This window comes from Miscanthus floridulus, chromosome 18 (assembly GCF_019320115.1).
Source record: "Miscanthus floridulus cultivar M001 chromosome 18, ASM1932011v1, whole genome shotgun sequence".
In the NCBI taxonomy this organism is placed as follows: Eukaryota; Viridiplantae; Streptophyta; class Magnoliopsida; order Poales; family Poaceae; genus Miscanthus; species Miscanthus floridulus.
The window spans coordinates 90,065,911-90,137,999 of NC_089597.1; the positions used below are offsets into that span (position 1 = coordinate 90,065,911).

The 72,089-nt window shown below is 47.0% G+C and overlaps 2 protein-coding genes and 1 pseudogene across 3 annotated transcripts; all 3 read left to right on the top strand.

Annotated features, from left to right (window-relative positions):
• Positions 1-3,077: 3,077 nt before the first annotated feature.
• Positions 3,078-18,188, top strand: LOC136519538 (probable sucrose-phosphate synthase 3; annotated as a pseudogene).
• A 4,042-nt stretch (positions 18,189-22,230) lies between these two features.
• LOC136519540 (heptahelical transmembrane protein ADIPOR1-like) lies at positions 22,231-29,171 on the top strand. Its single transcript, XM_066512927.1, is given in 5 exon segments — positions 22,231-22,669; positions 22,782-22,877; positions 23,294-23,348; positions 27,649-27,964; positions 27,967-29,171. Coding segments are annotated over 5 exon segments (1,119 nt in total). The 5' UTR covers positions 22,231-22,373; the 3' UTR covers positions 28,323-29,171.
• Positions 29,172-29,248: 77 nt separating this feature from the next.
• On the top strand, positions 29,249-32,414 carry LOC136519539 (formamidopyrimidine-DNA glycosylase-like). Of its 2 annotated transcripts, none has more exons than XR_010774949.1 (10): positions 29,249-29,619; positions 29,918-29,969; positions 30,063-30,120; positions 30,655-30,723; positions 30,813-30,938; positions 31,036-31,086; positions 31,164-31,241; positions 31,332-31,431; positions 31,538-31,661; positions 31,743-31,756. XR_010774949.1 is itself a non-coding variant. In XM_066512926.1 (10 exons), the coding sequence occupies exons 1-10, from the start codon at positions 29,388-29,390 to the stop codon at positions 32,139-32,141; spliced, it is 1,200 nt and encodes a 399-aa protein (XP_066369023.1). In that variant the 5' UTR covers positions 29,258-29,387; the 3' UTR covers positions 32,142-32,414. The 2 variants fall into 2 exon arrangements, 1 of the variants encoding a protein (XP_066369023.1); XM_066512926.1 differs by having other exon boundaries at positions 29,258-29,619; positions 31,627-31,661; positions 31,743-32,414.
• Positions 32,415-72,089: the final 39,675 nt, after the last annotated feature.

The following is a 72,089-nucleotide window of genomic DNA, read 5'->3' on the forward strand; positions in this document are numbered from 1 at the left end:
CAACAAACTAATGTTCAATCCCTAAATTATGTAATCGCGTATTGAACACCCTCCGACTATCGAAACCAGATGATTTTAGTCCTCTTCAAATTTTTCTATCTATATAATGAAAACCGGTTTAGTTTCTAAAACTTCACTTGAAAAGCATTAAACTAGTATCAGTTTTCTTCTAATAAGGTTATCTATCACGGGATGTTCTATATGGAGCTATTTGAATCTTTTTTTAAAAGGAACACGACTACAAGTAATAAAAGGAATAGGAAGTTCCAAATAACTTAACTAGACCACAAACAAATAGATAACATTTTCTTTAAAAAAATGGTACTAATTTTATGTTTTCCGATTAGGGCAGGTACATTGCTATATATCAGCAGTGCCACATAGGATTTTTGATGATGTGGAGGAAAGAGAGAGATGGGAGAGGAAGGAGTCATTGTTTCGCGAAACAACCGTCTCATGAGCTAAAATTTAGGACTATGAGACAACTATTGAACCATTGTACGAGTTATTGTTGTCATGCAACTCACAAATTATTCTTTTATTCTTTGCATAAATTAAGGAATTGTAAGTCACTATGAGACAACTTAAAAGACAACCTTTGTACACATTGTCTGTTAAGTCGTCTTGAGATTATGTGACGCCATATGAGACCGGTTATACGACAACATCAATGTACTTGTCCTAAAAATAAATTAGTTATAAAGTTTTAGTGATTAAATAAGACATTTTTTTATAAATCAGAAGACCACCTTTGAAATCTGCAATAGGACCATATTTGTCATCTTTTAACGGTTGAAAAATATGTTTTATAACTTAAAGTTGAAAATTGATCTATCAATTAAATTGGAGGCTGAATTATGGACTTTATCTAAAATAGCACGCGCCTCTTGATGCCATGAAAGAACATTATGGGCATTATCAAACAACCTTGACAACTGACAAATGACGCGCTTACCAAACCGATCTTACAAGAGATTTTTTCCTGTGTGTCATTATAAAAGATCGTAATCCTCTGTGTGCTATTGAAAAAATTCAGCGGTCTTCAGCGCCACTACTCCAACTTTTTTGTGTCCTCCATGCCACTTCCGTCAGTTTGGACTCTAACGCCGTCAAACTGCAGGTGTGAAAAGACGAAAATGCCCTTAAGTTCAAATATGTTATTATTTTTTTTGAGCATCTTAACGACTTCAAATGAAAAAACTCAAAACTAGAAAGTCATAGATCTCGTCGAGATCTATAATTTTTATATAAATTTTTTTCATTTAATTTCGTAAAAAAAATAATATGATTTTTTCTAAAATATATTAATCATATCAAATCATATTTTTTTGTGGAATTAAATGAAAATAATTTTTATATGAAAATTATAGATCTCGACGAGATCTACAACTTTCTAGTTTTGAGTTTTTTCATTTGAAGTCGTTAAGATGCTAAAAAAAATTAATAACATATTTGAACTTAAGGGCATTTTCGTCTTTTTACACTTGCAGTTTGACGGCGTTAGAGCCTAAACTAACGGAAGTGGCATGGAGGAAACGAAAAAGTTGGAGTAGTGGCACTGAAGGCCGCTGAATTTTTTCAAGGGCACACAGAGGATTACGATCTTTTATAGTGGCACACAGGGAAAAGTCTATGCAATATGCTATGTCACATGTCGTGTTGCATGTTGTATTGTAGAGTACTACCTCCGTTTTCGTTTATTTGTCACCGAATTTTTACTGTAGCGATTTTGATCATATGTTTTTTTTTCTGTAAAAGATTTTTAGATACATCAAGTTTTCACATATATGATTCTTTATTGAACATACTTCATTAGTGTTATATACATTGAAGTATCTAAGATTTTTTTAGAAGAAAAAACAGATGATCAAATTTGCTACAATAAAAAAATTACTGACAAGTAAACACAAATGGAGAAAAATATATACCAGGAGTACTACTTGCTTGTGGTTGACTAATCGCTACTAACGGAAAGGGAATTATTCTTGGTACAGAACGAGTAGTCAGACTCGTCTTTCCAATCTCCTGTCCGTGGCATGGTCTCTGACGGCGAGTCGGCGTGGGAGCCCTGCACGGGTCAAATTCAACTGCCTTGGCAAGCGGGAAAAGTAAAAGATGCTGCTACCTGCCGCCGCGGTCACACCGTACCTGGCTGTGGATGGACCCGGAAAGTCTCCGAATCGCTCAGCAGACAGTGGCAAGCAGCTTGCAGACCAGTCGGTCAGATGACTCGGATTCAAATTGAATTTCCCTTTTCGGAATATACCAGGTCGTGTTTATTTCTGCAGGGAAATTAAATGGTCTCGCCAAAAATGCCTTTTCCTACGGAGCAGGGCATAGACTTTCTAGATAAAAATTAAATGAACGAATGCCTTTCTAGTAGTACGTACTGAGACCCTTTCTAGTAGTACGTACTGAGACTACTAGACTAATCCAACTGGCACAGCAAGTAACAACACAGGAATCTCTTCTCCTGAACAAGGTCAACCAGAATTCATGTATCACATGAATGCATTATTGTGTGTGGAGTGGACGCCAAGTCGCCAACAGCTGGGGCTAGGTCTTCCGATCGAGGAACAAAAGCTATCACCAGACGAATCTCTTGCCCAATTCTTTTTTGGCGCGTTAGTTTTCTCGTGAATTTGAGTGGATGAACTAGTTTTTTCATTGAGAAACCGAATTGCGGGTCAGATGTGTGTGTGTGTGTGTTTTGAATGAAGCCAGATGTGTCTGTCGTCTGTTTCAATGTTAGCATCAGGGGTAACATCATAAACTATAACTATATCAGCTATGACATGAGAAGTATACCACACCATTTTCTTGATTTCGACGTTATAGTTTTAACTTTTAAATATCCTATTTCCAAGTTGCTAGAAATTGCCAACACAGCACAGTGACAAAAGGCGCTCCCACTGGGACACGTTACGAACCTACGATCAGGACATCACCGTCGGATCCAGATCCAACGGTGGAGACCACACGAATCCGCGCACCCGCTGGCAGGCGGGCAGGGCAATAACCACAACCCATTTCCAATTCCATGTCGCATTTCTTTTCCATTTCTGTTCCTCTCTCTCTTTTCCCGTCGCCGCCCTCGCCCTCGTCCTCGCCACCACCACCACTTCCCTCCCCCACCCGCACCCGCCGAACGCCCCCCCATTCGCCTCGATTTCGCCGGCGGCGATGTACGGCAACGACAACTGGATCAACAGCTACCTCGACGCCATCCTCGATGCCGGCAAGGGCGCCGCGGCCGCTGGCGCCGGCGCCGGCGCCGCCGCCAGGGGCCGGGGCGGAGGCGGCGGGGACCGGCCCTCGCTGCCCCTCCGCGAGCGCGGCCACTTCTCCCCCGCGCGCTACTTTGTCGAGGAGGTCATCACCGGCTACGACGAGACCGACCTCTACAAGACCTGGCTCCGGGTACGTACGTGCGTGCTCCCTCGCGCGGCGGCTCCGCTCCTCCCCCGCGCGTTGGCGGAGGGAGAGCGAGCTCGCGCTCCGAATCCCTGGCTCCCTTCCTCGCTGGTGATCCGCGGGATGTGTTGATCGATCTGTGTCTGTGTGCGCGGCCGCGTGTGCACGTGGTGGTGGTGGGTGCGCGCAGGCGAACGCGATGCGGAGCCCGCAGGAGAAGAACACGCGGCTGGATAACATGACCTGGAGGATCTGGAACCTCGCCAGGAAGAAGAAGGAGGTGCGCCTTTTTGCTCTTGGTTCGTTTCTTCTCTTCTCTCCCTTCGTCGTGCTGCTTCTTATGTTCCTCAGAGGCTGTGCCCATCTCGGTTTTGATAATTCAATCCGCAAGCTGGGCTCCGGAAAGGGGAGACGTGGTTGAACTAGGATTGATCTTGGCATAGGTGCATTTTAGAGAGCATCAGGATCTATTCGATAAAATCTTTCAGTGGTGTTCATCGAGCTATGGTCCTTGTCGATAAGATTTGTAAAGGTATTGAGCAGAAGTTACACATTGATTTGGACCAGGTAGCACGCCTAGTATGTTTCTGCCTTATCTGATCGCTACTTATGATGGGGTAAAACATTGGAACAAAATGCCAAGCTTTTCAAGCTCCATATGTGTGATTGGGTATGTAAGTTAGCTATTATTATCACCTGGCCTCCAGTTCGTCACCTTCTCCCCTGTGGTTACTTCTTCAATTCATCAAAAACTGCTTGATGAAGCGCTAGAATATGAAAGAAAATTTAGCTATTCCATTACAGATGTATGGAAATACGGTAATGATCAGTATGCTGTTGATGGGTTGCACTGACCCCAGAATAGGACACGCTACACTGCAAAGCACAAAGCATCCATTCATATTAGTCTATGTTTGTTTTCAGCAGCAACAAATTGAGCATGTAAAGCAAGAATAGTGAAAATTAGCCAGAGGCATTAGGTTATCTACTAAGGTTGATGGACCAAAGCGTGTTTCACTGGTATCAATATCACCAAATCTGCACTAAATAGGCCATTCCCTTGGAAAATCTGTAATAACTGCATACTTGTTGGTCCCTCACTGCCCTGCACAGGTAAACAGTAAGCTTATCAGCACACACACTCACTCACTGTGGCTAGAGGTAGAAGAAGGGGTGAGCACGAGCACACACACAGCATAAGCACCAGCGTTGGCTAGAGCTCTGCTCTTTTGGTTTGTGGCAACTGAACTGCCTGTTTTCATTGTATAGAGGTAGAGTATATACAACTCATGTACCAACTATAAGGTACACATGAGCATGGCTGAGTACAGCCCCAACTACTCCTAGTACTTAGTAGTACAATTCCTACCTCAGCCCACTACCAAGACATGGCTGATGTATTAGCTATCAACTAATGTACCAGTGGTGGCCTATTGCCCTACTGCTACAACAACTAGGACATCAGAGAATGACCTATTGCCAAATCTGCTGCGTAGCAAACAAAGAGTGAGAGGTCAGCAGCAGATTATGTCTTACAATTCTTTCTCTAATCCTGCTGCTAACACAAAGCCTTGACCTCATCCATGCCAATCATCTTTCCTCAGCTCCATGAACCACAGGCGCCCGAGTGACTTGGTGAGGATGTCAGCAAGCTATCTACCGGTCTCGACAAACTCGATGACGATCTACCCTCCATCGACGTAGTTCCGGAGGAAGTGGAACTTAATGTCGATGTGCTTGCTCTGGTCGTGGAGGACAGGATTCTTGGCGAGGGTGATGGCAGGCTGATTGTCCACCATCAGAGCTGGTGGGTGAGCTTCCTCACCGGTCAGCTCGCCTAGTAGCCAGCGTAACCAGACAGCCTGGCATACCGCCGTGGCCACTGCGACGTACTCCGCCTCGCACGTCAACAGCGCCACAATCTTCTGCTTCAGCGATTGCCAGGCGATGGGGGCTGCTCCAAGGAAGACAAGCACATCAGAGGTGCTCTGTCGCCCGTCGATGTCGCCCACCATGTCTGTGTCGCTGAAACCAGTGAGCTCCGGCTCACCTTCCTTTGCCTTGGGGGTGCCTCACGGAAGACCGTGAGCCGCAGCCCACCCTTGCCGCCACTCTTGGGGAAGATGATCGCTTGATCGAGTGTCCCCTTTGACGTAGCGCAGCAACCTTTTCATCGCTGTCCAGTGATCCTCGCGCGGTTCCTCCATGAACCGACTAACATACCCGACCACGAACGTGATGTCCGGCCGAGTATGCGTGAGGTAGTGCAGCCCGCCGACAATGCTCCGGTAGCGCGTCGCGTCCACCTTCGCCGCCATGCTGTGCTTGGACAGCTTCAGCCACTCCTCCATTGGAGTTGCGCACGGCTTGCACTCCGTCATGCCGCTGCGCTCCAGCAGCTTCTCCACATAGGCGCGCTGGCCCAGGGAGATGTGCTCCTTCCCCTGCCTCACCTCAATGCCGAGGTAGTAGGAGAGCGCGCCGAGATCGCTCATTTTGAAACGAGCAGCCATCTCGCGCTTGAAGACGTCAATGTCCTTCGCCCGTGCTCCAGTGACGATCAAGTCGTCCACATACACGTCGCCGACGAGCTCCTCCTTCCCCCGTCGCCGCGTGTACAACGCGTGCTCTGTGGCGCAGCGAGTGAACCCAAGCTCGCCCAAGGTGGCGTCGAGCTTGGCGTTCCACGCCCGAGGGTCCTGCCGCAGCCCGTAGAGCGCCTTGCGCAACTTGAGCACCTTGTGCTCAGCGCCCTTGACGGCGAAGCCCGGAGCTTGCTTGACGAAGACCGTCTCCGCGAGCTCGCCGTTGAGGAACGCAGACTTGACGTCGAGGTGGTGGACGCGCCAATCCTTCGCTGCTGCCATGGCCTACAGCATGCAAATGGACTCCATTCGCGCCACCGGAGCAAAGACTTCCTTGAAGTCGATGCCCTCACACTGCACGAAGCCACGGGCGACGAGCCAAGCCTTGTACTTGACATTGGCGCCGTGCTCGTCCCGCTTCACCTTGTAGACCCACTTCAACCCGATCGGCCTGCAGCCCACCGGTGGATCCACCAGCTCCCATGTCCCATTGTCCTCGATCGCCCTCATCTCCTCCAACATCGCCTGGCGCCAATTGGCGTCGTGTTCAGCCACTGTGAACGTCGGCGGCTCCTCTGCGCTAACAAGTAGTAGTTCTGGGTCATCCAGAAGCCGGCTAGCCAGCCCAGGAGCTCCCCCTTCGCCGACAAGGTTGTCCACCCGCTTGAGTCGGACCTCCTCGCCGTCATGGAAAGCATCCACGAACTCGTCGATGTCGGTGGGTGGTGATGCGAACTCCAGTGGGGGTGTCCCCTGTGCTGCCGCCGCAGGGGACTGTGGTGGAGGTGAATGCGCTGCTGCTGATGGAGACTGCTCTCCAGCAGCAGCCTGTTCTCCAGCAGCAGCCTGCTCTCCAGCGCCATCATCTCCTCCTTGGATCACCAAGTGCTTGACAAGCAAATGTGCTGCTGACACCAGCAGCTTCCCCGGCGCCTTGATCCTCCCAATCCCAAGCAACCATCTCGTCGAACACTACATCCCTAGAGACCATCACCTTGCCTCCCTTGGGATCATAGAGCCGATAGGCCTTGCTGCTCTCCTCATAGCCCAACAACACCATGGGCGTGCTTCTGTCCTCCAGCTTGTCGAGGTGGGGCTTTGTGTTCTTGACATGGCCAACGTAGCCAAATGTCCTGAGGAAGGACGGACACATTCGGCTTGCGTCCATGCCAAGCCTCGAACGGCGTCTTGCCCTTCAGGGCCTTGGTGGGCGCGCGGTTGAGGATGAACTACCGTCCGTGGTCACCGCCTCTCCCCTAGAACTCCGCCGGCATCTTCTTAGCCTTCATCATCGAACTCGCCATGTCGACCACTCTCTGGTTGCGCCTCTCCACCACGCCATTCTGCTGTGGCGTGTACGGCGCGGTGTGGTGGCGCACCACACCTTGATCCGCGCAGTAGGCTGCAAACTCTACAGAGGTGAATTCGCCGCCGCGATCAGTCTGCAGCACGCGCAGCTTCTTGCCGCTCTCCGCCTCCGCGCGCGCCTTGAACTTCTTGACCACTTTCGTCGCCTTAGTCTTGCTGGTCAGAAGCTGCAGCTACATGAACCGGCTGCAGTCATCCACCAGCAAGATGAAGTACTTGCGCCCACCATGCGTCGCTGGCGTGATCGGCCCGCAGAGGTCACCATGGACTAGCTCGAGGGCCTCTGCCGCGCGGTACTTTGCCGTCTTCGGGAATGGCAACCTTCTTTGCTTCCCGGCCAAGCAGCTGTCACACAGCTCGCCTGCGTGCTCGATGTGAGGCAGCCCCCAGACCATCTTTTCCAGCTTGCCGAGGGCGTCGAAGCTGAGATGGCCATAGCGGGCGTGCCATAGCCACGGCTCCTCCGTGTGCTGCGCAGCCAAGCAGATGGGCTTCTCCACCTTCAAGTCGAGTAGGTACAACCGGTTCCGGGACCTCTTCACCTTGGCAAGAAGTCGCTGCTCCTGGTCTCTGATCCTAAGGACGCCGTCCTTGATCAGCACCTCGCTGCCACGCTCATCCAGCTGGTCAATGCTGATGATGCTGAACGCAGCTGCAGGATGTAATATACATCCGTTAGCGTACGGTGCTCGCCGTTCTGGCACCTGAAGATGATGGTGCCGCACCCTCGGATCGCCACCCTTGAGCCGTCACCGAACTTCATCGTGCTGGTGATGTTGCCGTCGAGCTCGGAGAAGGCTGCCTTGGAGCCCGTCATGTGGTTGCTGGCGCCGGAGTCCAGGTACCACCGCTGCTCCTGCTCGCCGCCCACACGTCCGAGGTGGACTTGGGCGCGCGGTTCGTCGAGGTTGACAGCCTTTAGAGCCTTCCCGTTCTCCTCCACCGCCATCACCTCTCCCTTCTCCTTGGCCTCAACGTTGTGCAGTGCACAGAACGTCGCCATCAGGAGAGTGGCCTCATCATCATCATCAGCCTGCACCAAATGAGCCTCAGCCTTCTTCTCCTGCTTGCGATTTGGGCACTCCTTTGCCCAATGACCTGTCTTTCCGCAGCGCCAACAGGCGATGGGGTCGACCTTCTTTTTCTTCTTCTCCGAAGAAGCCTTGCTGCGGCGCTTGCCATCGCCACCGCGGCTGGAGGAGGCTTCCTCGGACGTCTTCTCCTTCATCCGGGCAGCCCACTCCTCTATCAGCAGCAGCTTGCCGCTGTCCGTCGTTGCTGTGGCCTGCTCCATGCGCTCGTCCACCGTCCGCAGACGGCCTGTCACATCCTCAATGGTGAGGGTGGACAGGTCCAGTATCGTCTCTATGGAGAGAGCGATCTGGATGTACTTCACCGGCACGGAGTGGAGGTACTTAGAGATCGCCTCTTCTTCGTCAATTGTGACATCGTGGCTCCCCAGCTTGCTGATAAGCGATTGTAGGCGGAGGGAGAAGTCCTCCACCGACTCACAATCCTTGAACTTGAGGTTGGCGTACTCCTGCTTCAACAGCTGGGCCGTCGCCTTCTTTGCGCAATCAGAGCCGACGCGCATCGCTGCAATGGCCTCCCATGCTTCCTTAGCAGACTTCTTCGCCCCCAACAGCTCCCGGTACTCCGCAGGCACAGCAGCGAGGATGGCCTCCAGCGCTGACATGTCATCTTCTTCTACGTCGGTGCCCTTGTCGATGACGTTCCAGAGCTGTCGGGCTCTGAGCTTGACCTTCATGGTCACCGCCCACTCGCTATAGTTGGTGCGAGTTAGCTGTGGCCAAGTAGTGCCGCTGACCTCCCGCACCGTGCGCACGATGACCTCCTGTCGTGGCTGGGTAGCCCCAGTAGCACTGCCGCCTCCCGCAGCTCCACTGCTGTCGCCTGTCTCCGAGCCAGGTGCCATCGCCTACGATTAGTCCGGCGATGCATGCGAACCTGTACGGCTCCGATGCCACTTGTTGGTTCCCTCACTGCCCTGCACAGGTAAGCAGTAAGCTTACCAGCACACACACTCACTCACTATGGCTAGAGGTAGAAGAAGGGGTGAGCATATGCACACACACAGCACAAGCACCAGCGTTGGCCAGAGCTCTGCTTTTTTGGTTTGTGGCAACTGAACTGTCTGTTTTCACTGCATAGAGGTAGAGTATATACAACTCATGTACCAACTATAAGGTACACATGAGCATGGTTGAGTACAGCCCCAACTACTCCTAGTACTAGCAGTACAATTCCTACCTCAGCCCACTATCAAGACATGGCTGATGTATTAGCTACCAACTAATGTACCAGTGGTGGCCTATTGCTCTACTGCTACAGCAACTAGGACAACAGAGAATGACCTATTGCCAAATCTGCTGTGCAGCAAACAAAGAGTGAGAGGTCAGCAACAGATTATGTCTTACAATACTCATGTCAGTTAATAGAGTCCAGGCACATGTTCTCCATTGTATTCTGGAAAAGGACATTTTTTTTCCTAATAGTCTAATAGATAACTATGAAGTGTGCTGGACATCATGTTGGTAGGAGTGTCAGGTTCACTCAGGTTGTTTCTGTGCGTTGCAACCTCAAAAACCAAGAAGTCTTATATATCAATATAGTATTTGTCTGTTTTACACACAAATTCTAATATTCCATTTTCTCTGATCAATTCCAACAATTTTTACTTGTTTTATTTCTGCCCCTTCAGTCCATTCACCATTTAATGCAGACTAAGCGACTGAGGTGTGCCTCATGTGGTCGAAAAAGACTGAAGATTTAAATCTGTATAGTAGACTAAGAATTTCTCACACGTCTCAACCAGAAAACACACACCCACACACACACGGAATATTCTCATTCTTATTGTCTATTCCAAGTTGCCAATTTGTACCCGCTACCCAGAAAGTGTATTTGAGAGTTTCGCTTTGAACCAGTAAGAACAAGCTGAAGTAGAATTTTGAACCAGTAAGAACATTTATACAAAACAACTTTGTGTACACCTTGTTTCAAGATCTTCATTGCAAGTTTTGATTTTACTGTGATGAAGATTTGGTATAGTAAAAATTGGCTATGTAGCATCCGGAGCACATTATCAATGTAATTGAAATATTTTGGTACATTTTAATTCGTCTCAAAGATCCATGTCAGTATTTTTACCACAAGTTAACATCTACTAGACTTTCTTCGATTTTGCACACTATGAAGATCAACAGGTCCTAAGAACCTAAACTTCCAAGATTTGCCCTTCTACTCTTCAGTCTTCACCTAACCTGAACCTCCAAACTGCGGGTGTTTTACCTGGTAGAAGGTGGAAACAATGTAATACAAATTTGTCCTATTGGGCAGCAATCAGTGCCTGTGCTGTTATTCAATTGTACACATCTAGGAGGATAGCATCAATCAATCTTTACCCTTTAGCAAGGTACTTCATCACCATGTCACTGGAGCTCCTCCCACCTGATGCTTGCTCTTGCCTTATTCTGTTTGCCATCATACTTACCTGTTACAAAAGAGTATTCAGGATAGTTGCAGGGGTAAAATGGTGATCCCAAACAACGAATGTTCTTTTAGTTGTTGTTGTGATTGTATTAGAATGTAACAAGTCTATATTGTGGTATTTGTCTAAAGTGTCCAGCATGCTACATAGCCATCCTCCTCACAAAAAAAGAAAAAAAAAGAAGAAAAAGCCTTTGGCCAATGGGGAAAGATTGCCCAGTATTGCACTAAGAATAAGCTCTTAGACAAACCGACAGAGAAAATCCCCGAACCCTGGCTTCACCTATAGGGCATTAGGGCCGCACTGTAACCTCGGCCAACCACGACCTTCTGGGATGGTGACCACTGCAAGTATCCCCTGGTAGGAGGGCCCAAATCAACCGCTAGTGTCACAGGTTGGTGCCCTACTGAATATTTATTGGGTTGCCAGCGAGGGTATTTTTTTGGTGCCACGAGGATTTGAGCCCTAGCCAGGGTCTCCCTCAACCACGGAGCTTACCACTACACTACATGAGTGTTGGCCTTTTATGAATCTTCAATTCCTCTTGGTAACCTGCAGTATGGATATCAAGGGCCTAGATGACTCTGGGCTCATGGGCTGCTTGTGATATATAGATACAAGATAAATGTTAGTTTTTCAATGCTTCTATCCACTGGCTCGATGACAACTTTCTTAAGCACTATGCAAAGCAAGTGGAATCAGGGGCAGGGAGACCTCAGTTGGGTTTGGCAACATGGATGATCATCCAATGTGCATGGCCTTTTATGTTCACAGACCTTTTGTCTATTTAGGCATATATGTGTGAAGATATGATTAATGACATTATAGAATGTGTAGAATATCATGTGGAAGTGAAAATGTGGGATTTAAGTGGAAGTGAATAGATCAAGAGATGTAGGATTCTTTTTTGACGGAAGATGAGGGATCTAATTTTTTATTGTTTAAAGAGGTGGCATACTGGCATGTAGATCCTCTAAGACCACAAAATTAGTTTCATACAAGCAAACTATTTTTTCTACAAGTGCACTGTCATTGGCTATTTGTTTGACTTATTAAAGTTTGTTTTTTCTAACATACTGCTTTGCTCTCTTCACTTCAGTAGAAATTATTTTCTTTGTGTAAAGGTTGTATGCACATAAACCATGCTATGAAAAGTTACTTATGAGTGGCCCTATGACATTCGCTGTTTGATGTGTTGTTACTTTTTTTTTTGTTGAAGTTTGATGTGTTGTTACTTGTTAGTGCAGTGGCATGTTCATATGCCTAGCGGTCCTTCTCTAAGTAGTCATAAAAAAGGAATCGATTGTTCAGTTCAACGAAACTCATTGAATTAGTTTAACATGCATGCTAAATAAAATGGGCCTCTTGGGTTTACAGTCCCTATTTTTACTTGTACTTCAAATGTTCCAACAGCTCTCACTAGTTCACAACTCACAAGATATATTGACATTATAATGTATTTCTTTGTGCATTTAATGTTTGATTTCTAATCTGATAATGTTGTTATCAAAAGTGATTTTGTTGTTCAGTTTATTTTCACATTTCCGCTTTTATCTTGTTATGTGATAATTACATGTTAGGTTACATTTGAACTTCTATCTCTTCCATTTAATATAGTTTTTCTTTGTTATGTAAATTTCAATATTCAGTTTGAGAAAGAGGAAGCCAACCGCTTGTCCAAACGCCGTCTAGAGACTGAGAAGCCACGGAATGATGCTACTGCAGAAATGTCTGAAGATCTATTTGAAGGAGTGAAGGGAGAAGATGCTGGTGATCCATCTGTTGCCTACGGTGACAGCACACATGGGAACACACCTAGGATCAGTTCATTTGACAAGCTATACATAGTGTTAATCAGGTACATAATAGTTTATTTAACAGCTTCTACTGTATATTTTTTTGATACTTTTATGTAAATGCTACAGATTGATTAATCTGCATGTAACTAATTCATCATGCGGCAATATGCTATTCATATCTGTTGCAAAATGATTTACATTAAATTGAAAAGTCATAAGGAAATTAACTTCCGCAGATTTAGCCTGAACACTGCATACTGTTCATACTATTCTTAGAATCGGTGGTTTCACAAGTTGCCCATATAATCCAATTTAAATATGATGTAATCCTTTGGCTTGCTGGTATTTGTGTTGAAATATATTTGCCATTGAATTTGTGTTATGATGTATTATACTGTAGTCTTCATGGCCTGATACGTGGAGAGAATATGGAGCTTGGCCGTGATTCAGATACTGGTGGCCAGGTAATGGTATCGTCGGTGCATTTATTTAAAGAATCAAGTATAACTGCAATTCTTTCTTCAGAATAAAAAGGACGTACCCAGTGCAGAGAGCTCCCGCTCTGTGCGGGGTCAAACTTTATCCTGTAGTTAACGGAGCAGCTATATATTCCATTTGATGTTTTCGAAGATATTCACTAAAAAGATACTAATATCATACAAGGACATGATTTCACTTTCATCCACTGTGCTGTTTCATAGGTGAAATATGTCGTGGAACTTGCTAAAGCATTAAGTTCATGTCCTGGAGTTTACCGGGTTGATCTATTGACAAGACAAATCTTAGCCCCAAATTTCGATCGTGGCTATGGTGAACCAGATGAGATGCTGGCTTCGACAAGTTTCAAGAGCTTTAAATGCGAACGAGGAGAGAACAGTGGTGCACATATCATCAGAATACCATTTGGCCCCAAAGACAAGCATCTAGCTAAAGAAAATATCTGGCCTTTCATTCAAGAATTTGTTGATGGTGCGCTAGGTCATATTGTGCGCATGTCAAAAACTATAGGCGAAGAAACTGGCAGTGTGTGTCCAGTGTGGCCTGCTGTGATTCATGGCCATTATGCCAGTGCAGGAGTTGCTGCTGCTCTACTATCTGGAGCACTTAATGTTCCCATGGTGTTTACCGGGCATTTTCTTGGGAAAGATAAGCTGGAAGGGCTTCTCAAGCAAGGGAGACAGACAAGAGAACAAATAAACGTGACATACAAAATAATGCGCCGAATTGAGGCAGAGGAGTTGTCTCTTGATGCATCTGAAATAGTTATCGCAAGCACAAGGCAAGAAATAGAAGAACAATGGAACTTGTATGATGGTTTTGAAGTCATGCTTGCGAGGAAGCTCCGTGCGTTAGTCAAGCGTGGTGCCAACTGTTATGGTCGTTATATGCCTCGTATGGTTGTAAGTAAACTATTCCTCTGATTCTGTAAACAATTACTCACTAGTTGCATTTTTGTCATATTTTATAGGTGGGCAATTAGCCTTATGCATTCTTGCTGTCATTATCTATAATATAGAGGTTTTAAATGCTCTAGTTCTCTATTACTTGCTCTGCAGATAATTCCTCCAGGAGTTGAATTCGGCCAATTGATTCATGATTTTGATATCTATGGAGACGAAGATAACCCATCTCCAGCCTCTGAGGATCCATCTATTTGGTTTGAGGTTGTGAAATTATTTTAAGATGCCTACATGCAAGATTTTACTTTTTATTTGACTTGATACAGCAACTTGTTTATTCCTGTTAATCCTGTGTTTTTTTTTAAAGTTCATGTGCTGATGGTATGTATGTGATGACAGATAATGCGGTTCTTCACAAATCCTAGGAAACCTATGATTCTGGCTATTGCCCGTCCATATGCTGAAAAGAATATTGCAACGCTTGTGAAGGCATTTGGTGAATGCCATCCGTTGAGGGAACTTGCTAACCTTGTAAGATAACACTGAGAACCTGACATTTTAGTGTTTTGGGTATATTGTGTTCCGATATCATAATTGTATTGAATCTGTTAGTAATATGGAATTTTGATACCTTTTCCTTGGTACCTCTTGATTTTGCATTCCAGACATTGATAATGGGCAACCGTGAGGCTATTTCCAAAATGAACAAAATAAGTGCAGCTGTTTTGACATCGGTGCTTACATTGATTGATGAATATGATTTATATGGTCAAGTGGCATACCCAAAGCATCACAAGCACTCTGAAGTTCCTGATATTTATCGTTTAGCAGCAAGAACAAAGGTATAATGTTTTTAGACAAAAAAAATGGTGGTGCCATATTTTCCCCCTTTTGAATGCCAAGAATTGAAGCACTTATCTTTAATATATATCTGCTTTGATTTTCTTCCAATAAGCATTCGTGGTATATCCAAGTGAAATACAGTAGCCATTTTCTTATTTTAAGTATTCACTGATACAACTTTTCTTGTACATATGTATGCCAGGGCGCTTTTGTAAATGTTGCTTACTTTGAACAATTTGGTGTCACCTTGATAGAGGTCAGAACTATTGAAATCAGAAATTCATTTATGTATCTCAACATTTCCATGCCCTTACTACCTATCTGTTCTTTTTGTGAGCAGGCTGCCATGCACGGGTTGCCTGTTATTGCAACAAAACATGGGGCTCCTGTTGAAATTCATCAGGTTCATGAGTCACATTGTACCATTTATTGAATTAATAGCGTAATGACTTACAGCTGTAATAGATTGGATCCTTTCTGGTGGATGTTGATGTAGGTTCTGGAAAATGGTCTCCTTGTTGATCCCCATGATCAGCATGCAATTGCAGATGCCCTCTATAAGATGCTTTCTGAAAAGCAGTTTTGGTCAAGATGTCGAGATAATGGATTGAAAAATATACACCAATTTTCTTGGCCTGAACATTGCAAGAATTACTTGTCAAGGATATTAACTCTGGGTCCAAGACATCCTGCTTTCGCATGCAAAGAAGACCAGAAGGTGCCTGTGAAGTGCAGGAAGCATATATTTGTTATTGCTGTAGACTCCGTTAACAAGGAAGATTTAATTCAGATTATCAGAAATTCTGTTGAGGCTACACGCACTGGAACTATGTCAGGTTCTACAGGTTTCGTGTTGTCGACTTCACTGACAATAGCAGAGCTACAGTCTGTAATAGTACGCACAGGCATGCTCCCTACTGACTTTGATGCCTTTATATGCAATAGTGGGAGTGATATATATTATCCATCACAGTCTAGTGATGTGCCAAGCAATTCCCGTGTTACATTTGCATTGGACCATAACTACCGATCACATATCGAGTATCGTTGGGGAGGAGAAGGTTTAAGGAAGTACTTAGTTAAGTGGGCTTCTGCAGTAGTAGAAAGAAGGGGGAGAACTGAAAAGCAAATCATCTTTGAAGATTCAGAACACATCTTCAACATATTGTCCTTGCATTTAGAGTGGTTAATCCAAATCATGTAAGCTTCTTTCCAGATCTTCTAACATTTGGTTGAAATTTTGCCCACTCATTATTTGGACCACTTTATTACAGTTTAAGTGTGCAACTTTTTATTTGACTTCGTTTATATATTGTAGTTGCCTCCTTTGAAGGAGCTGCAAAAGTTGATGAGAATCCAGTCACTGCGTTGTCATGCTCTATATAACCATGGCGCCACCAGGCTATCTGTAATTCCAATTCATGCATCGCGATCTCAGGCTCTAAGGTCTGGTGCTTGATTCTCTTCATTCGTCTATTAATTAACTCTTCCTTTTTAAAGGAAAATCATTTATCTTTTATGTTGCAAATTAGTTGCAGTATCATAGGGTGTGGAGCATTTAAAAAAACTGTTTTCAAGATGTGGAATTTTCTTTTCCTTAAATTTATGAGAAAAGTAGCTTAATACCATTATAAAAAGGTATCAATTAAATATTACATCTACTGTGATGTCTGTGACGACCATGTTTCAAGTACACATTGGATTCTATTTATCAACTTGTCCATGGTGATGGCACTGAGCAATATTTCCCTTCGTGTTGGCCGTTGGATGATTTATTCCAATCATAAACTGTTTCAACAGAAGACTAGACTAGCGGGAGTGAGAAACTTGATATTTACACTGGTTACGAGTTACGACCCCTTTTTTGTTTGCCTCTTCTCCTTCTCTCTGTTTCTTTTCCTCCCTTTTGTACAGTTGGCATGTGTGTTGGGGGTTCGATGTTATTCTTTGATTTGCTCTTTGTTACTTCTTATAGTGACCGGCAGTTCTCCTTCCGGTTCCAGAAAAAGCAGTGGGAGTGAGAAGCTGGACCCTATTGCTTTGTTTGGTACCAGCTGATTACCTGTCACCAGGATTAAAAACTTAAAAAAAAACTTAAAATTAGTGAAGCTGGATGTAGCTCTCTCCTTATTGGTCTCCTAACTGCTCTGTAATTGGTCTGGAATTGGGTGGTTACCAGAATATAACAGGGAAACTATAAGTCTATAACTTGGTCAAAACGGGTGAGGATCAGGTGTAAATAGGTGTTAATGCAGGCTGCGAACCAGTTTTGAGTTCATATGGGGGATTTGTATCCTTGCCTAAACCAGTTTAACTATAAGCCACATGATCAGGTTGGTTATGAACCTGGAATGTGTAAGAAATCCTATAATAATATTTTTTGCATACAGAACTCTGGTGCTTCTGGCTGCAGTGAGAGTTTAAGTCGCTAATGCATGGGGTGTTTTATTTCCTATAAAAAATGAGTTTTTTTTTTGTATTTTTTACCTTTCAAATAGTTTTGTGCAGCCCTAAAACCCTAACAGCGTAAGGAGTTCTGCAATAGATAATACTGCCACCATCACTAAAAATGTACACTGGTCTGGTCTGGGATCTGTACTTTTGATTATTGTCTTTGGGAAACATTTTATGTATTTATTTCCATATCTACCTTGCAGCAAACATGTGTGCAAACCTACTAACAAAATTTTCTATTATAGGTATTTGTCTATTTGCTGGGGCATAGAGTTGCTAGATGCTGTGGTCATTGTTGGTGAAACTGGTGATTCTGATTACGAGGAACTGTTTGGAGGTCTTCACAAGACAGGTCATCCTTAAGGGTGGATTCAACACTCCTGCGAATAGGATCCATACGGTCAGAAGGTACCCTTTACAGGATGTTGTTGCTCTTGATAGCTCAAATATCATTGCAATTGAGGGATTCAGCACTGGTGACATCAGGTCTGCTATGCAACAACAGCTTGGTATACCCACACAATGACACCAAGTGCAATCTATTTTGTTATTAATAGAAAGAAAGAAAGAAATGAATAACACTGAATATACGATACAAACACTTCGTTTCCATTCTATTGGAAATGTCCGATTTTGCCTGCCAGTCCATTTAATGTATGTGTGTGGTCCCTGCATGGGTTATGAATGACATTCCCTTGGATCCCCGCACTGGAAATTTTGGAGCGAAGAGCATGTTAATGGATACATCCAGCTGTACAGACGAAACAAATTTGTTCAAATGTTGATAGTGAAAACTGAAAACATTTTGTGGAAGCATTTTCAGCAAACAAGCTTCCAATATACAAAGCTCATACTTTTTCCATCACATTCAAAGTGGAGCTTATGATTACAGTGCAACCCTCTAACTCTTTCATTCTAGGAGGGGTGCCTTATATATTGTGTAAATACTGTCACATAAGTTAGCACCATACATCTTGTTTTCTTGAATTAATATGCCTAAGTGTTTACTCTCTTTCTATATGTTTTTTCCAACAGCCTGTCTTGTGGTTACATCATTAATACCTTTATCCATCTGCATGCTCTAGTGGTTATGAAATTATTGTAGCAACTGTGGTGCTCCCAACTATGACTTCATCATGCATGTACAGCCTTACATTATCTGCTTAAACATCATTAGTTGCTGTGACTTGCACTCAAAGCAGCTTCTAAGTTTGGTGTAGTAGTTGCAACAATTACACCACGCCCATCCGCTCTCCTACCATTTGCTCCCGGATGATCACGTTTTTACTTTTGCCATTTGTTTGACCTGATTTGGTCTTCTTTTGCTTGTTCTTGTAAACCCATAGAACCGTTTGCTTTCTTCTTTCCCCCTCTCTGTGTTGAAGAGTTTGATCTTGATGCTAACCAATACCGGTTACACACACAAGAAAAAAAAAACAGCTGGAGAGCAGTTGGACCGATTGGTTATCAGTTTGTGGTTGGCCATCTGTATCAGGAACGACTGTGATACGGCTGCTTTTCTTGAACACATACATGGAATGATAATATCAGAGTCAGTCGTGATAGCTCATGGTGTATGTACATTTATTAGGTGGCTCTCCCAGATGGAGGAAACGTTCGCCAAATAAGGCCCTGTTCATTTCGTTGAAATTTGGTTGCTGCTGGTGCTGATTTCTTATGAGAGGAAAATACTGTTCGTTGGCATTGAAAAGTACTGTGGAAGAACATGACGAAAATGAGTTGCGCGTCAACACTCGGTTATTAACTACTTGCCATTCCTGTTCACAGCCAACAGTGGAACAGAACAAGTGCCAAGGCCGCGCATGCCCGCGCAAAACTACGGAAACGTAGTCTTCAATACAAATACTCAAGTACTCAACCAGCGGCGGATCCAAAGGGGGGGCTGGAGGGGCTCCAGCCCCCCCTAATGACTCCTCCAGCCCCCCCTAATGACTTGATTTCAAGCCTAATTACTGTAGCAAAAGCTTGATTTCACCATTAAATCTTCATGCAAATCAACATCTCCATTGTTTTAGCCCCCCTATCCCACATCGTGCATCCGCCACTGTACTCAACCACTGTCTTCTCTCTGAGAGTCTGAGAAATATATCACTGTCACCCTCGTACAACAAATATAAATGCGTGGCTAAGGTTTCTAAACATAGTATATGGATGACCTCTCAAATTTCGGATACAAATACAATCACATGAATACAGGAACTAAGATACCTCTCTACCCAATCAGTCTTGCTTAGAGGTGGTAGTGAATCTGGACTATCCAAAATCTAATTGGACATTTGTTGCTTTAGATATACTTGGATAAGATCCATTTGGATTTGGATATCCATCCCCATGCTGATCCAATAATTTCCTAAAATTCATAGGAGAGCGAACTCAAAAAATCCAATGGCCATTGGATATCCTTGGAACTTGAGAAATCGGTCCCTAATGTCTAGCTTAGATTTCTAACGTAGGACTCACGTGTTGATTTTGCTATACATAGAGTAGCTGACTGTTATACCAAGTCGTTTCAAATAAATCTCAGTTAATTTTGCTAAAATTTTAGTGTGAATGAGAGGTCGTTTTTAGTTTTACGGTCTAGCTAGCTTTTAATGTGAGCACACATTTATTTATAGACACACTAATATACACAGAGTAGCTGGTGGTCATACTAAATCATCTCCAATAAATTTCAGTCAATTTCGCTAAAAAAATCAAGATATGAACGTGAGATTTTTAATTCTAGAGTTTAGCTTTTGATATGGGACCTGCATGTATATTTAGCAACATCAATTTGCACAAAGTAGTCGGTTATTATACCATATCATGTCCAACCAATTTCGGTCAACTTCGTCAAAATTTTAAAATATGAACGTGATATTTTTTAGTTTTGGGGTCGAGCTTGTAACGTGGAGGACCGTACACATATATAACCATACCAATATGCACAAAAACAGTGGGCTGTCATAATGTTAATGTGGGGACGCGAAGTTTTAATTCCACACAGTCCAGCTTTATACATGAGATCATCATCTAGGCATCGTACTTTTGCTATTATTAGACTGTCATGAATAAATTTGGACTTTAAAATAATTGGATCAGATTGGATTGAGCGTTAATCATTTGAAACTGGATTTAGCTAGGTGTCGGACTTCTTTTCCCTTGGATTTCAATTGAGATTTCATTTGGATTTGAACCTAATCGGTTACCACTCTGGTCTCGCTTCTCGGCATGCACGATTCAAAGCCATCGCTGACCCTGCTGACCTGGTCCTGCAACATGCGAATCCTTGTGCGTGCACTGCACTGCACTGCTCGTCATCATTCCCGAATCATCACCGGCGCTGCTGCTGGCTGCACCGGGTCTGAAACTGAAACCCACACGTTTCGTGCTAAAATACCAGCCTCGTCACGTCGAGTCATATAAACTCATAATCACGTCGGTGACAGGAAAGGAAACATCCATCCACCCGTCAGAACTCAGAAGTCAGAACGCAGAAGCCGGCAGCCTCCCCTCCTCCTGCCTTGCCGGGCCGAGTTGGTTGCGAGCTCCCAATCAACCGGGTCGGCTGCCGCGCGGACCATGACGCCACGCCGCCGGCCGCCGCGCTTTTCTCGGCGTTCCAACGGGTTGCCCGCACGCCACGACGGGAAGAGACCTGCAGGTGGGCAGAGAGGGTCTCCAGGTCCTCCTCGGCAGCGGGGGGCGGGGGGCGAGTTTGCTGGAGAATTCATTGCGGCGGTTGGGATGATGGATGGATGGGTGGCCAGCAAGCAGACCAACGAGCCCAAGCGGGTCAAACTCAACTCAAGGGCTTCAGCTTCAGGGGACCCGCGGCGACGGCCAGGAGCAACATTGCAACAACTACACCTACCTGTATTCTGCCCCACTGCCAAATGCCAATGCCGTGCCACCGTGATGGATTTGCAAAGCGATTTTTAATAAGATTGGTATAGGGATGTCCTCGTCCTAATTCATAGCCGAAGTTTTTCACTATGTCGGTGGCCAATTAGTGGACTTGTATTTGTTATAGGATGAAGTGTGTGGTTTAGCTAGGTTTGAGCAAGAACTCAATTAATTTTCTTAATTCACAGTCGGTGTAGAAATGTGAGCACTTTATATATGGACGACGTAAACACACATGGGATTTATCTGAAGTCAATATTGAACTGAGAATTGGGAATTTACAGCTACTGTTTACTGTGTTTTCAGGCTTGGAAAGATACACTTCCCTGCCACTGGCGATCTAGCATACTGAAGTTTCTGTGACATTAAAATGGTCCAGTCATCAGAATTAAATATGCCAGTGAACTCTGCCCTGTTGTTAGTACCATTTGATTTCCTCTTTTATGTTTCTTATCAAAACCAAAAAAAAAAAGATGATTGATGTGGGCTCTTTTTAATTTTCCTTCCCAACACCAACAGTGTCCTCCCCCGGCTCCTCCTTCTGTGAGGACCTTGACAACAGTGTCGATGTGGGTTGTCCTCCTGCCCTACCTGTATTTGTCCATGTCCCCTTCACTTCAAAGCAGTCAGGCCCCTCCCCTACCCCTCGTGTGTGCACACATTACCACCACACCAGATACACACTATCATCTCATCTCCTACAATTATATACTACGTGGCCAGCGACATACATGTGATGAGCCCTGGAGCAACATACTAGTGCTGGACGTTTTCGCTTCAGCTTGGAGGCATCGACCAGAGATAAATTCAGGCCATGAAAGAGGAAACAAAAGCAGCTTAAATACCACTGCAGCCTCGCGTTCCTTGCCTTGTTTGCAACAACTTCTTGCAGGCTTGCTTGGTTGCTTGCGTTCAGTGCAGCTCACAGCCTCACGCTATATCACTGCGTTATCTGTGCTGTGCGCCCATCTCCAGCTCCAGCCAGGTCTTTATAGCAAAGCCTTCCGGTTCCTGGCCCCGTGATAATTCTAGAGAGAGAAGGGCAGAGAGGTGAGAGAGCAAGAGGTGTAGAGAGAGGGAAGGCGTGGTGGGCATGGAGAGTGAGGAGGGCGCCACAGTGTGTGAGTGTGACCACGCCCACCAAGAAGAAGCAGCGGCGGCGGCCATGAAGGAAGCAGGAGGAGGGGGAAAGAGGAGGAGGAAGCAGCAGAGGAAGGGAGGGGACGGCGGCGGAGGGAGGAAGAAGTACGCGCTGGTGAGCTACCATGAGCTGCCGGAGTACATGAAGGAGAACGAGTTCATCCTCAACTACTACCGCTCCGAGTGGCCCATCCTCAATGCCGTGCTCAGCCTCTTCTCCTGGCACAACGAGACCATCAACATCTGGACGTACGGGTTCACTGCCGGGCCCGGGCTCGGCTCATCTCCTGAATCATTTCTTGGTGTGGTTTTCCTGAATCTTGCTGCTGAAATTTAATGGTCTCGTGGTTGTGGGGTGCAGGCACCTTCTTGGGTTCATGCTGTTCTTTGGCCTCACCCTGGTGCATCTCGGCCAGTACTTCCCCCAGGTGGCCGATCTGATTGGGCACCTCTCCTGGTGAGCAACTACTCTTCAGATTTTGCTACTAAATCTCATGTGAGTGCAAATTGGTTGATTTGTTAGGAATTAGTAGAGTAGCGCAACACCATGTTTCCAGCCATTCAGTGACAATGGACAACACCATGCTAATAGGATTTTACACCATGCTTAGCTTCTGGTTCAAACTTCAGAGGCACACGGTTGTTGTGGGTTTGTACTGAAACTTCTGTGCTAGTAACTTAAGCTGTACTCTGAAGTCTCGCCAATTGAGTTCAATTCCAAAACACGTGACGTAACCTCGGCAGCGATGGTACATATGTTTGCTTCAGCTATGATGACATTGTTGAGTAAAGAAAGTAGTTCTATACTCTATAATTGAGAAGTTGCGTTATTACTTGTAAAAATTCTTCTCTGTTTTTTTTTTATTTCTGCAGGCCAATCTCAAAGGTTGCTGAAAATGTCTCCAGCAATATTGGAGATGTCCTATCAGTGAGTAACTTTCACTCCCTGCAACATTTTATCCTGTCCATGCGGTAATTCTAGGAGAATATACTAGATTGCAGTAAAAATGCCCTGGTTAGATCTGCATTAGCAGAACATTATCCACAAAAGATGCTCGACAGTCCTCCGAGGGGTATTCCACGAAGGTAGATTGATCGGTGGAGGTGCGCGTGATAGGAACTGGATGGTGACACAAGGCGTAGAGACAGCGATTTAGACAGGTTTGGACCGTCTCATCGACGTAATACCCTGTCTCTCCTTATATACTCTGGAGGGGTAGGGTTACAAGAAAAGTATCATATTTGGTACTATACAATATCTTGCAGTACACGTCGACTAGTGCCGTGCACGCCATGATCTTGTGGGCTGGACCACCTCTGATGGTGCGGCTCATGTCTTGTCTTATGGATACCGGGGGTCATATCCCCTACAGCTAGTCTCCGAGCGCCTTGTATCATTCTACCAACGCTGTCTTGAACAAGTCCGAACACTTTGACGTGAAGTCGATCAGTTTAACTGGTGATCCGAGCAGTGGAAGTCGAAACTGACCAGTTTGGTGACCTGGGCAGTGAAGGTCGAAGCCGACCAATTTAACTGGTGATCTGGACGGTGAAAGTCGAAGCCGACCAATTTAACTGGTGACCTGGTCGGTGAAAGTCAATGTCAACCAGTTTAACTGGTTAGGAGACCTTGGACTTAGCCAAGTAAGGCTTGCTAGAAGGATATAAGGGGCTCAAGATAAAATTTAAAAATTCTTCCATTTAGAAGAAATGTAGCCACTTAAACTCCGTCAATAAGGAGGGTAAATCAAGAAATAAGCACTACATTCACCGCGCAGGTGAAGTATAGCCACTTAGTCCCCGAGCCTGCTGGAAAATGAATAATGAATCTTGTAGCAGGGTCAAAGAAAAGAAGTCTGAAAGCTTACCGGCGTCATCTGACATGCGCGTATCAAGACCCCAGACGTGCTGCCCAAGATCTGCATCCTGATCCGAACAACATGGAGCAGTTTGATAGCACACCGATGAGACGTAGCAAGATCCGACTACCAAGGGAGTCCTCAGCTTAGCTGGCGATGCTTGCACGAAGAATCTGAACATCGAGGAGTCCCCGGCGTAGCTGGCGATGTCCGAGCACCGAGGAGTCCCCGGCGTAGCTGGCGAAGTTCGAGCACCGAGAAGTCCCCGGCGTAGCTGGCGATGTCCGAGCACCGAGGAGTCCCCGGCATAGCTAATGATGAAGCACGAGCGACGAACAGTCCGATCAACTAGTCGGGGGCGAAGTGAGCATTGAGTAGAAGCGACCGGCGAACAGTCCGATCAACTGGTCGGCGACGAAGTCCATAAACCTAGCGGTTCGACCAGTTGATCGGTAGAGAAGTCCGAGCACCAGGTGGTCCGATCACCTGGACGATGATCTTGCAATACAAATATGTAGAACGGGTAGTACATGATGTAAAAATATATGAACTTCGGAGAAGAATCAGCAATAATGATGAAATAGCGTATGCAGCTCGACGATCAGTTGGTGTGAAGATGTATTTATATTTAATATAAACCGTCCGACCAGTTAGTGTATAGCTGAGTTTCCAGCCCTAGCTAGCCCGTTAACCATAACACGGAGCGCGGAGCACGTGTGCGTGTAGGAAGAACAAAGCGTCGCTAAGGAGCCGCTGCCGACCACCCATAACGCAGAGGGTAGACACTCATGCACGTGTAGGGAGGAGCCGGAGACAGGGCCATCTCTGGGGACATCCGAGCGTCAACATTACTGTTTGGGGGTTCGCCTTAGACTTAGCTGTATGTCATCTTTAAAATGGTATACATAAAAGAAAATTGTTTGGAGAGCAAACACGGAGAAAACAGCTTGGAGAAGCATTATGGCGATATACGAAGATTGGAGAATATTTAGAAAAATATTAAAGTGCGACTTAGCTTTAGACAGAACGTCTGGTTGGCGTTGATGAAGTTGCCCGGCCCTCGAGCTTTCCGAACTGTCGTATGGCGGCGGTCGCGGTTGTCATGGCACCGTTCTTCGCGACGACCATCATTGCGACGCGGCATGTGGTCGGAGTAAGTAGTCCGGGCGATGTCGTCCTTATATTAGTGGTCGGCTACGCGGGCAGCTCGCTTAGCGGCTCGCTTGACGGCTCAGACGGTTCGTTTTACAGCTCGGACAGGTACGCGAAGTCGTAGGCGTACCGGGCATAGTCGGAGCGCGTTGGCCATGCAAAGGCCGGAGCTCACAAACGTACGGAGTCGTGGCGTAGCCTGATGAAGTCCACTGCGCGGCGAGATATACAGCAAATGTTTGCATGCTTGCATGTCCGACGGAAGCTTTGCATGGCGGTGTAGATATATCATCACGTGATGACATAATGCTATGTTTAAATCTTCGGCGTTGATGCATGCAGTGGCTGAAGCTTGGACTTTGTATTCACCGAAACACCGATCTCGTTGAGGTGTAGGACCAGATCTAAAACGCTGCTGCAGATGAAGTCGCGGGTCCAGCCGACTTGCTTTTTGCCGTTGAGATCCCGACGAACCCGGAGCATGGGATCATATTGCTAAACGCCGGCAATTGCAGATTAATAAATAAACTCTTCCACGCACGATGATATACTGTCGTGGATCACTTCGAGACACCCGTAGCAAGCTACTGGCGGGGCGCCGTCGTCATGTTGAATTGTCGCGGACGATGATGAAGAAATTCCCGTACAAAATCAAGAGTCGATCTTGTCGAAAACATGACGTTGATTTCGAGGTACGCCATCTGGTTCGCCAGAGTATCAGCACACACATGCCCTATGGTGGGCGCCAACTTTCGACAAAAGATGCTCGGTAGTCCTTCGAGGGGTATCCCACGAAGGTAGATTGATCGGTGGAGGTGCACGTGATAGTAACCGGATGGTGACACAAGGTGGAGGTGCACGTGATAGTAACCGGATGGTGACACAAGGCGTAGAGACAACGATTTAGACAGGTTCGGGCCATCTGATTGACATAATACCCTACGTCTTGTGTCTTTGGTGTATTGTATTGAATATGTGATGTCTGTAGATGTCGACTAGGGGACCCTTGCCTCTCCTTATATACTCTGGAGGGGTAGGGTTATAAGGAAAGTATCATATTTGGTACTATACAATATCTTGTGGTGCACGTCGACCAGTGCCGTGCACGTCTCATATCCCCCACGGACATCCTGCCTGCTACTTTGAATGCATCAAACAAAAGTTTGTACTGGTTTGTTGCTTTTTGTTTGTTCTGATGTGCTGATGTGCATGATATGGAAGGCAAGGGTGGGTGAGCTTCGGACTGCCTGACTTGATGAACCTTGTTAGATTCAACTTTTTTATGGTGCCTGCCTTTTATCTGGTCCCCGTGTTAGAAGGCACAAATGTACTGTTGCTTCACATCATCACAATAAGTTAAAATTTCATGATGTGTTAGGAGGATTGGATTGTGATCTATGTGATCGTCCACACTCTGGCGTCATGACCGCCATGACACGACACGGCTCTTGTGTTTTCACGGCTCCTTAAACATTTCAAATCGTCATGGTCGCCTACCTAATCAGTAGAAGAAAGACACCGTATGAAACAATCTATCATTATGGATATTGTTTGGAGGTTAGGTGGTGTGAAAAATGTCACGGATCCTAGCATACAATGCAATTTGCGTGATCTTGGAGGCTATGCTATATTGCCATCATGCCATGTGTATACTAAGTTGTCGTATGAAGCCATGTTTCCTAGAGGATTTCATACCAACCTTCCTGTTTCACTTGATAGTTTTAATGCCGATTATTACTACTAGATCGCAACATGATCATGTATAGATGTTATGCCATGTGACAAGTAGTTTCATGCCAAGCCATGTTTCATGAAGGAATTCCTGCCAAGTTATTGACCTTCCATTTTCACACATGATAATTTCTCTGTTGATTCTTCTATTCCAACAAGCTGGTACAGTGGTACTTAATAATGGATCATGTATGTATAGCAGACCTTAGTCTGAATCGTTAGTAATTGATGTCACTGTTTGGCAACAAAAGTATTCAATGAGTACAAACCCAAACGGGGCTATGGTTGGATGTAGTATTCAGGCTGTACCTTGACAATTATTTGGAGCATGCAGCACATTGCTTTCAGATGTTTAATGCCAACATCATGCTAGTAGTAGTAGTAGCAGAGTCTAGTTGTTGATTCTGGTAACCTACTAACCTGCCATGGCAAACAATGATGATCTTAACTTGGATTGGAATTGTCATGTGTGGTCCGTCCGTCCAGGGCGCGGCCATGTTCATCCAGACGAACCCGACGCTGGTCTCCTACGGCGTGGCGGTGACGTCCCAGACGACGCGGTGGCCCTTCTTCGTGTTCCTGGCGGGCGCCATGTTCTGCCTGCTAAGCAGCAGCGCGTGCCACCTGCTGTCTTGCCACTCGCACCGTCTGAACCTGTTCCTGATCCGCCTCGACTACACGGGCATCGCGGTGATGATCGTGGTGTCCTTCTTCCCGCCCATCTACTACATCTTCCAGTGCGAGCCGCACTGGCAGGTGGTGTACCTGTCGGCGATCACGGCGGCGGGCGTGGGCACGGTGTACGCCTCATGTCCCCGCGCCTCAGCGCGGCGCGGTACCGCGCCCACCGCGCGCTGCTGTTCGTCGGGATGGGCCTGTCGGGCGTGGTGCCCGCCGTGCACGCGGTCGCCGTGAACTGGCACGAGCCCCGCCGGAACGTGACGCTGGCCTACGAGGGCGCCATGGCCGCGTCGTACCTCGTCGGCACCGCGTTCTACCTCACCCGGGTGCCCGAGCGGTGGAGGCCCGGCGCGTTCGACCTCGCCGGGCATAGTCACCAGATCTTCCACGCGCTCGTCATCGCCGGCGCGCTCGCGCACTACGGCGCCGCCATCGTGTTCCTCAAGGCCCGCGACGAGATGGGGTGCCCAGCCAGTTAGCTGTGGTAATGACACCGGATGCGGGATGCCCGCGACGACATGGGGGTGTCCGTCGAGCGATCGAGGATTGGGAACAAGAAATTAAACCCTTTTTTTTTGTTTACACCTTTACTTTAGTTACAGCAGCAGCAAGTGTGCAAGATTCATCGTTAATGACAGTTGATTGGCGTCAGTCACAGATTCCTTCTCAATTTGTACATAGAAGAAGCTCATCGAGTCATGATTGATTAATACATTCTTTCCATCGGTTTGGAATATGCTAATTCGAAAGTTATTTTTTTAATCAAAACTGAATGCAGGCAATAGATGTTTCGCGTCTGTCTGTCTGCGTTGCCATATCCGACAACGCGAGCCAGCGACGACTGAGCTACTCGTCCAGTACCCGTCGCTTTCAGGCGGAGTAGCCTAGACGCGACGCCGAGGCCGGTGGCCGGTACAGATGGCGCCGTCGAGCTCCAGCCTCCAGGCTACAGCGATCCTCATCGGCCGGGCTCATAAATGGGCGGTCGACCCGTCCAACAACCGGAACGGACGGACCTCTGACCTCTCATTCCGTGCAGCCCGCAGCTGTCATGCCCCGCTGTCGGTCCAGTAGACCGGCCAGCCGTCACGACGTCCCCGTACGTCCACGCGTGCCATTTACACTCGCCTAGTTCGCCGGCCGTCGCCGTCGCCGTCGCCGTCGGCATCATTTCGGCAGCCGGGCCGTTGCTGCCGAGTGCCAACCCAATCATGGCGCGACCGCGAGGCATTCCTGCCACCGGCACCGCCGCTGCCGATCCGTGTCGTTGGCCCACGCCACAGGGCCCCAAGTCGTGTGAGCATTGAGCTGCTGGCCGCTCAACGCCGGGGAGACTATTGCGATTTTTTTTTTTTTTTGAGGAACAGACTATTGCGATTTGACAAGTCCAAGTAGCATGGGCCGCACTGCTCAGAACACATGGGCTAACTGGGCCGGGAAAGGAGAAGAAGGAAAACACGGAGGGCTTTCACGACCCACGACGAGCGAGCGAGCGAGCGAGAGAGGGAGAGAGAGACGGAGAGGGGGAAAGTTAACGCGCGGGGATGCCGGAGCTGCCGGAGGTGGAGGCGGCGCGGCGGGCGCTGCAGGCGCACTGCGTGGGGAGGCGCATCGCGCGCTGCGCCGTGGCGGACGACGCCAAGGTGGTGGTCGCCGCCGCCGGCCGCGCGGCCTTCGAGCGCGCCATGGTCGGCCGGACCATCGTCGCCGCGCGCCGGAGGGGCAAGAACCTCTGGCTCCAGCTCGACGCGCCGCCCTTCCCGTCCTTCCAGTTCGGTCAGTCCGCAAGAACTACTTACTACGTGGCGGCCTCTAGAGTTGGCCAGTCTTTGGTACTGCTATAGCTTCGGTGCCCTGCTAGTGCTGCGTTGCCTGCCTTGTGTATTGTTGTTATTAAAAAATTGGTAGTTGAAATGGCACCTTTGGTTTATGCTGCTAAGAATCTGGTCGAAAATTACCGTGATTAGTTGTGATTGAGGTTTAATTATCCTTAGCAATCGCATGAATTCTGCTACTTTGCGTGGGTCTTATACTAAGGAAGTGAGGGGTTATAAGAGCATGCTTTGGATTGCAGGGATGGCAGGCGCGATATATATCAAAGGCATTCCTGTGACGAAGTATAAGAGGCAAGTGACCTTTTTCCGTTTTCCGTTTTATACTTTGCAATTTTGTGAGCTCAGCAATCGGTTTCTAGGAAATAATTCTTCGCAAGGCTGCAGATCCGTTGTCAATTCCGAAGAGGAGTGGCCCTCCAAATACTCCAAATTCTTTGCTGAGGTAACGATCCCAAACATAACGTCGCATCAATTTTGTTTTCTAGCGTGGCACTCACGCTCTTGTTGGTTACATGTTACTTTTGCAACTGGGATTGTATGTATAGACTGATGAAATGTGATGTCCAGTACTACAAGTTATCAAGTTTAAATCAACACTATTGTTGATTAGGACATTGACACTCAAAAAGCAAGAAATGTCTTCCAGTAAACCCTAGTAAAAAATACATCTCCAGATGAGCCAGTAACTAATCATTCAACAAAACCACATGAACAGTGCCGTGAATGCCCCCCACTTGCTAATTAGGATATGGAAAGAAACTTAGAAACAGATTAAATTGTTGATTAATCTCAGTTTCATCTCTGATGACTGCTGCTTGAATGGCTGTTCAATTCAAAGAGTGCATGGCACATTTAATATTAATCTCAGATTCTCAGTTCAGTTTCATACTAGCCCGTTTGTATAAATTTAAAAAATTGGCTCGTGGATGTTGGTTTTGAACCTTATTATTTCTAACCTTTTTTGCTTGATTTATAGCTTGATGATGGTTTGGAGTTCTCTTTCACTGATAAACGGCGTTTTGCAAGAGTTCGTTTGTTTGACGATGTAGGTATTTTTCATAGGTTCTGTTTAAAAATCTGAAGATTTATTTCCTGTTTCTCATACAGATTTTCTCACCCAAGTTATATTTGCAGCCTGAAACTGTACCCCCGATTTCTGAGCTAGGTCCAGATGCTCTGTTTGAGCCAATGTCTGTTGACAATTTCTTGGACTCCCTGGGTAGAAAGAAGATTGGGATAAAAGCTCTTTTACTTGATCAGGTTATCAGCATCCAACCAATACAAGCTTTCCCCATGCAAAAATCTTTTCCCTGCAATGTACACACTTGACTTGTTGCAGTTTTTATAAAATGAGCAGAGCTTTATATCAGGCATTGGTAATTGGATTGCAGATGAGGTGCTTTACCAGGTATTCGTACATTCTACAGCAGTTGGTGTGGCTCGCATAAAATGTAGCGATTAAATTTGATATATTTTTTTTTTCAGTCAAGGATCCATCCACTACAGATTACTTCGAATCTACCTAGGGAGAGTTGTGAAGCACTGCACCGAAGTATCCATGAGGTGGGTCTAATTGGACAATGCTATGTACTAAATTACATTCTACTGAAGTAGCCATGTAGCATACCGAACTCCTGATTAAGAATTTACTAGGTTGTGAAATATGCTGTTGAAGTTGATGCTGACATGGACCGCTTTCCAAAGGAATGGTTATTTCATCACCGTTGGGGCAAGAAGCCTGGCAAAGTCAATGGTAAGTCTTTCCTCACTTTTAGTCATGATTTCCCTGAACATACTTGGGCAAAGCCTTCACTTACGATGTTTGCTGATATCTGTCTTTTTATATGATGATGTATAAGGCAAATCAAACTTGTTAATTCCAATGCTGCATGCACTCGCATCAGACTTTGATTCCTTCTGAGGATTAATTAAGTTTTTGGTCCTTCAGGAAAGAAAATTGAATTCATCACAGCTGGTGGCAGGGTAAGTAATTATCCACTTCAGTACTAGACCTTCAGCTATGGCCAGACAGGTCTAACTTCTGATACTACTTTGTTTACTCAGACTACTGCCTATGTGCCGCAATTGCAAAAACTGATTGGAACCCAATCCAGCAAAATGATAGCCACTAACCTGGAATGGCTGGCCGAGAATGGTGATACCAAGGATTCAGGGACTGAGGGAGAAGATGCAGATATTTTGAAGCCAAAAAAGCGAGCCGCAACCTCCAGGACTGCCAGGGGGCAACAAAACAAAGATACCGTGGGTGCCAGTTCGAGAAAAGCAAGGGGAAATGGTGGTGGCAGTAAGAAACCAGATGCCGATGTTGAGCCTGCTGAACCAGAAACAGTTGTCACCGAAAGCAACGGTGAGCAAGTTTTGGACCAACCCAACAGTAATGCTATCAATAAGTCAGGTCAGGTTACAAGAAGATCGTCAAGGAAAGTGAAACCCCGTAAGTAAACCTGAACAAGGTAGCCAGGAATCGGTCCGTTGATTTTCACTATTATTAGCAATCAGCATTTTGGTGTATATTTCTCTAAAAAAAAAATATTTTGGTGTATATGTGTAGTGGCCAGCATATTTTGCGCTTAGTGAAAACCTGGAGGAATGGTTTCAGCACGCTCTGTTTTGGTTGTAGCAGGCTCTGTGTAATGTACTATCGTGTTCAGTTTATGCCGAAGCCCACCAATCCTCGCTCCGGGTAACCCCGTAGCAAGGTTGCCGGTCATCAGACACCGACACTTGTGCTCATCAATCACCCAAACCCCATAATCACCACAATGGGGCCTAGATGCATTCACCTATGATCTAGATGGGAGCAAATACACAGATCATGGACACTTTGTCATCCAAGAAAATGACCAACAACCGATGTTCTAGGCTTCCAGCCCAAGTATTCTGTTGAACTTGTGGGATTCTTAAATCTAACTTGTTATTTTGTCTGTATAATTTGTAGGCTTCTCAATCTTTTATTTTAAATAAGAAAAATGCACCTCAATGTAACTAGCCATTATGTCAGTAGCCTCTATTGACTTTTTAAACCCTTTTTTGAAATAAAAGGCATCTCAATGTAACTTGTTATTTGGCTCGATGTAGCTACCAACACAATATTGTTTAGATCTGGATTCTCATCCACTATTGGAAGTATTCCACGTCCTCCCAATACATTGGTAGGAAAACTTACCTTCTTCACCATCCTGATGATCATTTGATTGAGCTCCATACATCATTGTTGTGTTTGTTATTCTCAATGAGAAAAATCCATTTTTACTATAACCATCTAACAAAAGAAAGAGAACCTACATGTGTTATATATGTTTTTGCATGTGTTCCACCTGTCATTGATGGCGATGATGGAAGCCACATGGCATATGTAGGTAGATAAAACGAAACATGGGTATCTCAAGGAAATTTAAAAATATTAAATGGAATGGATCTTAAAAGAAATAGAATAAAAATAATGTCAGATGAAATATTTAGGCAAAACAACACCTATACATATGTGTTAGGTCATGGCAACTAGTATATATTATTCTTAAATTTCCTTCAGTCATCCACGTTTGTTTTGATTTATCTACATATGACATGTGGCTTTCCTTGTCCACCATCAATGACAAGTGATACACATGCAGATGCGTATATGACGCACATAAGTTCTCTTTCTTTATTAGATGGTTATAGATAAAAAAAAGATTTTGTTCATTGAGAATAACAAAACATCAACCACATGTCTAGAGCTCAAGCAAACAATCACCATGATGTTGTTGAAGGTTAGTTTTCCTATCGGTATATTAGGAGGATGAGGAATACCATAAGTAGTGGTTGAGATTCCAAAACTAAACAATATGTCACGGGTACTTAGATTGGGCGGATAAAGGGATATAGATAAAAGAATGGCTTAGGTTGAGAAGCCTTTAAAAAAAAGGTTTGGGAAGACCACTAGCACTTCCAACAAAATAATTATTTAGATTGAGGTACTTTTTTCTTTCAAGAAAAAGGATTTGAGAATGAAGCACAAATGATACTGACAAAATTAAATGGCTAGCTAGATTAAGAAAGCCCACAGGTCCAATACAACACTTCTTGGGTTGGAGCATTGTCTATTGGCTAGCGTCCATGATCTGTTTATCCACTCCCATCTAGATTAGAGGTTTAATGTTTGATACAGAACTCATCAGAATTAGTAGTATGATCTTTGTTTCTCTGGTTGTCAAAAGCAAGGTAGAATGGAATGCAAAACCACTAGACCATAATTTGTAATAGTCATGAAAAGATGCAACTGTTAAGTAAAGAAGATGCAGTTGGCAAGTTGGGCGAGAATAGAATTAGGATGAAATTAATGTGTCACCTAAAAGGTGGATTTTCTTGAAGTCAAAGTAAAAAAAAATTGTAATATATTACAAGTCTTCAACACAGAATAAGATGCTTTTGGAAAACCATGACGAAGCACATAGCTAGATTGTTGGCAGTGCATTCGTTTCAACATTTTTTTGTACAATTCCAGTAGAGAGATATTCATACTTGGTAATTATCAGACACCTAAATTTTTGGTAGTACTATATGCTAGCAAAGATCCTCAAAAAATGCTAGCAAAGAAGCACACCTGATGAAGAATACACAATCCCAAAAGGCCACCATGACATGCATCATGCGCCAATCTCTGCCGCAAAACTCTAGGATCACCAGCAACACGAAGGAGGACATGGACCAATGCACGTGCATCATGGAGTTCTTGGGGTCACCATGCGAGACCAATGATTGACTATTGCAGGCGACAACCTAGTAATATCCTCGGCATTAGCAGGCTTGGATTAGTTGACTACGTACAGCCTCTGACCGAGTAACCTACGTCAGTACCATGAGTCCATGGGCACATGTCAGGTGGCTGGCATACCATGATGGCACCTCCACTGCTGGCGCTGGAAATGACACGCCACCGAATGCTGGCAGCATGGCATGGTGCCCTCAGATTGATGATACTAACCTAGGAACTCTACCGCAGAGCTATCGTAGTCATCAAATCCAAGTCAACAAATGACGTTGTTCACTTATGTGTAGCTAATATATTAACCAAATATGAAGTTGTTCACTGTTGAGAAGAAAAGCTTCAAACAAATCTATTATTAATGGCCTAGCAATGTCACCAAGGTGTTCCAAAAAAACATTTTGTTCGGTGTAAAAGACATGTACGATATGCATCTATACGTGACTTCAATTTTCTACATAATACAAAAGAGGATGAAGGCGGCTTAACTAAAAATCAAACACGTAAGTGCTCCAACTCACATAATGAACTGTCCATGACTCTAATTCTTCTCGTGGACTCCTCTGATAGCCAACCTTGCTCACTACTTCTGTTAAATAAAGGTTGCCTATCCATGGCTAATCATGCAAAATATATTTGTTCAGTTCTGCTTACTTCCTATGGTTGTTTGGACCCGACTAAAATAAAGAAAAAAGCTAACCTTAGTAAAATCTTAATTGAACCTACGATCTATATGCAACCATAATCATGTTCCAACAATAATCTTGTGAGGTTCTCAAATCTAACTCATTATTTGTTAGTTGTGCTATTTCCCCGATCTTGCTGCTCGCAACAATCAACTGTTTAGATCGAGAACTCTTAATCTCTAGTGCCCATATTCATCGTACGATACATAGAAAGGGAAAAAAAGATACCTCCTGCACCGCGGCGATAATTGTTGGCCTGAATTCCATCCATGACTATCACTAGTGTTCTCTTCATAAACAGAAGCCGTTTATTTATAGCCATCCAGTGGAACAAGAAGTTACACGTGTCTTAAGGAATCTTTGCATGTCTGCCACATGCCATTTGGTTGTGAATGAAAAGAAGCCACTTGTCATGAGAAGGTGGACAAAAGAAAACACGCGTCTTAAGGAACCTTTGCATGCCCACCACGTGCCATTTGGTTGTGAATGAAAGGAAACCACTTGTCATGAGAAGGTGGGCAAAAGAAAACACGCGTCTTAAGGAACCTTTGCATGCCCACCATGTGCCATTTGGTTGTGAATGAAAGGAAACCACTTGTCATGAGAAGGTGGGCAAAAGAAAACACGCGTCTTAAGGAACCTTTGTGTGTCCACCACGTGCCATTTGGTTGTGAATGGAAGAAAGCCACTTGTTATGAGAATGGACAAAAGAAAATGTGGCGGGAGAAGAAATTTAAGACGTATATAAATAGGTCCTAGAAAGAATGAATATTAATGATAGCCAAAATACTTAAACAAAACTAAAAATAGACCCCCCCAAAAGTAACTTCAAATTATAAATACTTCTACTATCAAACTAGTTTCCTTTGCCACCTATTAGATAAAGTCCTTGTTTGTGAAGTTCTCTATTATGATTTTAATGCATAAAAACACATGTGACCTCCTATGATAATCTGCTTATGCCACTAAAACTAGAAAATTATGTGACATTACCAAATCTACGGTGCTTGTGTGATGAAAAATCAATCTTCACCTATCGTGCATGTTAAATCATGTTTCGTGGCAAAAAAACATGTTTTTGACCATAGGTCTTATGACAATCATGCTTTCATCATTAAATTATAACATTTGTTTCTTGTTAGGTACAAAAAAATGCAACAAATTTCTTATGGCCCGTCAAATGCCCACATATCTTGCAGCTTATTTGTGGGCAAGAAAAAGTCACAAATATCATGTGGTTCGTCAAGGCCCATGTAGAAAGTAGCCAAATTTTGAGCTCATCCCAATTGCAAGCCCTATTCCTTCTCCACTAGGCCACGTCAAACAATTTTATAACCACTGCACTTTTTGTTTAAGGTCCATTTTTCAAGGTACAACCCATCTTAGGCGTGCAATCTATGTATGGGCCTGTCATTTACAAATCAAGCCATTTTTGGCCCACACTACTATAGAATTCGTTTTCTTCGCATGATTTTCACCGCCAGTTTGGTCAGAACAGGCAACGGTAGTGTTTCACCACCATCTTAAAAGTTGGTGAGGTGTAGTGGACCTTGAAGATAGCATTGAGAATTCTCACAATTTTCACCACTAGATCATACGATGATCCAGCAATGAAAACACTTTTTACTACTAGATTGAAGGCCACTGCACCACCTATTGTTCAACCAGTGAAGAAAATAGGTTTTACCATTGAAAGCACTAGTTTGGTTTTGGTAATTGAGTGCCAACCATGTGGACAAATGTTTTCATTTAGTATGATTAGCTAGGGCACACTTGATGGTGATGGACAAGGCATTGGAGGTGATAGAGATGGTGTTCAAGATCACATACATGCAAGTGTTCATCAAATGGAGTGAAGATGGAGCAAAGGCAAGCCACAAGGCAAAGGTATTGGTTAGAGATTTGCTTTTGCCAACCAAAGTGCAATAGAGTGCACGGTTCGGTTTAGCATCGATAGCCGTAGTATAAAGAGGGAAAATCTTTAGTCGCAACTGTTATCTAGTGCCACTAGTGTGAGTCTCATTTGCATATGCATTGCGCTTAGTGACCTGGTGAGATGCAAGCAAAAATGTTTTGGAAAACATATTGAAATTAAAAATGCTAATTACTCTGGTCTTAAGTGTTTGGAAAAACATTTGTGAGTTGGTACGCTTGCTAATTGGTGAAGGATTGCTCTTGGTGTTGTTGTTGAGCAGGCACTAGACGTGTCCGATCTAGCACCGAACGCGCTAACCCATGCTGAAACTTTGATCTCGTGCACATACATGACTGGTGTACATCAGACATGGTCCCACTAGATAGGGCCAGAGCTAACAGAGCGCATGCAACAAGGCTAGGGTGCTCATCGGACGTGTTCGGTGAGGCACCAGACCGGGACACCGTCCCATTCGAGCAGAGAGGTTGCAGATGTGCAACTTAGAGCGTTGAACTCACCAGACATGTCTGGTGTGTGCCGGACTAGGGCACCGGACACACGCCTGGCAATGGTAGAACATTGGAATTCGACCATTAGGCCTATCCAATGCGGGTGTCTGGTTTGACACACACCTATCTAGTGTGCCTGCAGTGGCTGAGAAAATGGGGTAACAATTAGTTTTTGGTGGTGGGATTATAAATAGTCCTTGTGGCCACCCTTGGCCACTCTCTTGCAATGCAAACACTTGTGCACATACTCTAGAGTTGAGAAACATTCTCCCAACTCCTCTCATGACTTGGTGTTCATCTTTGTGAGAGGATTGGGGTGATCCTAGTGAGAATTGCATTTGCGTGATTGCATTTGGTGGCATTGGGTGGCTTTTGTGACTCGGGATTTCTTGTTACTCTTGGTGTTTGTCGTCACCTAGCTGGCTTGGTGCTTGTGGTGGACCGTGGAGAAGATCTTGGTGATTGTTGTTGTCTCTAGTCATTGGCTATTATGAGGGGCTTTGTGCTCATCCCTGTGGAAGATTCACAAAGGGTAACTATAGTGAATTCAATCAAGGTTTGGAGAGGTCCATAGTGATCTACCATCTTCTATGTGAAGTGGTGATCTTTGGATCCACCTCAACGGGGACGTTGGATTGCCAGCAAGCAATCGAACCTCGGGGAGAAATCTTTATGTCACTTGCCTTTGTTGGTTCGCTCTCTCAACACTTGCATTTACATTTCATATATTATGCTTCTTGTGTTGTTGCTTGGTAGCCTAGCTTAGCTCTAGTAAGTAGTGTAGTTGTTGCTTCCTTTAGTAGCTTACTAGTTGCTAGGTGGTAGTTCTAGTTGCTTGCTTGTTTGAATGCTTAATTACTTGTTCGTGCAACTAGACTTGTGTAGGGGGCTTACTTTGTACTATGTAGGCTAGGCAAAGCAGTGGCTATTAGGATCACCTTTTAGTACTAACAATTTGCCTAGTGGTTTGAGCTTGTAGAATATTTTATTAGGCTATTCACCCCCATCCTCTAGCCATCCATAGATCCTTTCAACTGCTGGTACAAGGATTGAACTGACAGTGAAAATATCCTTATATATATAGAAAATCACACTTCCCTTCTTTTCTTCCTCACTCCCTAGACCTTTTTACCGTAACAGCCTGGAAGAAAAACAACAACAACCTTATGGAGTATTACCACATTACACTTCAACAAGAACATATCATTAGATAACATGGAAGCATCAACAATAAAGAGAAACTTTACTATTCACAAGAGTAATGTCGGGTTCATAAACCCGGGGTCCCTAATGGGTCCACTTCCTAGCAAAAAGCTTGGCCCAGCAGACAACATTATAAACGACGCACAGCTCCTGGGCTGACCCAGATACCTAACGACAGGCCAGAAGTGCGATCCATTCTCCGACCAGAAGGCCTGGCCAAGGAGGGGGCGATGCTCGCTTCCGACTCCGACCCACTTCTCCTTACCGGCCGAAAGGACTGGCCAAGGAGGGGGACAAGACTCACTTCTGACTCTGACCCATTTCTCCTACTGGAAGGCCTAGCCAAGGAGCGGACGACGCTCGCTTCCGACTCCGACCCGCTTCTCCGACCAGGAACACATCAAACCTCCGCTTATAGCACTTCTCTGACTGGTGCGGTCGGAGCCAACTAGGGGACAACCGACTAGGGCGCCTGCTCGGTGAGGACCCAAAAATCAGGCGGAGCATATAAGGTAAGGCACTCAAGTCAAACCATAATACCGAGGACCATACCCTGCACACCTACAGGATAGTACCACCAAGCCATGTCAGAAGGGTGCTTCGTAAACCTTCTAGGCATGGCCGAACCCGAACAGTGTTGTGGGCACCAACATTTGTCCTACAGTGTTGTGGGCGCCGTCCTTTGCCATACCAGGCAAAGACGGTAAAGCCTGCCATACACGTCTGACATAAACAATATTGTAGGCACCGACGACCAACTTGTACCCGACAACATGGGTAATAAGACTAGAAGACACACACTCTCTCTCTCTCTCTTAAACCTGTAAGACCGTCCCCTTCATCTAATGAAGTAATGAGCCACACCGCGACCACAAGATGGAATTTAATCATGAAATTTAGAAAGTAATGAGCCAAGGACCACGTCCAATGAAGTAGGCCTCGAATAGCCCTTGGAGCAGGCTGCCCGGCCTCCTCTTTGGGCTGGCTGGCCCAACATGGTGCCACCTCGCCCCAAGCTTTATCCTTGGTTAGGTTTGAGCCCAATACACTCTATTTTCACATGTTATGCTTTCCGTTTTGAACCGAATTGAAAATCCTTTGATAAAACAAATTTAAAACTTGAGTAAAGATTATTTCAGTCATGACTAAAGGATAGACTCACATAATACTTTTTCTAAAAATCTTGCTACTTGTCGGGTTCATAAACCCAGGGTCCCTCATGGACCTGGTTCCCAGCAAAAGCTCGACCCAGCAGACGACGTTGTGAATGACGCACAACTCCTAGGCCAGCCCAAAAACGTAACGACAGGCCAGAAGGGCGATCTAGTCTTTGACCGGGAGGCACGTCCAAGGAAAGGACAACGCTCGCTTCTGACTTCGGCCCACCTCTCCGACCGGAAGGCCTAGCCAAGGAGGGGAGGACGCTCGCTTCCGACTCCGACCGGAAGGCCTAGCGAACGACGCTTCTGACTCCGACCTGCCTCTCCGACTAGAAGGCCTGGCCAACACCACTTCTGACTCCGACTCGTGTCTTTGACCGGGGATGCACCAAACCTCTACTTATAGCTCTTCTCCGACTGGCGCAGTCGGAGCCGACAGGGACCAACCGACCAGGGACGCCCGCTCGGTGAGGACCCAGGAAACAGGCAGAGCAAGTAAGGCAGGCCGCTCAAGTGAACCGCAATATCAAGGGCCATACCCTACACACCTATAGGATAGTACTATCAGGTCATGTCAGAAGGATGCACCGCAACCTTCCAGACATGTCAGAACATGAACAATGTTGTGGGCATCGACCTTTATCCTATAGTTTGGTAGGCGCCGACATCTGCCATACCAGAAGATCACGATGGAGCCTACCACATGCATCCAGACATCAACAGTGTTGTGGGCGCCAACAAACCACCTTGTACCCAACGGCGTGGGCAACAAGACTAGGTAGCACACACACACTCTTTCTCTCACACTCTCTCTTGTAAAGCCATCCCCTTCATCTATAAAAGGGGATGCGCTCTCTCCAAAAGGGGAGGGACCGATTCACATAGACGATTTGAACACCCGACGATCGATTCACTCTATGCTAGCTTTAGACACTCTAAAGCTACACAGAGCACACGCTCAAATACTTAGCGCATGTAGGAGCTCCTGTCACTCTTGGCCCTTCGGTCTAGAGTCCGACCGAACCTCTCGCACCCCTCATCTTTCTCCCTCTCGTTTGTAACCCCACAGCAAACTTCGAGCACGTAGGCTCAGGAATAAAGTCATTGACCAACTCAGACTGGATGTAGGGCACATTGCCTGAACGAGTATAAACCCTGTGTCATTGAGTGCTAGGCCACATCCGACCACAACATACGACAAAACTACAAATATTTATGTGTTGGTCACTTTTCGCACCGACAGTTGGTGCTGTCCGTGGGGAAGACATCATATGTTCACACTTTTGGTCATTGGATGGCCCACCTTTCTGCCACCTTTGCCATGGTGGGCTCAAGCGATATGACTCGCTTTGGCTCACCGGAGTTTCCCACTCTCCCACCTGTTGGGTTGTGGGTTCCACCCATCTTTGAGCCATCCTAGACCTTCCTCTTCGGAAGCCTAGACTTTGTTGCTGACCGGATCGGTGTGCATCACCTCCACAAGGAGGCACTTGACCTGGCGCCCGTCGGAGGAGGAGCGCCCTTCGTCGGCTCCGGGACACCCGACGACTTCAACGACGAGGCACCTGCACTTTGCTCTGAGCCCGCGCTGGGCTCAAACCCAACTGTGAGTAACGTACGCTTTGTTATTTACTCGCTATTTACTATCTTTCGCTGATTCTCCGGAGGGACCCTATTGTCCCTGCTACGACCGCCATGTGACTGGTTCCCCTACAGCCTCGCATCCCCCACGAACGCGTATGCCCGGGGGCTCCGAAGGATGCTGGCACCACCCCCTCTCGCATCCAAATTCATGGGGATGGTGAGCTACGCTCCCGCATCTTTTCATGACATCATGGATGACGATGTTGAGAGCGATGGCTCCAGCATCAGCAACATTGTGGCACCAAGCCACCCACTATCCTAGGAGTGCACTATGGCAGACGCCCTAGGACAGCCGCCGGTGGTGGTGGAGTCTCTACAGACCTACACCCCTCTAGATCCTCACGCAGAGGCCCTCGCATATGCGTAGGAGCACAGTGAGGAGCTATGACAAAGGCAATAGAACCAGCCACCACCTGCACCGGTGCACTTGGTGTAGCACGCTGCGCCCCATGCATGTAACCCGGCGAGTGGTGCCCAGGGTCACGCCCGCCAGGTCTAGCGCAACATCATGGATGGGGGAACGATCCCCCATAGTTCGCTTGGGCCAGCTAGAACATCGCTGCTGCGGCGATGCTTCTATGTGGCCTTCTCGAGCCGAACGACCCCCAGGAACAGGCGATCTACTGGAACCTCCGGGCACTGGTGGAAATCGCCACTGTTCAATAGGCCGAGAGCTCCGCGTCATGACACCGACTCACAGCCTCTTTCCCCATCGGGGGAATGGGGGCACGCTAGTCCAACTGCTCCATCCGCTCACCACTACGACCACTGGGCGTGTAACAAGAGGGCGCAGCTATGCCATGGCCTGACCAGGCACTCGCTCCACATCGGCCACCTGTGCGTGAATGCCTCAGGCCAAACCGAGACTCTCGCAGTGTCATCAGCAACCGGTGTCGGGCCTGACATGATGATGACGTCCATCAAGCGGTGGTGAGAGCAGATGACATAGGCTACGGCCAAACCATCGAGGGGAACAGTGAAACACACCCTAGGCATGGTCACCGGCCAGACGACCAAAGTCCCAGCCCAGATGGCCTGGGAGCTTGGGCCTTTGGCCGATGCATCTAGAGAGCGTCGTTCCCACAGCGCTTCCGACCACCTACCAACATCACCAAATATACCAAGGAGACAAATCCTGGTATATGGCTCGAAGACTTCCGGCTCGCCTATCGAGCCAGAGGAGTGGATGATGATCACTTCATCATTCAATACCTCCTGATCTACGTGGGGGAACATGTTTGAGCATGGCTTGAATTCCTCCCGCATGACAGCATCCGTGACTAGGCGGACCTCAAGAGGATCTTCGTTAGGAATTTCCAGGGGATGTATGTCCGCCTCGAGAACTCCTAGGACCTCAAGAGCTACCAGTAGGAGCCCAATGAGTCCCTGTGGGATTACATTTGTAGGTTCTCTAAACGATGCAACTCCCTTCTTGATGTTGTCGACGCAGACGTCATTAGCGCATTCCTCCCCGGGACAACCTGTGAGTCCCTAATCCACAAGCTTGGCTATCTAAAGCCCCGAACCACTCACGACCTGCTCGATGTCGCCATGAACCACGCCTCTGATGAGGAGGTGGTCGGAGCAGTCTTCAACGGAGGCCAGGACAAGGGCAAGGCTAAGCGCAAGGACCTAGATGAGGGCCCCTCCATGTAGAGGGGCAAAAATAACAAGAAGGATCGGTGCCGACCAGCCAACTCTACCTTGGTCGTCGTAGCTGATCGCGTGGGCAAGCAGCCCTAGCATGGCCTGCCTGACCACTTCGACAAGCTCATGGATAGCCCATGCACCAACCACGCTTACCCCGTCAAGCACCTCTACAAGGATTGTGAGGTCCTCAAGCGATTCCTACGATAGGCCAGCGTGCTGAAAGAAGGAAATGGCAAGGACGCAGCGGCTAAGAAAGGAGGCGCGGCGGGCAAGGATGGGGACAACTTTCCCGATCCTAAGGAATGCATCATGATCTTTGGGGGGTCCGATGCCATCTACTCCAAGCGCCAGCACAAAGTGCGCTATAGAGAGGCATGCGTTGCCGAAATGGCTGTCCCCACCTTCCTCCGCTGGTCAGAATCTCTGATCACTTTTGATCAGAGGGACCATCCATCCCACATCACCAGACTGGGGTGCTACCCGCTCATCGTTGACCCCATTGTCCACAAGAAGCGCCTCACCAAGGTGCTGATGGACAGAGGCAGTGGCCGCAACATCCTCTACGTCGACACCCTCAACGCCATGCGCATCCCCTGGTCGGAGCTCCGCTCAGTGAGCTCTCCCTTCCACGGCGTGATCCCGAGGACACAGGCGTACCCGCTCGGGTAGATCGACCCACCTGTCATGTTTGGCGACCGAGCCAACTTCTGCTTGGAGGTCCTAACCTTTGAGGTGGTGGACTTCCTAGGGTCTTACCATGCCATCTTGGGGTGGCTATGCTACGCCAAGTTCATGGCGGTCCCCAACTACACCTACCTGAAGCTAAAGATGTCGGGACCGAACAACATCATCACTAAGGGTAGCACCTTCTCACATGCCTTCACATGCGACTACAAGCATTTTGAGCTCACCACTAATGTCATCAACTCATTCGAGCTCCTGCGGCTTAGGGAGTCATCGACCCTAGTAGTCCTGGACTACAACAAACCAACCTCCTCGATGGCCTTCCACCCACTTGAGGAAACTAAGGCGGTGGGGATCGATCCCACTGACCCAACCAAGACGGTGCAGATCAAGACATAGCTCCCAACCAAATAGGAATACGAACTCATCGACTTCCTATGCACCAATCACGATGTCTTCGCATGGAAACCTTTCGACATGTCGGGCATACCATGGGAGGCCGCCGAGCATGCACTATGCCTCGTCCTAGGCTCGAAGCCCACGAAGCAACGCCTGTGTTGCTTTGACGATGAGAGGTGCAGGGCCATAGGCGAGGAGGTCACCAAACTCCTGGTAGTCGGGTTCATCAAGGAGGTATACCACTCCGACTGGCTTGCCAATCCTGTTCTTGTTAAAAAGAAGACCAGGAAATGGAGAATGTGCGTTGATTATACTAGCCTCAACAAGGTGTGTCCGAAGGATCACTTTCCTCTACCATGCATAGACCAGGTAGTCGACTCCACCTCATGATGCGAGGTCCTCTCCTTTCTAGATGCCTACTCAGGCTATCACCAGATCGCAATGAAAGAGTCCGACCAGCTCGCAACCTCGTTCATCACCCCGTATGGTTCATACTATTACATAACCATGCCTTTTGGTCTGAAGAACGCTAGCGCCACCTACCAAAGGTGCATGCAGCAATGCTTCACCGACCAAATTGACCCGCTCGATCAGCCTGATCAAGCCGAGCGTCCGAAACCAATAATTGCCATCTATGTTGATGACATAGTGGTCAAAACAACTCAAGCTTGCGACCTGATCGCAAACTTGGCCGCGACATTCATGAACCCCTAAAGGTTCAACATCAAATTGAATCTCGAAAAATGTATTTTTGGGGTTCTAAAGGGGAAGCTGCTTGGATACATCATGTTGGAACATGACATCGAGGCCAACCCTGAAAATATTACGGCCATCTCCAACATGGGTCCTATATGCAACGTCAAGGGCGTATAGAGGCTCACTGGCTATTTGGCCGCCCTGAGCTGTTTCATCTCCTAGCTCGGTGAATGGGGGATGCCTCTCTACAAACTTCTCAAAAGGACGGATGCATTCGTCTAGACTAAGGAAGCACAGTAGGCTTTGGAGAGCCTCAAAGTGTCACTAACGATGGCCCCAATCCTCGTCGCTCCCGAATGGGGAGAACCCCTGCTCCTCTATGTCACGGCAAGCAACCACGTGGTGAGTGCCGCCCTAGTCATCGAAAGGGAGGAGCCGGGACACCACCTTAAGGTCCAATGGCCCATATACTTTGTCGGGGAGGTACTCACTGACCCCAAGGTCTGGTACTTCTAGGTGCAAAAACTTCTATACGCCGTGCTGATGGCGACTCGGAAGCTCCTGCACTACTTCACCGACCACAAAGTCTCAGTTGTCACTTCATACCCGCTCGGAGACATCATCCGCAATCACGATGCTGCGGGATGAATCTCCAAGTGGGCACTCGAAGTCATGGGCCACGACATCAGGTTTATCCCCTGCACCGCCATTAAGTCTCAGGCTCTCATGGATTTTATCACCGAATGGACAGAGGTCTAGCTATCGACCCCGGATGTCACCCACGAGTACTGGACAATGTACTTTGATGGGTCCGTAATGGCGCCCAGCTCAGGGGTTGGAGTGGTTCTGTTCTCCCCGGATGGGAGTAGACTCCGCTATGCAATATACCTCCACTTTTTGCCCTCAAACAACACCGCAGAATATGAGGCCCTCATCAATGGACTGTGCATCGCCATCGAGCTCAGTGCTACGCGGCTCTACGCTCATGGTGACTCGGAGTTGGTCGTCGACCAAGTCATGAAGGAGTCCTCTTGCAAAAGCCCCCTCATGGTAGCATACTGCCAGGAGGTACACAAGCTCAAGGACAAATTCCAGGGGATCGAACTACATCATGTCCCCCGAAAGGAGAACGATGCCGCTGATTTTCTCGCGAAATTGGAAGCCAAGTGGGCTCTGACTTTGGATGGGGTCTTCATCAATGAACTTCATGAGCTATTCACCTGTGTCCTGGAAGGTCCGATCCAGACATGCCTCGATGCCGACCCTATGCTCAGGTGCTTTGACCCTAGTGCCTCCGTGATGACATCGCCCGTAGATGTTGCCACGGTGGTGCTCAATCAAACCAACTGGCGAGCGCTGCTGCTCGCCTACCTCCTCAAGAAAGTTCTCCCACCCAAAAGCACTGAAGCATGATGGATTGCTCAATGCGCCAAGACGTTCATCGCACTCAGGGATGAACTTTACAAGCGAAGTCCATCGGGGGTACTCATGAAGTGCATCCCTACCAACCAAGGGAAATGACTCCTCCTCAAGGTCCATGTCGGAATCTACGGACATCACGTGGCCCCCAGGTCGCTGGTCGGAAAAGCCTTTTGCCAAGGTTTTTACTGGCTCACCGCGCTATGAGATGCTGAGGAGGTCATCCGCAGGTGCATGGGATGCCAGTTCTATGCTCGGCAAACTCATTTGCCAGCACAGGAGCTTCAAACCATCCCCATCACCTGGCCATTCATGGTCTGGGGCCTCGACATGGTAGGACCCCTCAAAAAGGGCTCGGACGGCTTCACTCACCTAATTGCAACATTGGACAAATTCACCAAATGGATAGAGGCAAAGCCCATCACCAACATCCACTCGGAAGAGGCGGTCAAATTCTTCCACGACATCATCTATCGGTTCGGCGTTCCTAACTGTATCATCACTGACCACGAAACTAACTTCACCGGGAAGAAGTTCCTAGACTTTAGTGAGGGATACAACATTAGGATCGACTGGGCCTCGGTTGGACATCCACGTACTAATGGTTAGGTCGAGTGTGCCAATGGCATGGTCCTCCAAGGACTTAAGCCACACATCTTTGACCGACTCAACAAGTACACCGGGCAATGGGTTGCAAAGGTTCCAGCGATCCTCTAGAGCCTAAGAACAACCCCAAACTGATCCACAGGGTTCACACCCTTCTTCCCGGCCTATGGAGCTAAAGCAGTACTGCCCTCTGACATCAACCACGGTGCCCCAAGAGTAAAGGCCTTCGACCATGACCGAGCCACGGAGGCTCAACAAGACACAGTCGACCTACTCGAGGAGACGATCATCATCCGCTCCACTTGCTACCAGCAAATGCTCCGTAGGTACCATGAGAGGAAAATCAGAGGAAGGATCATCGAGGTCGGAGACCTCATGCTTCGAAGGACCCAATCGACCAAGGAGAAGCACAAACTCTCTTTGCCATGGGAAGGACCCTACACGGTGACCGAAGTGATCCGACCAGGCGCCTACTGACTAAAGGACGACAACGGCGATGTTCTCACCAACACTTGGAACATCAAACAGTTACATCATTTCTTCCCTTAAAAATTAGTCTTACCATTTTCTTTCATTCAATGTTCGCTCCTATATAGCACCTCGGCCCAAACACTTTCGGCCTGGGTCGCTCGGGGGCTCCATAGGGGTGCGATACCACCTCTCTTTTTTTACTATCATATGGTAAATACATTTTTACATGAATGAAAGGGTAGTCCGTTCCTTTAATTACCTTACATAACTTTGCTTTAAACATTCTGACCGATCACACCCCGCCATGACCTACGGTTATGAGCAGCTGAGCCTCACGGGCCATGCCTAGGTTCTTAAGGTTGTAGCCTACAGTTCAAATGGGTAGGTGCAAAAAGAAAGAATAAGAAACAAGGCTATGCTAGGGTGAAAATAACGAATGGATGGGACAAACTTCCTCGAACAAAGTGATTCATCACAAAACAAAAATTGATGTATTCATCAACACAACTGTTCACATGGGGGCTTCCCCATGAACTTATCCTTTACACATGCTAAGTACTTCTACTATAATTTCTACTATGGCCACCCAACGGCATTGGCTGATGGCATGACCGGCGAAGGTAGGGGCTGCTCGTCCTCTGGCTAGACGATATTCGGCTCAGTCGGACGTGGGACGATGTTCGCTTCCGACCCAGGCTCCACTCCATCCATAGGCTAGGTGATGTCCTCCTGGCGTGCACCTTTAGCCACGCTCGCATAGCGAGCCTCCATCACCCACTGCGCGGAGACCTGCTCTGCCACCAACTGTGCATGTGGCAGCAAGCTCTCCTGAGCACATGGATGGCGTCCGGGCTCTAGCCGTCGGTGTACCCGCTATAGATGGCAGCAAAGTCTAGGTTTGGGTGGTGCATTGCCACAGAAGTCAGCACCCCTGATGTCCCGTAGAACATCCCATCAGAGATGAGGGCCCGAACCTCATCTGGGACCTCCGCCAACCAGATGGCAGGTGTGCTGGTGCTCGGCGTTGACCCGAAGACCTCAGAGACAATGACCTAGGCGACATTGCGCATCTAGTCAAGTTCCCCCTCGAGAGCACATCTCTCTTCAAGGGACTTGGCCAGCGCCTTCGCACTCTGACCAATCATCGCCTTGGCCGTCTCTAGGTCCTACTCCAGTGACCCAACCTTTTCGCCTAGCTCTAGAAGAAGGATGACAAGCTTAGAAGCAAGCTAAAGGAAGAAACCAAGAAATCAAACAAAAACCAAACATGTACATATCGAGGTGGGTGTTCTCAAGGATGGAGAGTCCTTCCTCCTGTAGAGTCACCTGCTTGTGTAGCTGAGCGTTCGCCTCCTCCATCCCAAGCACCCGGCCTTGGAGTGCGAGCACTTCCTAGTCGACCTCCGACCGGGCCTTCCGCTCCGACTCCTAGGCCTCTAGGGAACTTTGGAGCACTGCCTCGACTCTATTAGGGACTTCTATAGTGCCACCTCAGTCTCCACCTGGCGGACCTTTGCCACATCAAGCCCCTACTCGACAGCGGTCGCCCGCTCCGCCATGAGCAGTTCTGCCACCCACGGCTTGGTCTCCTCCGCCGCCTGGTCTTGGGACTCATGGTGGGCAGACTCCAACTGGTGCTCGAGCTCGGTGACCGATCGTGACATCGCGGCCTCCTGGGCGTGCTCCTCCTAGAGGAAACGAGACTTACATCTCAACATCTCCTCTAGACCCTACAAAATGAGAAGTAAGCATGCTAAGGCAACCGACGAAAGACCAAGGAGTCAAGGACAAACGCATAAAACTCACCTTTGTGATGTGGGGTAGGTCGACCGTGACCGCCTGATGGACGATCTTGACCCGCTCCAAGGCCTCCTTGAGCTTCACCCTGGTTTGGGCGAGTTTAACTCCATGGCAAGTCCTCTCCCCCAAGTACATCCTAGAGCTGCACCGCCTGCTCATCCTGAAGGATGAACCAAACCTTCCTTGGGTCCTCGGGGCAGGGCCACACTAGGTCGGTGGTCGCCCCTAGCCCGCTAGAGGGCCCATCCGATGACCGGACCACCACCAGGTCCTACGATGGCGTTGGCGGCTCCACCCTATCACCTACTTCACCGTCAGAGGGGACCTCCACTATCTCGATGTCATGGCCCACCGATGGATGTTCCGCCTCTAGCCTGGCTATGTCTCCCCCAGACACCTCTAGCTCCGACCGGGAGGTCGAGCCATGCGGCCCTCTGACTGGTGAGGTAGGGAGCCTGGTCTCCCTCCCCTCTTCCGCCACAGCCGGTGCGAGAGGGATCGTGAGGGTCACTTTTGACCCAGCCTCCGCCATCGCCAGGATCGCCACCATCACCTCCGCCATCGTCGCTGTACTTGCGATCGGCTAGGAAGGCACCACCCCCAGAGGGGAAGGATGTGCTGCCACCGGCCTACTCTTCCCGCCGCTCATTGTGGCACACTGCAAGGTGGGCCTCCACTCCTCCCGCACGGGAGTCGGGGCGATGCTCAACCCCGTCAATACCTGGCCGCTATCAAACAAGTACATGTTAGTCACACTAAAAAAACTCAAACAAAGAATACATACCGGGATGGAAGCGGCAAGGCTCTGAAGCCCCAACCCGTTGGTAATGGGCCCACTAGACGAGGGCCACTCACAGGTCACGAGCCATGCCCCCTCACTTCCACCAGGGGGAGTCGATCCAGCCAGCTCCCGATCGGCCCATGAATCGCCACGACCTCTGGCTCTGGGCGCACCGACTGGAGCATCTAGCGAGGCATCCCCCCATTGTGGGTCACGCGCCTACACCAACCTCGATGATGCACACATGTGAGCCCGCTCCTCTGACCGCCTGGCCTGCCACGCCGTGCCCATAGCAGGTGGGGACAAGGCCAATGATGCCTCCAAAGAGCGCGGCGACCACATTCACTTCGCCTCCCACTCGTCGATGACGTCCGAACTCGTGGCACACTTCCTTGGCGCCGGAACATCGCCACGTCTCTCCACCTCTTGCCCACCACTGATGGACGTAGCCGTAGGCTCACGATGCTCCATCGAGGTCACGACGACCTCCCAGTCTCCCTCATCCTCGGAGGAGATCACGTCATCACCCATCTCCATGGGATCCTCTAACTCGAGCTCTGCCCATGCCGGGTGATATCCTGCTCCTTCTGGTGCCTCATTCGAGCCTTCTTAGCTCTCTTCTACACAAGCTTCTGGAGCTCTACCCCAATGACCCAATGGTGGAAGAAGGTGTGGAACACCCACAGCCCGTCGAGGCCCTACTACACAAGCTTCTGGAGCTCTGCCCCAATGACCTCTAGCTTGTTTTGTTGACTGGCGGGCCCCCACGACCAGCTATCCTGCCTCTCTGGCATCCTTCCGGTGATGGTGGGAATGGCACCTCCAACGAGTTCCTGATGTAAAACCACTCCCCATGCCACCCCTGATTGGAGTCATAGGGGGTGTACATGAGGTAGGCGCCCGACGCACTTAGCTTCTTCTGCAGCGCGTAGCCCCCACCGATGTGATCCTGAGTGGCTTCCCCTCTGACAAGGCTCGCATAGAGAAAATCCACCAGAAGAAGTCCATGTGTGGCTCCATCTCAAGGAAGGCCTCACAGACAGTGATGAAGCCGATGCCGTGTAGCACCCCAGTCGGGTTGAGGTGCTGCAGCTCCAGGCCCCACTCATTAAAGAGCCTGCGCAGGAACCAGTGCATGGGGTATCCTAACCCGCACTCATGGAAGGTAAGGAAGGAGACAACCTCACCGGCTTGAGGTCATGTGAAATCCTCCCCCATAGGAGCCCTCCAGTGCGCCACCTCCTTCGGCGGCAGCACCCCCTTCTCGGTGAAGGCGGCTAGCACCGACTCACTCACACAAGATGACCTCTAGCTCGACATTGCGCTCTGGATTCATGAACAGATCTGTGAGTTTCTCCTCTCCCTCATTCTACCCCTTTTTTCTCCAAGGAACTGCCGTGGCACACGGATGCTCTTGGCGAGAAGGAAGAAGGAGGAGAGGCGGCAGATGGGGAATAGGCAAAGGAACAGGATGAAAGCCCTCTACCTTCCCCTATTTAAGGAGGAGGCACAACAGTTGGGGAAAAGTGAGGGATTAGGGTGAAAAAACCTCTCCCTTCCCCCATTCAATGCAGATGGGATGCGATAGGACGTGTCCTGACCGATGGGATGCACCCTGTCTGACAAGACAACGCCTGATATACGGGACGTGGCCTGGGCATGGCCGACCACTACCACACACTAGGCATGGGAAACAAAGCACAACCACACGTAGGTGGCCCTCCACCTTCCCAGGCAAGACTTGGAAGGGCCCAGCAATGGGATCTCCGCCCAGGAGAGACCAACAGGCTTCTTGAGCCGATCGGATTGCTCAGGCGAACACCGAGAGATAGGTAATGAGCAGAGGGATGCCCCATGCGGGCCATGCCAACTCCATCATGAATGACAAGCGTGGATCCCATTCGGACATATCTGATAAGAACTCCTCAAGCTTGTCACTCGAGTCATCGAGGTAACTCTACTGATCCCTCTTACTTTATTTTCTTCTGATGCATGATCATTCATTCATCCATTCGCATACACACATTCACACATTCATTCATACAGTCATTCATTCATCCCATACATCCAAAGCATCGCATATGCAATTGATGCATCACAACGCTCCGTGTTGCCTCATGAAGCAGCAGTTGCCTCATTCAACATGAGCAACGACCGATTAGGGTTTGAAGGCTGGCCCACAAAGGGCTCGAGGCCACCTCACGTCAAACAGAGCTAGGGGAAAAATGTAGATGAGCCCTAGCGGCCCTCACCTAGTCTGCTCCAAAGTAGATAGGGTCATCTCAACCTTCTCGTTCAATCCTAACCTCGAGCCATGCCCAAAGAATCTCCATCGAGGGGAGGCCAGCGGGCCACCTGGGTCGGTCTCCGGAATGACCCGGGCATCTATTGGGATGCTGGTGAAGGAGCAGTGGAATGCCACATGAGGGCTATGCTGACCCCATCATGAACGATGGACCTGGATTTCACTCGAACGTACCCGTTAGCGAGCTCACCGAGCACGTCACTCGAGCCATCGAGGCAAGCAACGTTAGCTCAGCCCCTCTAGTTGTGGAAACCGTGGATGGGGTAACGCATGAAAGTCAACCGACCCCTACCGAGCCCAACGGGGCTCAGGGGCTCGAGATGTCCAAACACCTCGACACAACCTCGGCTGCGCCCAACGCCTGGATCCGTGACTCCGGCTTGCCCAATCCCTCGGCGTGCCCGATGCCTAGATCCATGACTCTGATTCGCCTGATCCCTCAGTGCGCCCAATGCCTAGATCTATGACTCTAACTCGCCCGATCCCTTAGCACGCTCGACGCCTAGATCCGTGACTCCGACTCGCCTAATCCCTCGCTACATCCGTGACTCTGATTCGCCCGATCCCTTGATGCACCTGACGTCAGGATCCGTGACTCTGACTCACCCGCTCCCTTGGCACGCCCGACGCCTAGATCCATGACTCTGACTCGCTCGATCCCTCGGCGTGCTCGATGCCTAGATCCACGACTCTGATTCGACCGATCCCTAGGCTACGCCTGATGATGGGATCCATGAGTCTATATCGTCTGATCCCTCATCATGCTTAACGCCTTGGTTGGTGACTCTGACTCGCCTGAACCCTCGGCACACCCGACGCCCTGGTTGACGACTCTGTCTTGCCGGTCCCTCGGTCGTGCCCAAACAGCTAGGACTGCGCTCCTAGAAACGATGGGTCTAAAACTAGAAAGAGGAGGCTACGCCCACCAAGGTGCACACACATGCTCGCTGACAAAACCCCTCAGACAATTCTACCTAAATTGCCCTGGGGCTCAGGGGCTACACCCACGGGTGCGCTCGTGCGCACCCGCCGTCAAAACCAAAAAATCCCCTTGACAATTCTACCGAATTGCCCGGGGGCTTGGGGGCTCCTGTCGGGTTCATAAACCTAGGGTCCCTCATGGACCTACTTCCCAACAAAAGCTTGGCCTAGCAGACGATGTGGCAAACGACGCGCAACTCTTGGGCTAGCCCAAAAACCTAACGACAGGCCAGAAGGGCGATCCAGTCTCCGACTAGGAGGCTCAGCCAAGGAAAGGACAATGCTCACTTCCGACTCTAGCCCACCTCTCTGACCGAAAGGCCTGGCCAAGGAGGGAAGGACGCTCGCTTCTGACTTCGACCCACCTCTCTGACCGAAAGGCCTGGACAACGACACCTTCTGACTCCGACCTACCTCTCTGACCAAAAGGCCTAGCCAACGCCGCTTTTGACTCTGACCCACGTCTCCAACCGGGGATGCACCGAACCTCTACTTATAGCTCTTCTTCAACTGGTGTAGTCGGAGCCGACAGGGACCAACCGATCAGGGACGCCGGCTTGGTGAGGACCTAGGAAACGGGTGGAGCAAGTAAGGCATGCCGCTTAAGTCAACCGTAATGTCAAGGGTCGTACCCTGCACACCAGCAGGACAGTACTATTAGGCCATGTCAGAAGGATGCACCACAACCTTCTAGACATGTTAGAACATGAACAATGTTGTGGACACCAACATTTATCCTATAGTATGGTAGGCACCGACATCTGCCATACCAGAAGATCACGATGGAGCATACCACATGCATCCAGACATCAATAGTGTTGTGGGCACCGACAAACCACCTTGTATCTGACAGCGTGGGCAACAAGACTAGGTAGCACACACACACACACTCTTTCTCTCACACTCTCTCTTATAAAGCCATCCCCTTCATCTATAAAAGGGGATGCGCTCTCTCCAAAAGGGGAGGGACCAATTCACATAGATGATTCGAACACCCGACGATTGATTCACTCTCTGCTAGCTTTAGACACTCTAAAGCTACATAGAGCACACGCTTGAATACTTAGCACACGTAGGAGCTCCCGTCACTCTCGGCCCTTTGGTCCGGAGTCCGATCGGACCTCTCGCACCCCCCATCTTTCTCCCTCTCATTTGTAACCCCACAGCCAACTTCAAGCACCTAGGCTCAGGAATAAAGTCATCGACCGACTCAGACTGGACGTAGGGCACGTTGCCTGAACCAGTATAAACCATGTGTCATTGAGTGCTAGGCCACATCCAATCACAACGTACAGCAAAACTACAAATATTTACCTGTTGGTCACTTTTCGCACCAACACTACTGTTAGGAACTTATTATTAGGGACCCCATGTTACTTAAGTTGTTGTGGATTGAGATATAGTAGAATAATGAGAACTTGATTCTTGATGTCTTGTTATTGGAGAATTTTATTTCATAAAGTTAAAAAGAATAGCTACACGTCTCCTTTGTGGTAAGCAATATCCCACCAGAGCCAATATGATAGACTAGGAGAACCTTCTACATTTATTGCTTGTCATTGTATTGAGTTTGGTCAAACCTTGTGACGCTTGTTGAGAAACTTATCATGCTCTCAAGATCAGGATCACACACACTCCATATATCTACTACTCCTACACTAGGGCTACGCAACAACATGTTTTCCATCCACCCAAAAATGTTCTACTCCTATATTGGGAATATACACAAAAATATGATTGTTAGGATATATGCTCCAAGTACTTGTAAAAGTCTTTCTTGAAAAGTTTCAATTGTAGAAAAAGAGGCATGGGCTATGCAAAAGTTATTCATAAAAAAAGAAGAGAAGAAAAAAGAAAATGTATTGAAAAAATGGACAAGTGTCTGTGATATAAAAAATAATGGGTACTTAGATGCCCGCCTAAAAAAGAGAAAGAAGATGAATAAGATAGCCCATGTTTTCTTGCAAAAGTTTTCCAAGTTTCAATCAAGAGAGATATGTTTCAAGGAACATAGTAGAATTAGGTTAGCCACATGCATATCTTGATCTAAGAGTATGACATTTTTTCTCCTTGGATCCTTGTTTTGACTTTACAATATATGCAATGCAAGTATGTTCTCACATTTATCCCTACCTGAGCTCCACATAAGCTTTTAGAAGTAGGCAAAAAGAAGGCAAAGTCGTCAACGCCTTGGTGAGGATCCAAAAATACCACATACTGAGTGATTTGAGAGTACCACAAAAGGAGAAGGTAAGCTATGTTTTGTTTTAAAAATTCTAAAATGTTTCTCCAATTGACCTGACTGAAGGAAGATGGTGATCTGTTTCAAGCTGTTCCATTCTTCAACTACCCAAAGTTTCATGGTAGACACTTTGAATCTCGCGATGCATGTATAACTAGGAATAGTTTTATGTTGATGACTTGTCCTAAGGTTATGTCTTGAGTAATCCATCCTTTTGTCGAGGACGAGAAAAAGCCAAAGTGTGGGGGAGTTTGTTGATGGTAGTTAACATTCATCACAAACTATCAATATAACTTGCATAAATGGCTAAAATAGATCACCAACATAGACTTAGGGCTTTTAACTGACAATTTCCATGAATTTTAGTGAATCTGTGTTGTCAGCAGGATCTAATCAGAAAACCATCAAGGAGGACCTATTCGTCAAAGGAAATCATGGAATTCCGCTGCATAAACAGCATGGGAAGACTCTAGAAGACTCTAGAAGGAGAATCACTGAAGTAGGGCTCGAGCCACTAACATATGGGGCTGGCCGGCTAGCCTGTGGGGTCCACCTGGCAGTCCCTCGTTGTTACATCAATTCTCCACCGCCTTAAGGATTGCATCTTTGCCGTTTATTCAAGTCGGTTTGATCCGAGGGCTCAGGATTGATGCTCCGGCCTATATATACCTGCCTGCACCCCCCTCCAGGGCATTAGCATTTGATCCTGAGAGCCTGAGGGCCAGAAACCCTAATTCATATTTCCACCAGGATCAGAGCTAGCAATCAAGAGAAGATTAGTCCTCCATAGGATCTAGTCTTGTATTAGAGATAGAGAGATAGAGTGAGAGGGAAGAGTTTTGGAGAAGTCCTGACCTGTCGGTGCTCTGTCTATGGCTTGTACCCTGATGGAGTCAAGTTCTTCTTGAGCTTGCTTTTGAGATTTCTCTGGTAGTCGACTTCTAATTCAAGTAAGCATCTTGTTCATAGTGTTCTTCATGTTTGCGACTCTCTTTTGAGTACTTTAATCCTTATAGCTTCTGGGTTAACATAGTATTTGTAGTGTAAGCGTGGTGCTTAGACTCAGTTACTCATGGATGTACCCTATTTTTTGGATCGGTGGTAGCTCACGAGGGTGACTCTTATAGCCTCGTTGGATCCTCTGTAGTCCACCTCCCGTTAGTAGGCCTAGCAGGACTATGTTACTATGGAAAACATACTCTGCCTGTGTTTTCTCTAGTAATATCCCCAAAATTGAACAATAGAAGACAAAGCTTACTGAAGTTAGAACTAGAAGATCTTAGCAGTCTCCTCTATGCTCCTATTATCTAGCCTTGATTGTGAAGTTGGGTTAAGTTAGATTTGGTTATTCTCACACATGTTTCCTCGAGTTTGATATAAAACTGAGTACTCCTGGTGAAGTGCTACATCAGTATAATATCCATACGCTTGCAGATTATTCTGTGTGCATTAATTTATACCAACAGGCGTCACGGTCCCTTACAAGTGGTATCAGAGCTAGGTTGGCTCAATTTGGACCTTTGGCTTCACCGCCGTTGAGCCGACGCTATTTAGAGTGGTTTGGATGGATACCTCTAGGCCTCTGCACTTTGACGACACTAACTTCCCATATTACAAAGCTAGAATGGCCTATCATGGTTGATTTAGGTGTTTGGAGAGTCACTCATGACGGGATGAAACCCATTAAGAATCCCGATAAACCCACTAAGAGTAAAGAAAAAGAAATGCATTTCAATGCTAGAGCTAAAAATTGCTTATTTGAATCTTTTAGCGTGGATGTCTTTAACCAAGTGTTCACCCTAAATATGGCACATGAAATTTGGTTAAAATTGCAAGAGATCCATGATGGCACAAGTAATATCCATGAGCAAAAACATTGTCTAGCTAAACAAAATTATGATTCCTTTAAAATAAATGATGATGAGCTTGTTCGTGATATGTATTCTCGTTTGAATCTAATTATCAATGAGCTCCATTCAATAGGATTAAAAAAGCTAGATGATGCGGACATCATGAGGAAGATCATCTCCATGCTACCACAAAAGAAGTATGAACGCATTATCACCATCCTCCACAACATGAATGACTTGAGCAACATGACCTAGGCCATGGTGATTGGCAAGATAGTGGCATTTGAGATGTCATGCAAGATGGGTCAACAAGAAGCCTCTTCATCAAGTAAAGGCAAAGCTCTCACATGTGGTGAGCACAAGAAGATGAAGGGCAAGCATGTTGAGACAAGCTCAAGCTCAACCTCCTCAAGTGAAGAAGAAGAAGAAGATGAGAATGATGATGATGAAGAATCAAGTGATGATGATCAATCTTCCTCCTCCACCTCCGACCTTGATGAAGAACCAATCAAACTTATCAATAAGGTGGAGAGATGATCCAAAGGCTCAATGTCAAGGGTGTGCCCATCTAAATTCAAGATTTCATATTCACCAATCAAAGAAATGAGCAAAGAAAGAAAGGATGTTATGGATGCGGTGAGAAAGGGCACTTTGTTGAAGTTTGTCCAAACAAGCCCATACCCAAGACAAAGAAGAAGGCATGCAAGGACAAAGCCCTCACATCAATAAGTTCATGGGATGAGTCTTCAAGTGAAGAAGAAGACCATCACAAGAGGTGAGGGCATAAGCACTCATCATCAAGCACTTCACAAGTGTGCCTTATTGCACGACATAACAAAAAGTCTATCCCTAGTGATAGTGACAATGATAGTGATAGTGATGATGAGCTACCTTCTTATGATAAAATTGTGCAAGAAATTCTTAACTTCGCTAAAATTTGCACTAGTCAACAAAAGAAGCTTAAAATGTTGGAAGAAAAATTAGATAGCTCACAACAAGCTTATAAAACTTTGCGTGAACAATATGAAACCTTTGCCAATCTTAATGTGGAGCTATCTACTAAAATTGAGCAACTTGAGGCTAGTGCAAACACAAATGAATGCACAATCAATGATGAGCAGCTTGTACAGAAAAATGAAAAATTAAAGGAAAAGTTAGCTAGCTCACAAGATGCTTATAAAAGTTTGCTTGCTAAAATGAAAACCATGTGCAAACATTATGATGAGCTAACTAATAAAGTTGCTAATCTTGAAGCCATTGGTACAACCCCCACCGAGGCACCTAAAAAGAAAAGTTCAATCTTTGACATGCCTAAAAAGGATGCTCTACTTCTTGCAATGATTTATGCTTACATTCACCCTTTTGCGACCAAGTTTTTTTTGAGAAAGATGTTGTAGAAACATGCACACAAAAGGTCACATTGGAGAATGAGCAACTCAAGGAAGAAGTGGCTCGCCTCACCTAGGATTCGACTCAAGTGCATGGCAAGATGGAGCAAACCCAACCTTATTAGGATAACACCATCAAGGGAGTGAAGAAGCTTGATGAAGGACAAACCATGGTTTGTTACGTGTGCCATAAGGAAGGCCACAAGTCCTATGAGTGCAAGGTGAAGAATGGGGGAGGAGCTAAGAAGAAAAAGAAAAACAAAACAGCAAATTGTCAGGGACCTAATACTAGGGTACCCAATGAGGTGGAACTAATAACCATCAAACGTTGATGCTTCCAAACAGACAAGAACATAGCTACACTTCTTGCCTGAATGACTAAAGATTGGCTCCACCTCGCCTAATGTCTCGGGCTGGATCCACCTTGCTCGATGTCTGAGGGCAGGCTCTGCCTCGCCCGATGTCCGAGGGCAAGCTCCGCCTCACCCGACGTCTAGGGGCAAGCTCCGCCTCACCCGATGTCTAAGGGCAGGGCTCCGCCTTACCCGACGTTCTAGGCTAGCTCCACCTCGCTCGATGTTCTAGGCTAGCTCCACCTTGCTTGATGTCTAAGGGAAGGCTCCGCCTCGTCGGACGTCTAAGGGTAGGTCTCTGCCCTACCCGACATCTAGGGGCAAGCTCCGCCTCGCCCGATGTCCGGGGGCAGGGTCCCGCTTCGCTCGATGTCTAGGGCTGGCTCTACCTCGCTCGACCCCATGGGTTGGCTTCGCCTCGCCCGACCCCTGAGGGATAGACTCCGCCTTGCTCGACGTCTAGGGTTGGCTCTGCCTCGCCTGACCCCCAAGGGCTGGTTCCGCCTTGCTCGACCCCTGAGGGTTGGACTCTGCCTCGCTCAATGACTGAGGGCTGGCTCCACCTCGCCCGACGACTGCACCCTACTCCTTCATAATGACGAGTACAGGGTATGATAGGACATTCAAAGTCAACCGTAGTACCGAGGACCATGCCATGCACGCCTACAGGAAAGTACCGTCCGGATACGACGAGACGGGCGCTTTAAGCCCTTCTCGGCCTGACAGAGTCTGAATAGTGTTGTAGGCGTTGACTTTTGTCTTACAGTGTTGTGGGCGCCGTCATCAGCCCTCGGACGTGAATCCTAACATAAGCATACGACAACCACTACAACCTAGAAGGGAACTCACATCATCTATAGTGATGGACGTATGGTCACTTCCCCGTCTACTCCCCGTAGGGTCATAGCTCGGCACCTTGGCATGTCGCACCGTCCACCGATGTGGGATCGGACGTAGCCACTTGCTGAACGAGGCTAGGGCACGACCCTATAAGGATCAGCAAGCATGCTATCCCTGACATGGTCTGCCATGTCAGCAGGGCAGGCCCAAGGGGAAAGGAAAACCCGGCTCCTTCGAAGGACCTTCTCTACCTTCAGTTTTTTCTTCTTTCTCCCATCTATAATCCATGCTCCCCCTTGGTATATAAAAGGGAGGACAAGACACCACACTAAAGGGATGGATCAATCACACACAACACATAGCAAAGTAGCAACCGAGCTCTTGGCGTCCTTTCAGCCTTTCCATCAGAGACTTAGGACCTGTCCCTCTCTCGATCGTTTGTACCCCTACTACGAACCATTTTCGATACTAATAACAAGAGCATTAGCAAACTAGACATAGGGACATTCTGCCCGAACTAATATAAACCTTGTGTCCTTTAGTACACCATCCAAGCCTAACGCACAACAAATATAAATTTACTAGTTAGTGTTTGTTCGAAACACCGACAGTTGGCGCACCAGGTAGGGGACCTTTGCACATTCCATATTAGGCCTCGGATGGCTAGCCATGCAATTAGCTGGGTCCCAGGCGCACACGTGCATTTCAGTGACCTGGACTTCATCGTCATGGTGGGAGGAGAGTTGGCGTTGGCCCACGCCGCCATCCAATCTCTCCCCTCCATCGGCTTCAACTATGGCAGGCTTGAGCGCCAGCCTACCGTCTCCCTTGGACCCTAGCTGTCTAGGGAGGACCCGCGCCACCTCACCCTCTCTCCAGAACAATCTACATAGAGCACCCCGACGGTGCTTCTGTGTGATCTCCGTAACGCCGCGGTGACCGTTAGCCACCATGTGGCACAGCGCACGATCCCGTCCCCCACGAACAACGAGTTCATGGGGATGATCGAAAGCATCATGAAATCCCTCCATGGCCTCCTTGTGGAGGAGCCAGGGTCGAACTCTGGCTCTGACTCTAGCAGGGGGAGCCATCACCCCTCCCAGGAATGTTTCATGGCGGGTACCCTAGAGGGACACATCAAAAGGATCTCCACGGAGGAGGCTACCCCGGAAGGCAACCTCGGTGATGGAACTGAAGTGGGGATAGTGGCCCCACCTCACATAGGGGTGGAGTAGCTAAGAGCCTAAAAGCAGGAGATCGAGGAAGCCAGAATCCAGCTTGTGCGGGAATGCGTGGAGGCCGATCGGGAGATCGAACGCCGCAGAGATGGTGGGCGTGCACGCGCTAGGGCCCATGATGTGAACCAAAGGATCATTGTTGATGATGAAGCCCTTCCTTGCTTTGCCTGGGCAAGCCAGGACATCACCGCCATGACGGCCTTGCTCCATGGCCTTCTAGAGGCCACGACGCCCGAGGATCGTCAGGCCTACTACGAGATTCGCACGCTACTCGAGCATGCGGCGGCGTAGTAGGCTGAGAGCTCACTATCTCGATGATGCGAGCTCGATGCTAGCTAGTGCACAACCTTGGCACCCCCTACCAGGAACATGTTAGTCCATCAGGCACCACAAGGTGGCAGGCAGCGCATCGTGGTCCTGGTGCATCAACGCCTCGGCTGCAACCGCGATGCACGCAGCACCCTTGATGCCCACAGACGCACCTACAACGACCCAAGATAAGGAGCCCATCATGGCTATCACCCTCATCATGGTGGACGCTATGATAGCGGCGAGGACTGGAGCCCGAGCCTTGGCCTACCAGGCCCTTAGGCCTTCGACCAACACATCCTCAACGCTGCTTTCTCACCAAGGTACCAACCACCTACCAATATCTCTAAGTACTCTGGGGAGACAAACCCCGGACTTTGGCTTGAAGACTATCGACTTGCCTGCCAAGCCGGTGGTGCTGATAATGATGACTTCATTATCCACAACCTTCCACTATTCCTAGCCGATTTGGCACGAGCGTGGTTGGAACACCTACCGTCCAACGTGATCCAGAGTTGGGTGGATCTGAAGGAGATCTTTGTGGGGAACTTCCAGGGCACATACAAGTGCCTTAGGAACCCATGGGACCTCAAGACCTATTGTTAGAAGGCTGGTGAGACCCTCCATGGGTACATCCGATGCTTCTCCCGACAGTGCAATGAGCTTCCTAAAGTCGCCGACACCGACGTGATAAGAGCCTTCCTGTTCGGGATGACCTGCGAGTCCTTGGTTCATAAGCTAGGATGCAAGGGCCTGCGAACCACCAAGGAACCCCTAGACATCGCCACTAGCCACGCCTCAAGAGAAGAGGCAGTCGGAGCGATCTTCGATCACCTCGAGGGCAAGGCAAGGCGGGACGAGGGTGCTAGCGAAGGCACCTCCAATTGTTCCGCTAAAAGGAAGAACAAGAAGCAACAGCGCGAGGACTCGCTCATGGCCACTGCTGACCGCAAGGGTGGTTAGAAGCCCGCGGAGGGCACTTTGAACCACTTCAAAAAACTACTCGAGGGGTCATGCCCGAACCATGCCTTCCCGATTAAGCATCTGCTCAAGGACTACAGCCTCATGCGGTGGTTCTTGTTCGGAGGCTCTAACAAAGGGGAGTAGGGAAAGGACCCTGCCCCCACTGTAGATGATGCCGAGGAGAAGGACAATGGCTTTCCGATGCTGGATAGCTACCTTATGATCTTTAGAGGATCCACAGCCTATGACTCCAAACGACGTCAGAAAGTTGCACGCCACGAGGTCTATACGACCAAACTGGCCACGCCTGCCTTCCTCCAGTGGTCAAAGTCCGCCATAACCTTTGATTAGGCCGACCATCTGGATAGCATCCCGCACCTAGGGAGATATCCGCTCATGGTTGACCCGATCGTCGGCCCAAAGCGACTCACCAAAGTACTGATGGATGGGGGTAGTGACCTCAACATCATGTACGCAAAAACGCTCGATGAGATGGGTGTCGACTAGACATGCCTCTGCCCAACCCAAGCGCCTTTCCACAGCATCGTGCCTAGGAAGTAGGCCATGCCACTCGGGTAGATCGATCTGCCCATTACCTTCAGGGATTAGTTCAATTACAGGACTAAGACCCTCACCTTCGAGGTGGTTGGGTTCCCGAGAACCTTCCACGCAATCCAGGGACGTCCATGCTATGCGAAGTTCATGGCCATCCCCAACTACACATACCTCAAGCTAAAGATGCTGGGCCCCCATGGGGTCATGACCGTTGGCACCGCCTTCCAGTGTGCCTACAAGTGCGAGGTCAAGTGCTGCGGCCATGCCACATCAATCGTCACCTTCGGGGAACTCGCCGCCCTCAAGGAGGAGGTCGCTGAAGAAGCATCCGATGCAAAGAAGTCGACCGGGTCATTCGAATCAGCAGAGGGATCCAAGGAGGTCCTCATAGATCCCAGCAACTCCGAGGGTAAAATGGTACGCATTGGTACCACGCTTTCCTCCAAATAGGAAAGCACGCTCATCGACTTCCTCCACGACAACAAAGACATCTTTGTGTGGAAACCCTCGGATATGCTAGGCATTTCGAGGGAGGTCACCGAGCATACCTTAAAGATCCACCAGGTCTCTAGGCCGATGAAGCAACGCCTGCGTTGCTTTGACAAGGAGAAACATGCCTGTGTCACTTCGACGATTCATCAAGGAAGTGTACCACCCAGAGTGGTTAGCTAATCCCGTTCTTGTGCGAAAGAAAAGTGGGAAATGGAGGATGTGTGTTGACTATACGGGTCTCATCAAGGCATGCCCAAAGGATCTGTTTCCTTTGCCATGCATAGACCAAATAGTCAACTCTACCTCGGGGTGCGAAACCCTCTGCTTCCTTGATGCGTACTTCGGCTACCATCAAATCATGATGAAAGAGTCCGACCAACTCGCGACGTCTTTCATCACCCCCTTCGGATCGTTCTGCTACGTCTCAATGTCATTCGGTCTGAAGGACACTGGGGCTATGTACCAGCATTGTATGCTCAAATGCTTCGGGGACCTCATCAGGCAGACCATTGAGGCCTACGTTGATGACATCGTGGTTAAGTCCAAATGACCCAACCACCTCGTTGCCGATCTTGAGCAAACCTTTGCAAAACTCTAAGTGAATAGCATCAAACTCAATCCCAAGAAATGTGCTTTCGGGGTCCCAAGGGGCATGCTGCTCGGCTTCATCGTCTCCGAGCGTGGCATCAAAGCCAACCCGGAGAAAATTTCAGCCATCACAAGGATGGGCCCGATTCAGAACATAAAGAGGGTTCAACGAATCATAGGGTGCCTCACCACACTCAACCAATTCATCCCGTGCCTCAGCGAATGAGGTCTCCCCCTTTATTGACTCTTGAAGAAAGCCAATCGCTTCGAGTGGACATCCGAGGCCTAGGAGGCACTTGACATGGTCAAGTTGCTTCTGACAAGGCCCCCAATCTTAGTTCCTCCAACCGATGGAGAATCCATTCTGCTATACATAGCGGCCACCACGCAAGTGGTCAGCGCTGCCCTGGTAGTGGAACGGGAAGAAGAGGGGCATGCCCTCATGGTACAACGCCCTATGTACTTCATCAGTGAGGTACTATCTGACTCCAAGACTCGCTACTCCCAAATCTAGAAGCTCCTGTACGTCGTCCTCATCACCAAGAGGAAGCTATGAGACTACTTCGAATCACACACTATGATAGTTGTGACGTCGTTCCCCCTCGGTGAGGTCATCTAGAGCCAGGACGCCATGGGAAGAACCACAAAGTGGGCACTCGAGTTGATGGATCAAGGCATGACGTATGCCTCCCGAACGGCGATTAAGTCCTAGGTGTTGGCTGACTTCATCGCGGAATAGACCAAGGTCCAAACACCATCGTCGCGCGTTGGTCCATAGGTGAGCATCGATCCTGTAGTTAGGTCGGTAGGGGTCCCGAGTGGCCGACGCAAGCACCAGTGCCACCACTCGCCATGCCGACGCATGTGCGGGTGGCCAAGGACCATGACGTGGTAAAGGAGAGAGTTTCTAAGGGCATCGTTGCATAGTTGCTCTCTTTAGGAATAGTGATATGGACTGCGGGTTAGTTTGCCTAGAGTTTAGGGGCGTTTTTGCATCTATGTCGCACCCATGGGCCTCACTGTCGTGGGCCGCCTCATGGTGGGTGCGTCCGTGCGGGCCGTGTCCGCGCGGGCCACGGACTGGAATTCGTTTTTCCTTTTTTAAGAAATTAGAAATAGCTTTATATTTTAATTCTAGAGTTGAACTTTGAAAAATAATATCAATTCGCATAGATGTCCAAAAATTGTGAAATAAATTTTGTTTAGTTCCTAAAAATGTTGTCTATCTGATGGCATAGTTAGTTTAAGCATGTCTGAGTTGATACTAAGGCTTATTAAATCAATTGCGAGTGTTTAGTATTATTTAGATTAATATTTGTAGGAATTTTTGTGGCAAATTGGTAATAGTTTTGTCCATGAAACTTTTATAGTAGGTTCATTGTATTATTGTGTGCTCACTGTAATTTTTGTAGCCTTAGAATAGGTTGAGAAATATGGTAGCTAAGTACTCCTTGTTTTAGTATATATATTAAATCGGTAATAAAAATAAGGATGCCTTTAGTTGCTAAGATAATGCTTGAAAGGTTTCATACCTGTTGAGTGGGAATAATAGGTAACTTAGCGTCTTAGTCATTAGAGTTAGCTTAGTAGCTTGGTAGATGTATTCTTATTTTAAGAGTTGTTGTTGCCGTATTACTAAGTGTTGCATCATCATTTCATCCATGTTGATAACAAGTTGGTAGAGTTCATGACCGCGGGTGAGCAGGAGTACGAGGAGGAATCCTCAGAGCCACCGACATCTAACATAGCTGACCACCCGCCTACCCAAGGCAAGCCCTGTTGCAAAACCCTTATTTTGAATAATCACTAGATATATATATGTGATGTGCATTTACGTTATAGGCTTATTGTTGAAACTACATGCATAGATATACCTACCTATGAGTCCTACTAGCTTAGGTCGAGTAGTTGCTATGCTTAGGTTTTTTGGTAGCGTGAGTAACCTGCCATTACTCATAGTAGGTGATTATTATTACTGCTCTCATAATAAAATGGAGACCAGGTAGGGATATGGTATGGTATTGGTGGGTGTAATAGGTTGTGTCCCGTGGCCAACGAGCATAGCTTGGTTACACTGTTTTCCCTGTCCGTGTTGGGTAAGGACCGTCCATTGCGGTGGATGGTAGTTAGGTCACAGACTTATTATCCTGAGCACATACTTGCTTATGGTAGCGGGAAGGCTTGTCACTTTCTTGTCATGGGTTCTGGCTCTTTCTAGACTGACTGATTGGAGGTGGGGATAGTGGAGGTATAAGCACCGCACTGAGTCTAGGACTCAGGAGCGGGGGCTTGGAGTCCAAGTTTGGACAGGGACCTGGACCCCATGATAGGAGAGTGGTAGGTTGGTCTTGCTTATGCCTGGGGTACAAGCAGGGCTTGTGTTTCGGGGTACCCAGCTGGGATACATTGGTTCGCGAATCACCACGTGATGTGGTACAATATGGCTATGATCTAGCACCGTAGTAAGAACTGGAAGATGAAGGATGATGAATGAATTTGATTGCTCAACTCATGCTTGAAAATAGAATAGGTGCTTACATAGAATGGTTAGCGAATGAACTAATCATGAATGCTAATAACATACAAACATAAGGACTTACTATTAGTAATGCTTTCCGCAAAAAGGAAACCCGGCAAACCATAAAGCCTATCATATCCCTTGGAGTCAGGAAATTATTCCCCCTAGTCGGGAAGTCTCATGAGTACATTGTGTACTTAGGGTTTATTTACCCCTACTGCAGGTGCAGCTTGAGGGATGGCTTTTGAGTGGAGGATTCTTCTGGTGGGCATAGACGGATCTTTGTATCTTATCGTTAGATGTTTATTTCGATTCTGCTATTTAATTTCCGCACTCTGAACATGGTATTGTAATAATTTATTTTCTAGAACTCTTGTTGTATGAAATGGACTAAGTATTGTAAACTCATTCTCGTTATTGGATCCTGGATGAAAAATGTGGATTATTCGGGTTCTCCCTTGGGGTGTGCCCGACGGAACTGCTTGATGCAGCTCACTCTCGGGGTGCCTAGTGTTTAATGGAAGATGAGCGCCTCTGTAAGTGTGCTCTTTCAGGTGGTTCTACCACACCAATCCTACATCCGGTCATAGGAAACAGAGCATCCTCTCCTCCTCATGCTAGCCTTCGGTCAACCAATTGAAACTGAGCCACTCTGCCACGATGACCGGACTCGCCAGGCCAGCGTCCGATCACTGCATGAGCAGAGTCCGGTCAATCAAAAACTCCTCCTTTTGATCTCCAACTTTGCCACCCTTGATCAAATGTGCCAACCACCAAGTGTATCACCTTGTGCACGTGTGTTAGCATATTTTCACAAACATTTTCGAGGGTGTTAGCACTCACTAGAATCTGAATGCATATGCAATGAGTTAGAACATCTAGTGACACTCTGATAACCGCATTTCGATAGTTTCACCCCTCTTAATAGTATGGCTATCTATCCTAAATGTGATCACACCCACTAGGTGTCTTGATCATCAAAACAAAAGCTCCTAACAAATATACCTTTGCAATGAGCTTTTTGTTTTTCTCTTTCTTCTTTTCCAAGCCTGAGCAGTTGATCATCACCATGGCCTCCACCACCATCATGATCTTCACCATATGCTCCACCACTTGGAATGTGCTACCCTATCTCATATTCACTTAGAGCAATGGGTTTGCACTTAGGGTTTCATCAATTCACCAAAACCAAACTAGAGCTTTCAATCTCCCCCTTTTTGGTAATTAATGACAACCCTTTCACAAAGATATGAATTGAAATTCATTTTAATCCATGTTGCGGGCCCAAGCATATTTACCATGTGTAAAGAATTTGGACAAGTTTCATGAACCCAAATTGGTAGGATTAGCTCCCCCTACATATGTGCTAAGAGTTTGGATTGAAGCTTGCACATATGCATAGATTTGAGTTGTGGGAGAGTAATGTTTACCAAATGATGCTAAGGTTTAAGAGATGGACCTTTGAAGTGTGATACCAATCGGAGTGCACCAAATATACAATCCTTAGCACCATTGTTAGTTAGATACCACTTGGAATTACTTGCAAAACACAAACACTAGATACCTTGTGAGATCAACATTATATGCATGCTCTAGTACCACTTGAAAACAAAGCAAGGTATATCTAACTATCACCTATGCATGCTAGTTTTTCATTTTATCATTCAAACCTACAACTAGCATACACCACACAAGCATGGAATTTTAATTTAAAATTTGTGCCATGCAAGCAAACATACGAAATGCATCAATCAAGTTTATGAGCTTGCTCCCCCTACTTGTGTGCAAATTTTAATTTTATCCCATTCCTTTATCATCTTTTCCTCATCTTTGTTTCTCTCCCCCTATCTTTGTGAATTACTTCTCCCCCTTTGTTATCAATGACCACAAAGGTTCAATTTTAGATAGGTTAAGATTATTAATGTCAATCAATGGGGTGAGGATCATTTTCCCTAATTTGGTTCAATCTAGAATATTTGTCAAAGATATTTAACTCGGTTTGATCCAAGGACAAGCTTCTTCACACCTCGTTTCAAGGGTTATCTTGACCATGTTGAGTTAAACACTTATATAGCTCATTTTCTAGATCAAACACTAGGTTCACAAGCCCACAAACATATCATATGCTACCACTAGATCAAGTCAAGCATAGAAGCAATAGTGGTACCATACAAGCATCAAATTCATTTGATTTTCATGAATGAGCCTATAAAATGTGAGGAATGACTAGATGCACTAAACAAGTCCTTAGCAAAGAATGTATGCATGCCAATCAACTTTTACCTTGGATTGCTCGAAGGAGAGGCATGTCATATAAGTGGGGGGGGTGCATCAACACATATTTGAGAAGTCCAATATGTTCAACTCATTCCTTAGCTTGCAAAACCTTTTCTCATCTAATGGCGTGGTGAATATGTCGACAAGTTGATCTTTGGTGCCCACACTCTCAATTGAAATGTCTCCTTTTTGTTGATGATCTCTTATGAAATGGTGGCGGACATCAATGTGCTTTGTTCTTGCATGTTGAACTGGATTGTTTGTTAGCTTGATTGCACTCTCATTGTCATATAGCAATGGCACTTTCTTGAACTTGATTCCAAAGTCATTCAAGGTGGCCTTCATCCAAAGAATTTGTGCACAACAACTACCGGCGGATATGTATTCGGCTTCGGCGGTTGATAATGCAACACTATTTTGCTTCTTTGATGACCATGAAATAAGTGATCTTCCCAACAATTGATAAGTGCCTAAAGTGCTTTTCCTCTCAACCTTGCATCCCGCATAGTCTGAGTCGGAATAGCCAACTAGCTCAAACTTTGCTCCTTTGGGATACCACAAACTAACATTTTGTGTATGCTTCAAGTACCTCAATATTCTCTTTGTAGCCTTCAAATGACTTTCTCTAGGTGAGGCTTGAAATCTTGCACACATGTACACACTAAACATGACATGTGGCCTTGATGCAGTCACATAGAGTAGGCTTCCAATCATAGACCGATACAATTTTTTATCCACCATGTTGCCACTTGCATCACTATCCAAATTGCCATTTGTTCTCATTGGTGTACTAATGGATTTGCTCTCATTCATACCAAACTTTTTGAGCATGTCTTGAATGTACTTGCCTTGACTCACAAATGTACCATTCTTCAATTATTTGATTTGAAGACCAAGGAAGTAACTCAACTATCCAATCATGGATATCTCAAACTCATTAGCCATCATTCTTCCAAACTCTTCATAAAAGTCTCGATTGGTTGCTCCAAATATGATATCATCCACATAGATTTCCAACACAAACAAGTCCTTACCAATCTTCTTGGTGAAAAGAGTGGTGTCAACCTTTCCCATAATAAACCCTTTAGAGAGTAGAAAGTCCCTTAACCTCTCATACCATGCTCTAGGTGCTTGATTTAAACCATACAATGCCTTCTTCAACTTGTAAACATGGTTGGGCTTCTTGTCATCTTCAAAACCGGGAGGTTGCTCAACATAAACTTTTTCATTGATGTAGCCATTGAGAAATGCACTCTTGACATCCATTTGATAGAGCTTGATGTTGTGGGCACAAACATAGGCAAGCAAGATTCTAATTACTTCCAATCTTGCAACCGGGGTATATGTTTCTCTAAGACCTTCAACTTGTGTATAGCCTTGTGCTACTAATCTTGCTTTGTTTCTCACTACTATCCCATCCTGATCTTGCTTGTTTCTATAGACCCATTTGGTTCCAATCACATTGTGGTTCTTTGGTCTCTCAACTAACTCGCACACTTGATTTCTTGTGAAGTTGTTCAATTCTTCATGCATAGCATTCACCCAATCAACATCCTTCAATGCTTCTTCTATCTTCTTCGGTTCAATGGATGACACAATTGAGAAGTTCTCACAAAATGATGCTAATCTTGATCTTGCTTGTACACCTCTTGAGATATCTTCAATTATAGTGTCCAAAGGATGATCTCTTGCAATATTGGTTGGTTGAAGTATTAGAACTTGATTGCTTGCACTTGTTTGATCATTAGGTTGAGATGATGAGCTAGCCATTTGATCTTCTTCATTGTCATGAGAGCCACTAGTACTTGCTTGATTTGTATCATCTTGCACATTTGAGTTTGAGAGTACTTGCACTTGATCATCTTCATTATCATTCACTTGCCTAGGCCTCAATTCACCAACATCCATGTTCTTCATGGCATTTGAAAGTTGAGTGCCTCTAACATCATCAAGATTCTCATTTTCATCTTGGAAACCCTTGGTTTCATCAAATTCAACTTCATGAACTTCCTCAAGAGTACCACTTGCCAAATTCCAAACTCTATATGCTTTGCTAGTGGTTGAGTATCCAAGCAAGAATCCTTCATCACACTTCTTGTCAAACTTGCTCAATCTAGTGCCTTTCTTCAATATGTAGCATTTGCAACCAAACACCCAATATGCAATATTGGACTTTCTACCATTTAAGAGCTCATAAGGTGTCTTCTCCTTCAAAGGGTGACAATAGAGGCAGTTGCTACAATAGCAAGCCATGTTGATTACTTTGGCCCAAAAGGATTGACTCACATTATACTCACTAAGCATAGACCTTGCCATATCAATAAATGTTCTATTTTTTCTCTCAACAACGCTATTTGATTGTGGAGTGTACTTGGTCGAGAATTGATGTCTAATTCCAAAATCATCACATAACTCATCAATTTTAGTGTTCTTGAATTCACTACCATTATCACTTCTAACTCTCTTGATGGTTGTTTCAAATTCATTATGTATGCCCTTGACAAATGATTTGAATATTGCAAATATATCACTCTTGTCCACTAGAAAGAATATCCATGTGTATCTAGTGTAGTCATCCACTATCACAAAGCCATATTTGTTTCCACCAATGCTAGTGTATTGTGTTGGCCCAAATAAGTCCATGTGCAACAACTCAAATGCCTTGCTAGTACTCATTATGCTCTTCTTAGGATGGGTGTTTCCAACTTGTTTGTTGGCTTAACAAGAGCTACAAAGTTTGCCCTTCTCAAATACCACATCTTTCAAGCCTGTAACTAGATCATGCATAATCAATCTATTCAATTGTTTCATTCTAACATGACCAAGCCTTCTATGCCATAACCAACCCATGCTAGACTTAGTGAACAAGTAATTTGACAATTGAGTTTCACTAGCATTGAAATCAACCAAGTATAGATTCTCATATCTAAAGCCTTTGAAGATCAAATTAGAGCCATCTACACTGATCTCTACATCATCTACTCCAAATATGCACTTAAATCTAAGATCACACAATTGAGCCAAGGATAGCAAATTGAAGTTCAAGCTCTCAACTAGCAACACATTGGATATGCTCAAGTCATTGGATATTGCAATCTTACCAAGTCCTTTGACCTTGCCT

Excerpts from the sequence above, each read along its gene's own strand:
- LOC136519539 (XM_066512926.1), top strand. The coding sequence starts at position 29,388 with ATGCCGGAGCTGCCGGAGGTGGAGGCGGCGCGGCGGGCGCTGCAGGCG. Across the intron at positions 29,620-29,917 it reads CTTCCCGTCCTTCCAGTTCG|GGATGGCAGGCGCGATATAT; the intron begins GTCAGTCCGCAA and ends TTTGGATTGCAG. Across the intron at positions 30,939-31,035 it reads AAGCTCTTTTACTTGATCAG|AGCTTTATATCAGGCATTGG; the intron begins GTTATCAGCATC and ends TAAAATGAGCAG.